This window comes from Amphiura filiformis, chromosome 3 (assembly GCF_039555335.1).
Source record: "Amphiura filiformis chromosome 3, Afil_fr2py, whole genome shotgun sequence".
Classification (NCBI taxonomy): domain Eukaryota; kingdom Metazoa; phylum Echinodermata; class Ophiuroidea; order Amphilepidida; family Amphiuridae; genus Amphiura; species Amphiura filiformis.
The window spans coordinates 82,937,516-82,998,649 of NC_092630.1; the positions used below are offsets into that span (position 1 = coordinate 82,937,516).

Below are 61,134 nucleotides of genomic sequence, written 5' to 3' on the forward strand. Positions count from 1 at the left end.
ACAGTCATTAATAGAGTATTATGCCATCTTTGATCAAGTTTAACCCACTGCAATGTATTCATTAAATCATTAGTTGGTGTCCTTATATCTGCTGAGAGAATTATTCTAGCTAAATTATTATGAAGTACCTGAAGCCTATTATGGTACTCTACACTAAAATTTGACCAGACCATGCTTCCATAATCAAAGTGGGGAATAACAAGAGCATTGGATAACATTACAGTGGTTTTGTATGGAAGGAAATATTTTATACGTTTTATTATGCCAGTTCTTTTGGAAATAGTTTTACTAACATTATCGACATGAGCTGACCAGGACAGCTTGCTATCAAATTTCACACCTAGATATTTAAACTCATCTACTCTTTCAATATCATTGTTGTTATATATTAAATGTACATTGTTGAAATTTTCAAGCATTTTGTTTGTACCAAAGATCATAAACTTAGTCTTTTCAACATTTAAAGTGAATGTTGAAAAGAGATCTTGTAGGGAGTAGTTTTCCAAACCACAATAGCTCTTAGCCATTGGGTGTGTCCAAGGCCACAAGAGATCTTGTAGGGAGTAGTTTTCCAAACCACAATAGCTCTTAGCCATTGTGTGTGTCCAAGGCCACAGTATTTTTGTATACACGGTACCAGGCCTGCACGGTACAGGGGAAATTTTACCCCCCCCCGGCTCATAATTATTGCACAGTCCCTTATGTGGTGCGCCTGATAAAAGGCGGGATATCCAATCAACCAACCAACCAACCTATGGCGACGCCCATTGATTTGTAGTAAAGTGCATTTTAACGTAAGCAAGAATGTGATTTACTTAGTTAATTCCTACCTTAATTTGGCAATGAACTAGATGGAAGTTTAATGCAATTTAGCGATTGTGACAGCTGTTTTGTTTGTCATTATCATGAATTTCAATTTGTCACTTTCCCGTCTCATAAAAGTTCAAACTGTCAAGTCGGTGTTGTTGTATTCTTATTCTTTATTAAATAATTTATTTACATGTTTACATCATCATGATCATGACATGTGTATACAGTGTTTACATACCAGTTTCGAGTCTAGTATTTATGCCTATAACTTGATATAGTATTTATCTATGTTCTGAATTGTATGTATGACTATGAATAGGCCTAAACATTTTTATTATCTGATTATATAAAATATAAGTTCTGCAATAATATTATAATTTTAAATTTGTAATAATGCATGAAATTTAATTAGGCCCTTAGACCCTCTTTGTTTTCTTTTTTTTTTTTTTTATTTATTATAATTGTAAAAAAAATTAAAAAAGAATAGAAGTTCCAAAGCCTGTATCTGGGTGTAATTATTGATGACACGTTAACTTGGAATGAGCAAATCAATAATGTACGTAAAAAAAGCCTAAAAGGTATGTTCATGTTAAAACAATGCAGGGCAAATTGTCTCCCTAAGGATATTATATGTACTGTGTATAATGCTATTGTTCTGCCACACTTAGATTATTGTAATGTTGTATGGGAAATTGTGGTGTTACTGTTTCAAAGAAACTTCAAGTTATTCAAAACAGGGCTGCAAGCAGTGTACGAAATAAGGAAAATATGGAGGTTGTCCTGAGGACAACTAAAGCATAAATTCTGCTTGTCCTCAAAACATTTTGGTTGTCCCCAAAATGTGTCATAATATTTTTGAGTGCAAATAATATAAATCATGCTTTTAGAGGTAAAATATAGTGGTTGTCCAGGGGATAAGTACATAGCTCAATATGGTTGTCTCCAGAGCTCTCCAGTGATTTTTGGACAAGAGGACAAGAGGATAAGTGCTTATTTCGAACACTGGCTGCAAGAACTCGGGCAAGAACTATCTGTGGTGCAAAATGGGACACACCTAGCAGAGATGTCCGTGCTGAACTTAATTGAAAACCATTAATTGACAAACAAAACTCAAATTGTTTAATTTTAACCTACAAAATAAATCGTCTTGCACCTCCTTATTTGAGTCATATTTTCAGTCGTAAACAATAGCTATAATTTTCGTCAAAGCCAAAGTAATGTAACTATTCCCCTGCCAAGAACAGAGTACAACAAGCGCAGTCTGTCATATAGAGGTGCTGTAAGCTGGAATGAACTAGAAAATAATATCCAAAATTCTCCAACATTGTATACTTTCAAAAATAATCTTAAAAAATCATAAAGCCATGCCTGAACATGGTAAGTATGAAACCATAAGTAACATTTTGGCTTTTGACAATTAATAATTTTGAGTTTGTAATACATTTTTGTATGTGTAAGTCTAGATAATATAAGCTTTTGTAATTGTTTGTTATTTTGTACATGTATGTTTGTATATGCACGGCCCCAAGGAAGAACCGCTTTTGTTGAATTGGGCTTTCCGTGTTGAAATAAAGTCTAATATATATCAAACGAAATTTATAACTTAAAAAGTAAAAAAAAAAAAAAAAATCCGACCTACCTACCCTAATTTTTTTTATGTTACGCCAATCAAACAATTTTTTTAGGCCTTATCATCTTTGTCTACATGATCAAATTAGTTCCAATTTTTGTTTTTCCCAAATCTTTTCTTAAATTTATTTATTTCTGACTGACTTTCTTTTCTTTCTGACTATGTTTTTAATGATGATATTTGTGTGGACACATACATTTGTAGCGCATGCTCATTTAATAGTGCAGTAGGCCTACTAATTATACAAATATTGACTGCTATGAGGGACATGGTTAAAATCATACATGTAGGCCCAAGGTGATCTCAAAACCATGCTATGACCGGAGGTGCAGCCGAGGTCATGCATAGCATGTTTTGAGATCTTTCTGACTGACTTTGTTTCTGGCTATGTTTTCAACATTGATACTCATTTGGACACATACATTTGTAGCACATGCTCATTTAATAGTGCAGTAGGCCTACTATTAATTATACAAATATTGATAGCTATGAGGGACATGGTTAAAATTATAGGCCCAAGGTGATCTCAAAACCATCTGACTGACTTTGTTTCTGGCTATATGTTTTCAACATTGATACTCATTTGGACACATACATTTGTAGCACATGCTCATTTAATAGTGCAGTAGGCCTACTATTAATTATACAAATATTGATAGCTATGAGGGACATGGTTAAAATTATAGGCCCAAGGTGATCTCAAAACCATGCTATGACCCGAGGTGCAGCCGAAGGTCATAGCATGTTTTTGAGATCAATGCAAGCCTATAATTTTAACCATACCACAAATATAAAGCAGTCAATATTTGTTTTATATACCGAATGGATGTAAGTTGTGATTGCGCATGCGTAAACTCACACCGGTCCATACATGCAGTTAATTCAATGACCGCATGTTTAACCAATCAGATGACAGGAATCTATATGAGGTATATAAAGACGATAGTCTCCACAGCAGCCAGTTTGGTTCCGCTCCCTCCACACAAACAGTCTGCCAATGGTCACGAACTGGTCCTTTTTGATTCGCTAACGGTTTTCTGTCGACGTCATCCAGCTTGACGTCAAACAAAGCTTTCAATTGGTCGATCGGCTGAGACGGCTACTTTATTATTCATGAGCAAGTTTGACCCGCCATCTCGCCAGCTAGACTGAGGTCAATCAAGCTCCCGTATGTACAGCTCTCACGGCTACAAGCGTGTAGCCAATCAGAAACGGCGTTATAAGTGGCCATTGGCAGACTGTTTGTGTGGAGGGAGCGTAACCAAACTGGCTGCGGAGGAGACTAATAAAGACGACTAATGATCAATTGAAGTAAGATGTGGGAGTGCTATCGTCAAGATCGATTAGGAGATTATAATCCCTCTTAATTCCAGTGAGAATAGTGGCAGAATGTGCTTCCTTTACCACCTTGTAACCAATGCCAGTTTTTAACAATTTTAATAAGCTTATCAATATCATGAATTAATTGCGCCATCAATGTTTAATGCTACCCGGTAGCGTAAACTTAAAATTGTTCATAAATTGCCTAAAAGTGAATTAGTGAAACATGGAAGGATATGTCATTGAAATTGTCATTTAGGTATTTTTGAAATGAAAAATTTGGCAAAAATGAAAAAAACAGCAGTATGAGTATTGAGTATGGAATTGTGTTGACAAAGTTGAAGGCTATGATGAAGCTTATTCAATACATGTATAATATTTTGCAGTAAGCCTTTGTGGGCTTTGACGAGAGCATATTTTAAGCATGCATCACATATTTACTGCATTGAAACGCACTGATTGGCTGCCGAGTTACTCAAGAAACACTAACAATAAATTTGCTCATGGATGCCCTCGCATTCGTGGCTAGTGTTCATTCGTATCTTACATGTATTTCGGGGTATGTGATCAATGTATGCAAAGGATTTTTAGGCCTATATGTTGTGAGAAGATAATTTCAGAAAACTGACTACTTCAGGTTCAGAGTCAGACTGTATATTGTATAAAGACAAAATACTTATTCTCATTCTTCTTTTTTACCATTTAAATACATGTAGGTAGAAGTGGGAACATCAGTATTTTTCAGCTGCTTATGAAGTAAGTTCACATGATGGCAACTGCAAATCAAGTAGCTCAAGCTTTGCAAAAGAGCCTTATGGTTGGTGAGTACATCACAGATAATACACTATTTATTTTTATTTATTCATTATTTATTCAAGAAATTCCATAAATACAAATGTACTGGTCTCCCAGAAAGACCTGATTATATACATTGTATGTATATGCATGAAATTTTGAGATTTTAAGGCCGGATTTACATGTTTTTTCAGGCTGCTTTTCAAAAGGCATTCCTATGCATGATCTAGTAATCTAGCTTTATAAATTCTTTGTTACTTTAAAAAAAAAATGTTTTCAATATTTTTTTATGATATATTATAAGGTATCATTACCATCCATAATTGTTCAATTTACTTTCCTTACAGTGCCTCTGAATGGTTAGTTGCACAATATAATCATCTGAGTAACCAATCAAAATTCATTTTACAGATTTGCATAAAACACCAGCTGTTTCTGCCCCAACTCTCTCAGAACTTAGAGAAATTGCTGACAGAAATAATATTCATTTGAGCGAGGATGATTTGAAAGAATACCAAGAATTTATGAGAGAGAGTGTGAAAGCAATGACCAGAATAGACAGGTTGCCAGAACCAACTTTACCAGTGAAATATCCACGCATCCCTGGATATAGACCACCTCCAGAAGAAAACCTCCACAATGCATGGTAAGAACATATTAGAGCAGATAATTACCCTTCCCAGAATCCTTTGCATCATGATGCATCACCTCAGTATAGTTCACTCTTATTACTTTGTATAGGTTTCCTTTGTATCATGTTGGAAATAGACTGGCTAAACATGGGTCGATAATCAAGAAATAATCATATTATGCAAGATCTGGATGTGCTCTGTTCATTGAGGTACATTTTGTCACCAGGGGTGAACTCTAACTTTTATGTCAACTAGCCAGTCTGGCAGGTAAGGCCAAAAAAAAAAAAAAGGTGTTTGCTTGCCCTCAACCGACCGACCCTAATTTTGGAAAATAGCAATGTACTAATTTTAGGAAGCCCGCAGAAAAGGAAAGCTTAGGGGATGTGCAATGATTAAGAGGCAAGACATTTTTGGCGAGCCCATAAGGCAAAAAAAAAGAAGATGTTTGCTTGCCCTCAACCGACCGACCCTAATTTTGGAAATCAGAAAAAAGTTGTTTTTTTTTTCAAATTTTTGCATTCTAAAGATGTAAAAAAAATGTATTTTAGAGTTTTTGTTCAACATTTTAGTTGTTTTGTAATGTTAGTTGATTCATCTTGACACCAAAAATGTCTGATTTTTCATATTTTGAGCCTTAATTAATTACAAACAGTAGAGTTTGTTACTAATTTAAAAAAAAAAAAAAAAAAAAAAAAAAAAGAAATCCCGACCGACCGACCCAATTGTTAAAATTCAATTGAGGGCAAGCAAACAATTTTTTTTTCTTTTCCTAACTCATAAATAAGTTACCAGTCTGGTAGAAATTGTACATGCCCGACATAATGCAATACAGTATTGTCTGACCCATACATATATTTATTGGGAGGGTGCAGGACTTTCAAAATGTGAACCTTTTTCGAATGAAAAAGTGCGCTTTTTGGTGGACATAACTACCCTAAATATTGCCCTTTTTTAAACTTTCTGAATACTTTATCATAAAAGTATATCAGAGTAGATCAGCTGAGAGCTGCAATATTAACCATTTATCGTCCTTAATTTCTGCAAAGTTGAGACAGCAAAAATCAGCAAAGTTACCCAGCCCTGGCGTTCGGGCTTAATGAATTTGGCTGATGCCATTTAAGTTTGTTTATTACACTTAAAATTAGTGAAAAGTTTTCATTATGTATGAGAATGTAAAGAAACAGAGCAAGGTACACCAACTTGATGTGGGGAAACAAGTAAAATACAGACTAGATGGTAAACAGAGGGGGACAAAAACAGTAAACACCAAAATGTAGGCATTAGAAGCAGTTTAAGTTTGATAGCCAAAAATTACCAGTTCCAAGGCCTAAAAAACTGTTAAATCTGTAGAAACAACATGAATAAATGGGAATAGAAAATTACACTAGACAAGTGATGAAAATCACTGAGCATACTTGCACTTCTGAAGCTTTGACTAGGGGGGAGGGAGAACAAACCAAAAAGAGAGTAAAATCTTCACAAGCTCTAAACTAAAGACATACTATTTCTTGCCTAAGAGGAAATGTCATATTAATTTTCTGCAGGTACTGGAAGACGCAAATTGAAGGTGCAAAAAGTGGCAAACTACTTGGCAAGAAAATTGCTATTAAGGATACAGTGATGGTAGCAGGAGTTCCTATGATGAATGGGTGCAGAGCTTTAGAAGGATACACAGCAGATACAGATGCCACAATAGTCACTAGAATACTGGATGCAGGTTAGTGAGATTATTATTTTAGGATACAGTGATGGTAGCAGGAGTTCCTATGATGAATGGGTGCAGAGCTTTATAAGGATATACAGCAGATACAGATGCCACAATAGTCACTAGAATACTGGATGCAGGTTAGTGAGATTATTATTAAGGATACAGTGATGGTAGCAGGAGTTCCTATGATGAATGGGTGCAGAGCTTTAGAAGGATATACAGCAGATACAGATGCCACAATAGTCACTAGAATACTGGATGCAGGTTAGTGAGATTATTATTAAGGATACAGTGATGGTAGCAGGAGTTCCTATGATGAATGGATGCAGAGCTTTAGAAGGATACACAGCAGATACAGATGTCACAATAGTCACTAGAATACTGGATGCAGGTTAGTGAGATTATTATTTTAGGATACAGTGATGGTAGCAGGAGTTCCTATGATGAATGGATGCAGAGCTTTAGAAGGATACACAGCAGATACAGATGCCACAATAGTCACTAGAATACTGGATGCAGGTTAGTGAGATTATTATTTTAGGATACAGTGATGGTAGCAGGAGTTCCTATGATGAATGGGTGCAGAGCTTTAGAAGGATACACAGCAGATACAGATGCCACAATAGTCACTAGAATACTGGATGCAGGTTAGTGAGATTATTATTAAGGATACAGTGATGGTAGCAGGAGTTCCTATGATGAATGGGTGCAGAGCTTTAGAAGGATACACAGCAGATACAGATGCCACAATAGTCACTAGAATACTGGATGCAGGTTAGTGAGATTATTATTTTAGGATACAGTGATGGTAGCAGGAGTTCCTATGATGAATGGATGCAGAGCTTTAGAAGGATATACAGCAGATACAGATGCCACAATAGTCACTAGAATACTGGATGCAGGTTAGTGAGATTATTATTTTAGGATACAGTGATGGTAGCAGGAGTTCCTATGATGAATGGATGCAGAGCTTTAGAAGGATACACAGCAGATACAGATGCCACAATAGTCACAAGAATACTGGATGCAGGTTAGTGAGATTATTAATTAAGGATACAGTGATGGTAGCAGGAGTTCCTATGATGAATGGATGCAGAGCTTTAGGATATACAGCAGATACAGATGCCACAATAGTCACTAGAATACTGGATGCAGGTTAGTGAAATTATTATTTAAGGATACAGTGATGGTACCAGGAGTTCCTATGATGAATGGGTGCAGAGCTTTAGAAGGATACACAGCAGATACAGATGCCACAATAGTCACTAGAATACTGGATGCAGGTTAGTGAGATTATTATTAAGGATACAGTGATGGTAGCAGGAGTTCCTATGATGAATGGATGCAGAGCTTTAGGATATACAGCAGATACAGATGCCACAATAGTCACTAGAATACTGGATGCAGGTTAGTGAAATTATTATTTAAGGATACAGTGATGGTACCAGGAGTTCCTATGATGAATGGGTGCAGAGCTTTAGAAGGATACACAGCAGATACAGATGCCACAATAGTCACTTGAATACTGGATGCAGGTTAGTGAGATTATTATTAAGGATACAGTGATGGTACCAGGAGTTCCTATGATGAATGGGTGCAGAGCTTTAGAAGGACAGATGCCTAGTAGTCGTTAGAATACTGGATGCAAGTTAGTGAGATTGCTATTAAGGTTACTGCATCTTTTGAGCAAAAAAATGGGATGAATTTGCCACATTAAGTATCAAAGGTAAAGGCTTATATATTATTATTTTCCCATTTTTATTTTTATAGCCTTAATCAGATTTTCACTGGAAGCCTATGACTTGGGTCCCCGCTTTCACCACTCACTATTTTATTTTTGGACCGTTGATATCATACCATACTTCACACCGATTTCTCTACCAAATTGTAGGCATATGTCAAACATTCCACAATTACATTCTTGCTACCAAACTTTGGTATATGAACCTCTGAAATATAATTTACAAGTTCTAGAAAACATAATTTTCAGTGCTCCACATTTGGCCATAAGCTTATTCATCTATTTTTTTTCTTTCTTGACCCATATTTTTTATTTTAAACTAGCTGCAATATATCACTGAATCCTACTTAAGCCATAGGTACAAAGTTTGTATGTCCAAACTACAGCAGTGATGAAAAATGGTAACATTTCTTGCCACCATTCTGCCAAATCACACACTTTTTCAAAAGCGTCCGTTTCAATCATTTTTGTGATTCAGGTACCTGTTTTGCCATTATGTGTCAAATCAGTTCTGAGTTTACCATCTCAATTGTACTCACCATTTATATCCCAAGCAAAATGTATACATCCTTTATATTATATCCAAATTCAGGTTCAAGAACAGGTTAAATAAACCAAATCTCAAATGTCTCCAGTCATATAAAAAGCACAATCATTGTTTTCAAAATGGTGCCCAGAATTGACCTCAAGTATATGACCCACACAAAAGCCTCATTTACAAGTCACACTATTGACAACTAGCCATGCATACAATAGTACAGTAATGAATTCTTTTGAAGGTTGGTGAAGAGCCTAATCTTTCAAGTCAAATCACTTCCCACAAATCAATGCAGTCAATACATGAAGAGCTTTGTTTCAAAACCCCTTACATCCACTTGAGCAATTTTGAGAAAACATCAAAAAATCAAAAAAAGTACTGATATATGAGGTTTGCAACAAAAGCAGTTTTTGGCGGGATGCTTAGGTAGGATGAGCGTCCCGACAAAAACTGCTTTTGTTGAAAACCCTCTTATATCAGTGATTTTTCGGATGATTTTTTGATGTATTCTCAAAATTGCTCAAGTGGATGTTAGGGGTTTTGAAACAAAGCTCTTCACATGTGTGCTGATGTGTGACAAACTAACATGTATTATAATACACTGCTATTTAGATAAAGAGGTGTCAAAAGCAGGTGAATTGTGGGATGGTGTTCAATAATGCTGAAACAGGGCTGGTGTTATGTCATTGTCTGAATATATTGATTTTTATGGATTTTCTCTGCCTTGTGATAATACATATTGTGAATGAGAGGGATTTTTATGCTCAGCTGTCTTAGAAATGTTTATGGCTGGGTCTGGCAATCCCAATTGCCCTCACCTAGCAACTGTAAACAACATATATGTAGGGTAAAAATGAATATACTACAATCATTTTTAAAAGCACTTTTTAGGCACAAATTTAATAAGTGTTGAATACATTTATGTACTTAATAAATATGCAAAAATGTAAAACATGGACAAGTTGGATGGAATTCAAGAGTATGTATCCTTAATGATACAGTGATGATGGCGATCATTGATTGCGTAGAAAAGTCTGCACCCGACCAATGGGTTAGACGTGTTGTTATCGTAACTGTTGAACAGCAAATCAGTGTGATTGTTCATAATTTCTGCATTTACACCCGTATACACTCGATAAGGTGGGTTTTTTTTTAATATTTAGGTGGAACAATCTCTGGAAAGTCTACCAATGAGAATCTTTGTTTCTCAGGATCAAGTTTCACAACTGGTAAAGGGCCAGTCCTTAACCCTCATGACCCAACCAGGAGTGCTGGGGGATCTAGCTCAGGGAGTGCAGTATTGGTAAGTTATTACATAACATTAGTTTCAAGTCTTTTAATTTTCTTCAGACTTCCTGTTGAAATCATTTGGCTATTCCAGATGAAATCCATACACCCCCTATGGAATCAAATTTTTGCTTTAAAAACTGATGTTACCATAAGATCCTCGACTAGTTTTCATTCCCAAAATGTATAGTTTTTCTATACTTTGGACTTAAACTTCAGAAATAATGAAGTTGGAAAAGGTCCATGTTCTCTCCCATTACCGGCCCCTCCCTTAAGACATGTGAATGAGGTGGAATTGAATCACACTATACAAAAATGCTATATAATTATGGTGGTTAGAATTGGTGTCATTAAATCACAAATTAAAAAGGATGGTCTTCTTGCTTTAATTGCGAAGCCAAAATCGTTTTGGTAAAAAGTTATTTTTTGCTTGTATCCAATTTCTGTATGAATCTAATTAATGTTATCTGATAATGTTGTATTACATATTTAGTCAATCCTGTTAATGATGTCACATTAATGATTATTGTATACTGCAATTAATTTTGATGTTATTTTCCATCCGGCCTATATGAACAATTTGAAACTCTTTGATGGATAAAGTATAAATTACACAAGTTTTTCAAAGCTAACAATTCTTTAACATTGGATGAGAGATTTTGAAAAGTAATGTGGTTTATTTTCTATTTAATTCCCCTTAATCGATGATATCAATTCTGTGGTTATAATGTTTGTTGCAGAAAATGAATTCAGATGTGTAAAACTTTGTGATACATGTAAAAGTGATTCATGAACAGTAGAACACACAAAGTGAAGGGAACTTGGTGTTAGGATGGTGTCAATTTTGCTTGAAGTTGTTTTGGCTTCAGGAACATTTCTATTAAAAAAGACACTAAATAAGCAAAACAAATTTGTCGTCTGCATCACATACTGACGTATCTCAAAACTTTGCCTGATGTGATTTTTATTTTCATTGTTGTATTTTATATTGTTATTTTATACCTCAGCTTGCTTCTTTCTTTTTACGAATGGACATGAGATTATAAAAATGTTGTGATTATACCACACAATTAATATATATAAAATTAATTTGATGTGTATCTCAATAGATGACGATAATAAACCAATCACACAAGACAGCCTTCTGAGGTACGACAGTATGTGATGCAGACAGCAAATTGTTCCATTTCTTCCTTTTTAGGTAGCAACAGGTGAAGTTGATATGGCAATAGGTGGTGACCAGGGTGGTTCCATTCGACTTCCTGCTGCATGGAGTGGCATTGTAGGATTGAAGCCAACATTTGGTTTGGTACCATATACAGGAGCTATGGGTTTAGATGGGTCAATTGATCATTTAGGGCCTATGGCAAAGACTGTGCAGGATTGTGCTCTTCTTTTGGAGGTATGTAGACACACCAAATATGTATTTCTGTTTATTTGAATCATATTTGTTCTGAAAAGGGGAGTTTTCTACAAAATGTGCTAATCCATTTGGGATCCAAACACTCCCTGTGGAAGACGTGAACTTAATCTTCCAAATAGGCCTACCTAACTCATTTGAAATCTACTCAGTCCCTCATTTTTGAGGAGCTCAATCACTCCACAGCTCCTCGATTTGCTCCTAACTCTGTGTGAGGACAGTTATTAATTGGGCTCCTGGTTTGTTAATGTTCCTGTTTTTTCATTGTCCTAAAATATAGGAACTTGTGTACATTTTACTTAATTGGGTCATATATGTGGGAAATTTTGTCCTTACATATGACAAAAAACCAGCTTTTACATAGAGAATTTTCACCTGTGACTGTGGGTAGCTTTCAACTCGCAACCACTGATAGGTTATCAACTACAACTCGTCAAATTGGCTCTATTGATACAAATGTAGGTCTCTACCGAGTCGGTGGCATCAGACAGTTGAACCATACTTGCCAACTGTCCAGTTTTACCCTAGATTGTCCAGTTTTTTGTGTCCCAAAACACTGAAAAACTGGATTGTCCAGTTTTCTGTTTTTCAGGAAAATTACAAAAAAAAACACCCCAAAACATTAAGGTTAGGTTATCTATTTTTATGGGCTTGGAGTGTCCCTGGACCTAAAGCTAAATGCTAGGATCATTCATGGTTGACCTACAAAAAAAAAAATTAAGTGTTTTAATATGCAAAGTGATAATTTGTGTCCATGTCATACTCTCAGCCCCTGGCCTTGACAAGATAGAGCTTCGCTTCGCATAAGATTGTCCCTGTTTTTGATTTTCCAATGTTGGCAAGTATGCGGTTCCACACTACTCAGAAGAGAGTTGTTGATGGCTGGCATGTAGAACTGCTCCCCATCCCAGTGAGGTTACTCCTCATTTTGATTTGTGCCACTTCATGTGTACCCTCTACCAAAGCAGGATGTATCTTGGTTGATTTTGTGTTGTTAGATTCCCTGCATATTACCAATAGATTGTGTAGACTTTAAATGTTATATTGAAAATTGAAATTCTATCTGTTTGTGTCTCAGGTGATTGCTGGGTATGACAACGGTTTAGATCCAAGGCAACCAACTAACATAGCAGTGCCAGAATATTCCAAGGAGGTAGGTACTGATTAATAAGACTCTGTATGGAAATTCAAGTAACAGTCTAAGGAGCTGGTTATAAATAGATTCCATGTCATCTTGGAGGTTTAGTAAAAGGTTACAATGTGTTGGACCTCGACCAATGTCCAACTTTGCAATACATCTACAAAATACAGGCTACTCCAAATAATTGTGGAATGAATAATATGACCTCTGTAATAGCTGCCCCATAGACATTTGGATAATTCCTGCATTCTATATTTTACACATCTAAAAGTATCCTGGGTTTTTAGGCAAACATTTCTGAATTTTTGTCTATATTTAACCTGTTATGGAGCTTTTTTGCCCAATTTTATGTGCCTTTTACAAACTATAAAAATGTTTTTACAGTGTTCCCAGCCACTCAAGGAAATCAAGGAAAATGAAATTCGTTTTAACAGGGAAAACTCAGGGAATTTGAGAAAAACAGCCAAAATCAGGGAACTTGTGGAATTAGAGAGGCCCAAGAGGGCAATTATTTTTGTCATTACAATGCATGACTTCAATATACAACCATTCAGCTATAAACTGAGTTCATATTTCACACTTCTCCATCCGTACATTGTAGTCATTTAAAACAGTCTACACCCTGATACAACCTTGAAAAGTGGAAATATTTTTGTATTGAATTTTAGAAATTTGTCAGGGAAAACTCGGGGTATTTTGTTTTTGTGAAATGCTGGGAACCCTGTTTACAGATAATATAGAAACTGTGTATGAAAATGTAAAGAAAAAAATAAGGAATATGTACCACATTTGTCATTATACATTATACATTATACATTCAACATTAATGTGTGAGTTATCATTTTAAAGCAAAAATGCAGTTTTTGAAATCTAGAAATGCATGTTTTCTGAGACAACTACCATGTTTTTGTGTGTCATGTCCAGCGTTCGAAATAAGTACTTATCCTCTTGTCCTCTTGTCTAAAAATCACTGGGGACAACCATATTGAGCTATGTACTTATCCTCTGGACAATCACTATATTTTACCTCCAAAAGTATGACACATTATGGGGACAACCAAAATGTATTGAGGACAAGCAGAATTTAATCTTTAGTTATCATCGGGATAACCTCCAGATTTTCCTTATTTTGGACACTGGTCATGTCACATTGTAGCTTATCTAGATCTGTAAACCAATTGGCTGTTCCAACTGAAATCCATACACTTCCCTATGGAAGACATGACCTTAATCACAGGGAGTGTAGATTTCAAATAGAGTTACCCATTTGGGTAGCCCCATTTGAAATTCACACTCCCTGTGTGGTAGATTAAGGTCATGTCTTCCATAGGGGGTGTATGAATTTCAACTGGAATATGCCAATATGCCTGTTTCTATCATTATTTTTACAGATTCAGGTTGACAGGTTAGATGGTATTAAAGTAGGCCTTCTAAAAGAAGGATTTGGTTTTCCGGAGAGTGATCCCAGAGTTGATGAAGCTGTCAGGAATGCAGTGCGGAAACTTGAATCTGTTGGAGCAGAAGTAGTGGATGTCTCTATTCCTCTTCATTATGAAAGTATGTACTTGTAAATAGGGAAGTATCTTGTACTCTGCCACTCTCTAAAGCAATCACTATCATTGATAGAAAGGTGGGGTAGGGATAGAGAATAGCAAGGTGGGGGCATGGAGTAGAATAATCACTATCATTGATAGAAAGGTTGTGTATTGGATAGTGGTAGAGAATATCATGGTGGGGGAAAGGAATAGAGAAAGCAATCACTATCATTTAAAGAAAGGTGGGGTAGGGGTAGAGAATAGCAAGGTGGGGTGTGGGAAAGAAGTAGAGAAGGCAATCACAATCATTGATAGAAAGGTGGGTTAGGGGTAGAAAATAGCAATGTGGGGGGCATGGTTATGGAGTAGAATAATCACTATCAATATCTGGTGATTTGCTATTGTGATTGTTTCTCTTGTCTCAAAGTTTGTCATAAACTGAGTTTTTCATTTGCGCACTTTGCAATCCAGCAATGTATACTTTCTATGCACAAGCTGTTTAGTTGATCTTCCATATCCTTCACGGACGCTGTTGTTAGGGCAACATTATCTGCAAATCTTAGATTCATTAACATTTTCAAAACTAATTAAAAGAATATTACATTTTTCTCAGTATTATGTATAGCTTCCTCCTTTACTAACAACAAGCATGCCTGTCTTTAACAGGTGGGTCAATATGGTCTGCAGTTGGCTTCACTGGCTCTAGTAACATTATCCTGGATGGGGCAGGTGTGTTCATGCATGGATTTTGTATAAAACACGCATATGGCCTCTTTCAAGTTACATGACACGCTGCGCCACTAGACCCACTTTACTGTAAGCAATGCTAATGGTTTCTGTAAAGTTAATCAATTTATCAGAATCCTCAGTCATGTATTGGAAAATGCCATATGAAGTGTGTTGTAGTAGATATTATGCTATATTTAAGTGTTTTTGTGTTAAATATTTTATACTACGTATACAACAGGTGGCCATATATGGAATTGTATTGGTATTACCAGCAAATTTACTGGCATCAGACATACAGGAGGTATGTTAATTATAGACCCGATTTACACAGAGCCTGAAAGCGATTTTATTCACATTTGAACTTGACTTCATTTGTGTGAACAGAGTCGCTGCATTTTGAACTCCGACTTCAGAAGTCGACTTCTAATAACGACCCAAAGCAAGTTTGGTCAAACTTGACTTTTGCAGTGTAAACGTACACACAATTAAAAGTCAAGTTCATAATGGTTATTGAAGTGACCATCATCATTCACTTTGTTGAAGTGGACTACAGGTCTCTGCTTGGTGTAAACCCCACATCACAAAGTAATTTATGCTAATCCGTGCATGAATTTGATGTTGTATTTGAAGTCAACTTCTCTCTGTGTAAACGAGGCCATAGATTGATTTTTATCCATGTCATACAGGGTGTCCCAGAATGATTTATACCGTGTTTGAACAAAATATCAAAAATATATAGTCAACTGTGTATCTAATTTTAATAAGTGCAATACAACGACAAATATGTCCTCTACTTATTCTGTGACTTTCATAGAAATAGCTTGATTCGTTTTGGCGTGACGTTGCTATTACTGAAAATGGACATAATCTGCATGTGTACAATTTACAACGCAAAGGCTTCATAACACATGGATCCTATATCACCATCATCCAGCCGCACTGTGCAATATATTGGAGAAATCCTACATTCTTTAATAGGAAATACACCAAATGTGGTACAGATGTAGAGTTTACAATGTTGAATAATTCTTGATATGGACTTAAGTGAAACATTTTAATATGACTTCAGACATTTAGATTGAAAAACATACTTTTTCTGTGATTTTTACCACAATTTTTACCCAAAAATGTCATTATTACGGAGGATATAACTTACTCAAGAATCCTTCGCAGTAAATTTTAATCTTCTCCGTTACGTAGCTGTGGGTTTGCCAATATACTGTTGACATAGATACATGCTGTGACACCAAGGACGAACCTTCTCTATACAATCCATCTCTGCCAGCATTTCAAATGATGAAACTCACACACCTCAATAATTGTCTTCAAAATGTCCGCCAAAGAAAGAATAGTTTAAATTCACTCAAGCGTAACAAATCCTTTATTCCATACAAGGATTGCATCATAACATCATAAATAATCGGTAGACATCAACTATTTAGTAGAAGTAAGAACAGGACACAACAAATATACTGCATAACATTTTCCAAATAACTTTGTGCTGAACGGTTAGTAATTTTACATGTTTTCTAAATTTTGTCAAAACTTGGAATTCACCATTTTTACACAATTTCTTTTATTAGAAATGTCCGATTTCTAAAATCTAAAATTTCTAAGAAAGCTAAATATATGTAAATTTTATAATTTAAAACAATATTACCAATAGTAATGCCCTTCATACCTAAACAAATACAAATTTCCCGGTATAAATCATTCTGGGACACCCTGTAACAACAGTTTATAGTTTATCCAAGTATCCAATTCATTTATTCTACCGTTCATTTATTTATTTGCTCCATCTGTTTGTTCATTCATTGACTACCATGTCTGTTGTGTTGTGGAGGTAAAACATAGATATCTTACAAACACGTCACATTTGGTAGTAGAACTAGAACATTCACTTTTGAGTCAAATTGATTGTCAAGAAATATATCTCTCCCTTTTCAAAGAACCATAATTTGAGTTAAAACTACTTGTTGTGTATTCAGAAATTGATATGTAGTTTATACACAATATAAGGGTCATTTGTAATTATAACTTTCGCTTTACGCTTGACAAATACAGATTTAAAGTTTGCGTGCTGTACACTGGTCAATAACACAATCTCTAAGTGCTGCATACACAAATTTTGAGAATTATCAAGCTTAAAGATGCAAATTCAATTTTGGGGTTTTCTGATAAATGCAGGAGGAATACTTACTTGGTCCCCATGGATGACAAACCAATATGGTAGATTTACAATATTGTTACACACAAGGCTATATGCTATTAAAGGGGGTGGTCAGATTTTTTCATATCATGTTTTGTACCTCACATTGAGGCATGTACAAAAATAAGCTGATTCCCAGGTTTTGAGTAAATTGCACCAGCAGTTTTGATATTAGAAACAAAAACAATGATGGCACATAACCGCCATGGGGGATGAGGCTGTCCGTTTCTTGTTCATGACACCAAAATAGAACATATTACAGGTCTAATATTTCACTGGGAATATGAGAAAATGAGAAAATCTCCAATTTGACAGGATAAAGTGGAGGGAAGAGGCTGTCAATCTGGTCACACCAAGCGTAACACATTTTTAAAAGCGGTATTATATAATTTTGCAAGTCAACTTTTGATTTAGCTATTCTTTACAAAAATTATGAAATGATATTTGAAATGATTGCCAGGAAGGAATTCTGTCCATGTTAAACTGAAATGTTGAGGTAAAATGTAAGAAAACCCACTTACATGTACTATCTTGACTGTTTTGCTTTGGAGCTCTATAGGGGATTTAATGTCTTAATAAGACATTAATTCAGCATTATTCAGCATTATCTTACAAACACGGTTTAAGTGTAAGTTGGGACATGTAAAAATTACAAATAATGCCAAAAAATCAGGTTTGGAATGTTTTTACCAAATTCATAAATAAAAGATTGTTGATCATGGCTTTAACTTGTGATGTTTGTATTGTTGCAGGTTTTGGCAGTGGGTATAATGGCTTTTATCCAACTAGTTTGATAACAACTGCTGGTATGGCATTCAGATCACAAACCAATGATTTTGATCCTTCTATTAAGGTTGGTAACAGTTCATGAATCTTGGTTTTATGTCACATTGATTTTATATTATATTGATTTTTATAGTGCATTCTAAGGGAATAAACCAAAAGATTAATGAAATCAGTCCTATTATGCTCTTTAAAACATTAGTGTTATATGCGGTAGGGGGTAAGCTATGAAACAAATCTACTTATGTTTGTAGGACTTCATCGATCTTGTGATTTAAATCATACCATACTTACCATGATATATTAGGGTAAGCCTCTGGGTTTTGCACTATATTTAATGGCAAAATGTACCGCCCGTACTTTAAAAATGCATGAAACAAAAAAATCCAAATTGCACGGTCATGCGCTTTCCATTACTTATCATGGTAAAGTCAACCTACATGTAAGAACACCACTGCATAATCCTTGTTTTAATTTCTTGTTTCTGTCTTATAGGCCAGTATTATGCTTGGTGACTACATGCAGAGTCATTATTATGGCAAATATTATGCAAAGGCACAGAACCTTAGAAGATTACTCAGAGATGCTTATGACCAAACCTTTGACAAATGTGATGTCATCGCCATGCCAACCATTCCATTTCTTCCAACTAAGCTTCCAAAGGATGGATGTTCAATCAAAGGTATGTTGGGGCAGAATTGTGTTCATTTTGTTCAGATTAAAGTATACTTGGTTGCAAATAATGAACTGTTAATATGTTCTTTTTCCTATTGCTTTTATTGCACTTTTGTTTTTTATTTTGCCTACATCTCAATTTCTTTGTAGCTGACTTTAATTTTGCAACAAATAGAAAGCAGCATGGCCCAGTGGTTAAAAGGTCTTTGACTCTGGTGCAAGAGGTCCCTGGTTCAATTCTGGTGAAGGCAAATATCAGAATATATTATCCACTCTCTCTGTTACTGCATTTGAATTGTTGGCAGATTCATAAATGACAAAGACCTTGCAGCCAGTTCTGATCAGGTCTGGCCGGGTGTACACCCTACCCCACCCTGGGCATCATGAGAAAACAGTGTCTGACATTGAATGATTGACCCATGTTAAGATAATAAATAAATGAAAAAAAAAATATGATGGTGTTAAAGTTCTTCATTAACCATAATGCCCATGGTGCTTTTTGGTAAACGGGGAGGAAAGAAGGAAAGGAGAAAGAAAAAGAGAAAAGTTGTTTTCTGTGGTGCGGTTTTATACCATGGACCTCTCTGGTGCTAGACACACAACCGGGATAGTGCACCACAGGGATGTACATTGGCTGCCCAAGCTTTTAGTGCACATATGTGTGTTTGCATGACACAATCGGATCATGTGGGAAATGTGTGCCTGCAGTTGCTTTGAGCATTGCAGTTGTTTTATGTTTGGCAGGATTAAAGCTAACCAGGGAAAAAAAGAAAGCTGTGTTTGTCTTTGTTTTGGATTTTTTTGCATTTTACATAATTGAACAATTGTTAATCTTTACCCAGAGCAGCCAGAGCATATAAACGTTTCGACCACCACCACCAACCCCCCAAAAAAAAACACAAACAAATAGTACATCTGGCGGATTCTAAACCGCAACCTTCTTAATACTGGCATGATTCTCTAACCAACTGAGCCACAGAGGCACACTGGAGAAGAGAAGAAGATTGAAATCTAGAAGTAGTATGTTTGAATAATCGCCATACTATTGTTAGGAAGGTTCTTGCGTTTCGAAACCAGTCAGATGCTCTGGGTAAAGATGGAATAATTTCATTTCACATATAATTGTTTGCATGTTTTAATTATTACTCATGCTAATTAGTATTGGGTGTTTTGCTATGATTTATATAACAGATTTTTTCCTCTTTAGTTTTTTGCTTTGTTTAACATCTTTTCATGTGTATCATCCATTTGCAAAAATTCTAAGATGGATTTTGAAATGTTTGCTTATATTTTGTTTCACCCTATAGACTACCTTGGCCTGTTAGCAACTGTGAATTTAAACACCAAGTGTGCTGATGCTACTTTGCACCCTTCCATCAGCCTTAATGCAGGGTTTCTTAATAATTTACCTGTTGGCATACAGTTAACGGCAGGCATGTTTCAAGAAACTGTCTTACTTAAAGTGGCACATGTTATTGAAAAACAAATTATAGCAAGTAATGGTCCAACCTGTTAAACCATGGTTAAATCTTAGGTAAGATATGATCATCAAGAAACCCTGCATGCATGCATGTAGGCACACACATCACTTCAGCTTCCATTCATTGTTGACACGTGTAGTTTTCATCTATTTTTGCATGCCATGTACGCTTTAAAGGGGGTGATCCTATTGGTTTAGGATATAACTTTTTTCAAATTTATGTGCTATGTCAAATATCATCCCTTTCAAGAACATTTTCAGCGTATATTTAATTATAAAGCAGTATCAGTAAGATTTGAGTAACTGGCCCTAGTAATTAAGCTTACAGAATTTTAGTGCATGGCAGACTTCATTGAAGTGAAATTTGCTGGACCTACCCACAATGCAAGGCTATATCGATAGCGTTGGTTACCACAAAACAATGGCTGTGTTTCATGATTTCTTGAGAAATACAATTCAATTTTTAGGATGCTAGTGAGAAAAATAGAATCTATTATATGCTACCAAAATCTCATCAATGATGTTCTAGAAAGAGGTTTTGAAAAAGTTAAAAAAGTTTTAGGATAACTGAAAGATACTACAGGTAAATTAAGTAATTCTTGGCTAAGATCGAACACTATATGAACACTAGTGGCTCCGCGATAAACACACATGCACATAGCGCGGTACAGAAGAAAGCATACACACGCCTTACATTGCGTACATGCTTAGTACGCTACATGGACACAACGTGTGTGTTTGGCCAAGAAATACTTAATTTGCCGTATTCATTCCAATAAGCGCCCAAGGCGCTTAACAAATTCATTTTGGGTGGGCGCTTATTTTTTACCTGGTTTTTTACCTAATGTTTCGTAAGGGGTGTTTATCAGGGTTGTAGCTGGGACAGTTTTAGTGCTGGGTGGTACCGGGTGTCCCAAAAGTAGCTTAACATTGTGAATTTGCCATAACTTGCGTTGGGTTAATAGTGTTGTTACAAAAATTGCACAGTATGTAGATAATTCTTTTAGAAATGTTATGATACCAAACATGCCTATGTGGTCATGATTCTTTGGCATGAAATTAACGGATGTCTACCGTACCGTAAAACCCACTTTTATAAACGCAAAATAAGTCTCGTCATTTGAGACGTGAACACGATAACGTGTTATCATTTTAAAATCTGTTTTGTTTAATTTGGCTGTGTTTGTTTGTTTGTTTTCAATGCGTAATCTTCATTATCGGTTTTATCTGGATTTTATATGGAAACTGCTCAAGATCTTTTCTGAGGATTAGATGACAGTTGTCATGGTTGTACGCGGTACGTTGTTCTCCATTCCGCTCTTCGTATGTTTGTAGCCGATCTTCCTGTTCTTCCACGTCCTGCCCGAGGTAGATCATGAACAGATCCAGTTGATAGGAATTTCTGCAATAGTTGCTGGATTGTATTTCGGCTGGGTAGTGCATAATTTACATTAAAATGTTCCTTAAACTTTGCTTGAGTGAGTTTGTCCGACTTTGTCTCGGCAAAGAACTATACGATCTGAATCCGTTGATCTATAGGAAATTCATCTTCACTTCAACTGTTTTAAAGTAAAGTTTAATATTGTCAATATATCCTAATTATAATCTAAAACAGCAGTCACGCTTACGCTAAGCCATGTAATCCATGAATGTTCATATGTAGCGTGTGCAGTGAGTGAACCAACTCTATTGTTCAGGGAAGCACATCATTCATGTGCTTTAACAAAGAACATAATGAGCTTGCTTTTGTGGGTTTGATACACACATATGTACAATCGCACAGTAAGGTCAATGGGTCATCAATAATGCTGTTTTTGGTATCAGAATAATTCTAAAAGATCAATCTATGTGAATATGTTCTCCAATTTGGTATGAAGTAGGAAATATTTGAGATATGGCCAATTCACAATGTTAAGTTACTTTTGGGACACGCTGTATTTGATGAAAATCTTGCATATTTGGCCACTTGTTGTCAAAATTGATCAAATTCTTGACTAATTCAACAAAATTGTGCAATTTTGGACTCTTGAGTGGTGGGCTCCAATGCCTAAAATTGCAGTTGAGTGGTGGGTTCCAAAACTGAGTGGTGGGCTCTGCCGCCACCGCCCACTGTAGGTACAACCCTGGTGTTTATTAGAGACGAATTAATGTAGCGGGTATGTTATAAAAGGGTCCTGAGACGTTCTAGTAGCTTTTCTGAAGTAGAAAATGTATTTCAAGTTTACACAGGATTTGTAGTCCTCCAACTATTTCACTGTATAGATGTCTATCTGTCACTTCAACATTGATGGTACCCTTTAGCAAATTGAAAATACCCTGGGTGGGTGCTTATTGGGGCATGGGCGCTTATTGGAATGAATACGGTACCTATAGTATGGCTTAATTTAATATCTGCTTATTAACTCAAAAAATATTAGGTAATCAAATCCAGTAGATTTACTCACACCTTAGCTTTGATCATCTTTGATGGTGGCTTTTTCAAAAGTTAACAGTTCTCTCGTGGAAACTGATGGTAGCCTCATTCCCAGGATGTGATGGTGTAAGCAGTGAGTTATACATGAACTAGAGTAAAACTGACTTGTCATGGTTCATGGTGTTAACTAACAAGGAGGAGCTGTTTCTGTGAAATGCATTGTGTGACAGAGGTCATCTTCATCAAAAGCCACACCCATATTTATGTATTCTTATTTGCAATAATATTCCTTGAGCATAACGCATGCACATTTTTGCAATAATTCCCTGAACATAGAGGCTCCATGATGCCAAATAACAGTCTAATCTAGAGATGTGTACAAATCTTGCTTTAGGAAAACATAATTTTTTCTTCACAGGAGGGACTCGGTTCTTACCAGCAACTATGATGAATTAAATCGACAAGGGAAAAAATTGGTTTAACATCATTATTTTCACAACTATAGTTTGATCAGCTCGTAATCGGCGGGCCTTATAACATCACAGATTAATATCTATATATCTTATTTTGAGAATTGCCTTGTGATATCACCAGTATCGGGAATTATTAATTGAAATCCTATTCTTTGTCTACTTTATTTTACACACACAATATAGACCAAACAGGTCAGCTATATCACTCTTAACATGGGTCTACTTTTCGGCATAGTGGTAAAAGCCTAACAATTCCTGCCGATTACGAGCTGATAAAAGTATAGATCTCAAAGTCGATGTCTTGAACTTGCATTCTGTCTATATCATGCTGGAGTTTCTTGACACGAAACAGAAGAAAAGGTTGTTTGAAATCATTAAATATTACTTGATCCATCACATCTGTGGTAGACATACATGATAAACACTGGCAGTCATGACCAATCCAAATTTTATGAGCCAAAATCATGCATAAAAGTGATTGTGCTTGACCAGATTTCTATTCAGTGATGTATCTGTATGTTCTAAAAGTTGTCCGATTGTTCTCTATTAAAATATGATTTCCGTCTAATCAACTCATCTTGAGCATAATTTGAGGATGAAAACTGGTTCAAGTTAGATGCATCCATATGTTTTAGGAACATTTTGGGCAGGTTTTTGGTGTGTAGAGTCACATGTTGACATGTTCTAATATAATGAAAATGGATGCCTACATGTACATTACATGCAAAATATCTGATATTAGGATTAAGGTTGGGATTAAGGTTAACTTATGATTAGGGTTTGGATAAGGTCTGGATTATTATTTGCTTGCTTGTCTGATGGTTGCTAGCTGCAGTATAGTTATGAACAGGTGTACAGGCTAGCTGGCTGGCATGCTATACACTGGCGAAATGATGTAATAATCAGATTAACTACCATAGCAAAAGGTGAAAACAATTTTTGAATACATCGCGGTGCACTACAAGCAGGTTGCACACATCACCTGTGTATGTCTGCAATCATAGATTGAATACAATACTGCTCTTTTCAAAGATAACAATCTTACAGGTGCGAGTGATCAGCATGATATGATTCAATACAGATGTACCACGTGAACATACCAGTGCAGTGCGGTATATTCAAAAATTGTTTTCACCTATTGCTATGCATGGTAGTTAATCCAATTATTATATCACTTTGCTAGTGTATGCTCAGGGTTCGAATTCGGCTGTATCGCATAGCAGTTTGCTCCACATTTTGAAGTAACTGCTACCCAATTTTGTATTTGTATAGCACTTTTTATAGTGCTTTAGTATATGGAAGTATCCCGATTACGACGAATTAGCCATAAACTGCTACGCAAATTTTTTAATGAATTTGAACCCTGTGTATGCTATATGATCCCGGTCAGAAGTAGTTGGAACGCTAGTGTACATATAGGACTGTTTAAACCGTATTCCTTACTTAACAAACTAAAATGTCACTTTCTTTGATGTGAAGTCTGAACCCTTTCCTTCTACCCTCCCCTGCCCCACCAATCAATATTAGATGCCTCTATAGAAGGGGTGCATGATCAAAAATAACATTAAAAAATTGCCCAAATTATGCAGGAGGAGTGGGCCATATTTGAAGTACCCATGTCAAGGTTTTCCAACAATTTTGTCTGGGATTGGTGCTTTTTAGTCAGCCTTGTGCTGTAACCTTGCAAGGCCAATTATCTGTTCCAACTCCAGTGACACCACTGTGAATAATCCTGGTTAGGGTTAGGTAAATGTTCACTGGAAGGCATGAAAACGAGCACTGTTACTCTTTTTATTAATTTTTCAAAGTAAAATGCTAATACCTATTTTAATGCATCCAAGGTCCAGGGAAGTTAATGAGGTGTGACTGGAGCTGGAATATATAATAGCTAACGTGAACAAAACAAGGTGTATATTATAAAGCTTACATTATCAGTGAGAGGTAGTGTTAACCCTGGAGATCACAGTCCACAGACAATCATTAACAAATTACCATTCATTATAAATTAACATCGACTTTCAATGTGCCATAACTTCATAAGTGTTACATACCCATGGCTTGTTGCATTGAGGTCCTTGAAATTCACATAGGCATACCTGCCATTTAAGAATGTTGCAGAAGCTATAATTGTCATTTATTTCTGCATTCAGTGCATAAAACATAGCATACAATTGCTTGAATATTGTGCTGTAATGCTTGCCACAAGTTACTGAATCACAAAACAGTACATAATACACATTTTAACAGGTGCCATGATACCAAATGCCACTCCTGTAGAGATGTGTACAAAACTCGCCTTAGGAAAACATCATTGTTTCTTCACAGGAGCTATGATGGATGAAATCAGCCCTGTGACAATCGAAAACAATATGTTGACCACCATCATATTTGACAGCTGGACCTCAAAGTCAAAGACTCGCATTCTCTCTATGAAAAATCATGCTAGAGTTTCTAGACACAAAACAGTAGAAAGGGGTATATGAAATTATTAAAAATTATTTGATCCATCACATCTGTGGTAGACTTGCATGATAAACACTCATGACCAATCCAAATTTGAGTGAAAATGATGCATATTTCTGTGCATTTTAATCTACAAGGCGAGTCGGAGCTGTGCCTGAGCTAGTGGTGCTTGTGCTCAAATATTGAGATAAATAAAGCCCACACTTAAGGGGGTACTACACCCCTGTGGTAAATTTGTGATTATTTTTGCATTTTTCTCAAAAATTAATAATACACTGGTAATAAAAATTATGTATATTATTGGGGCAAGGAATCCAATTACTACACTGAAATTTCAGTGAATCAAGACAAGCGGTTCAGTAAATATGACAGGAAATGAGGTACATCCTAGCGGTACCTCATTTTCTATCACAAATATCGAACCGCTTGTCGTGGGTCACTGAAATTCCAGTGTAGTAATTGGATTCCTTGCCCCTATAATATACATAACTTTTGTTACCAGGGTGTTATTAGTTTTGAGAAAAATGCAAAAAATAGTCTAAATTTATTGAGGGGTGTAGTACCCCTTAAAGGAAAGGTATTGTGTTTAATACATGAGCTCCCAAGGATCATTGTAATGGGTTATTTTCCCCCATGTGCATGATTTTTCCTAGGAGGCAGGAAATAGCAAAAACTTTTGTTTGGGCATATCATTTGGCATATCTCAATCAAATGCAATACATATGGAAATATAAATATGATCAGTTGTTTCCTTATAAGCAAACCCACCAAACTTAGAAAAAAATGGCCTGAAGGCTCGATCCGGCTAGCCTCAATGCAGACACGTGTAGCCCTTTTTCTAAGCAAAACTGGCAGTAATATCGATTGTGCTCGACTAGATTTCTATTTCGTGATGTGGAATCTAAAGCAGTGCATGTAAGCATTCAACTTCCTTTGTTGAATCAATGTTTCATCTGTAGCTAATGAACTTCCTTTTCACCAACAGATTCTCTTATTGAAGCTAACAATATGGGTCAGAATGTAGAAGGGACTAATCTGACAGGGCACCCAGCTCTGAGCATCAATTGCAGTACATTGGATGAGCTTCCTGTTGGTCTCATGATAGTGGCAAAACACTTCAATGAAACAATGCTACTAAAAGTGGCATATAATGTGGAAAAAATGACATGTTGAAGCAGCTGTGGCTATTTTCTGTTGTTTATAGAATTATATTTCACAAATCTGGGGTCTTCCATTATTGAGAATCTATATAATATTTTCTGAAACACATTCCAATAATTAGAGCTTCCAAAACTTGAGAAATATTGATGACTATCTCATGACTAGCAACAGTGCTACTAAACAATACTACTATAACAATACTGAACAATTAAACAAAAATAATGCCATCCAATTTGGCCATAAACTATCTTGTGAATAATTTAGGGAAACTATATTATATGAATGTGTATGTATTAATTTTACAGCAAGAGATGCCAGTGTTCAGGGAATTTCTTGATATCAGATGTCCCTGGACTAAAGTATAGGCAAAGTACAGTTTGTCAGGAAATTCTCTGTCATTGTGTGACAGCACTGCCTGGATTTTCTGAATGATTGATTGGCACAAATGACTGTTCATATTTCTTAAGGGAACAAAAAAGTCCTATAAAAATTTGAATAGATTATGTAATATTAGACATTTATCATTTTGTTGTATTAATTCAGAATATATGCAAAGTAACAAGTGCATGGGAGCTAATATTGCTGATGATGACCTAACTGGATATCCTGCTTTGACTATGAATGTGGACTACCAATGTAATCTCCCTATTGGAATGCATATAAGTGGAAGACCATTTGAAGACCTGCAAGTTATGAAGGTGGCATGGATGGTAGAAAGATTACACCAATTATGAGTTGCTCTTAAATTATACATTGGGGTATTAATTCCAGTTGAAATCCATACAACCCCTATGGAAGACATGACCTTAATCTCCCACATAGGTGTGTAGATTTCAAGTGGAGTCACCTATTCAGGTAATCCCATTTGAAATTCACAGTCCCTGTGTGGAAGATTAACGTGAAGTCTTCCATAGGGGGTGCATGTATGGATTTCAACTGGAATAGCCCATTGTATACACTACTGCAAAAGTGTTAATTTTCATAATGTGTTATGTGTAATTTTATGCTTCGCCAATTTGTATCTACTTCACATGTTTTCTAATTCGTGATTTTGAGTTCTTACATAGACCTATAATACAGAAAAGCACAAACTGTAACCACACAGGTATGAGCCCACCTTTGGCTATAAGCCCCCTCATATTTTGCAAAACATTGTGGACACAATTTTTAAGGTTGCACTTGGGTACAAGTCCAGTAGTAATTTCGGCAAAAGGGGAGAGTAATGGGAGAGAACTAATTCGAGATTTTGAGTTCTTACAAAGACATACTAAACAGAAAAACACAAGCCATAACCATACAGTATGAGCTCACCTTTGACTATAAGCCCACTTCATATTTTTCAAAACAGTGACAATTTTTAAGGTTGCACTTGGGTATAAGTCCAGTAGTAATTTCGACAAAAGGGGAGAGTAATTGTGGAGAACACTGAAATTTTCAGAATCAATAATTTTGTAAGTTTAAGTATATAAAACTATATGTAATATGATCAAGGCAGGGGCGTTAACACGCTCATCAAATGATTCAATGATAAACATTGCAATCACCCACCATCTGTTATGTGTGTGGGGGTGCTCTTTTTTCACTTGTGGTTGCAGATGGAAAAAACAAAACAGAAAATTATGTGAGCCAAAGCAAAGGCACCAACTTCTTTGCCAAATATTTTTGAGACAAATCTTTTTTTTAATCTTGTGTGAATATGATTTTATTGTATGATAGTTACAGTATATAAAAAGTATAATTATCATAATTGCCACAAACAGATGGAAACCATGTGTAATATATCATATAGACTCATTATTGTAAAGATATTGTTAAGATATATAGCAATCATTATCATATTAGCCCATATATGATCTAGATGTAGCAGAGCTTTATAATAAATAACTATATAATATTTATTTACCCTACTTTAAAATAATACTGGAAGTGTATTCAGTAGTTTTTGTATGAATCGGTAATGTCATTAGTATTACCAGAGAAGATGTAATAAAGAGGAGGTTGATCAAGCTATCCTCAAACAAAATATGTGTGAGACCGCTCACTCAAAGTAAATGATGAATCACCCTATTTAGCTGCTTTACAATAGAATACCACAATAGGGTTTGAACCGGGATGGGTGTGATACACAAGTTGCAGCTAACTGCTTTTAGGGATAGGTCAGTGTGTGCATGTCATCATGCCATACACACCATGCATGCAGACCCTGTCATCTTGTCAGATTTCAGATAAAATATGACTGAAGTTCCATGGCAAATTATAATTTTTGCTACTTGTTGCCACTTTCAGACTCTATTATTTATGATAAAGAATGTTATCAATTATCAGAATATCTTTATTAGGTTGGCAGGAAATGACAGGAAAATACATAAAATAATAAAATAGAAATGATCAACAATCATCACCTCTCTAAAAAAATCCTAAAAATGTCTTCTTTAGAAATTTATATATTTACAAACAACGGTGGATTTGGGGGGAAATTTTACAGCACTCGATTTCTTTCTTGTATTATCTACATGTGGTATCTTATCCAAGCAGCAGGTCCTTAACACACACGTTTCATACTTTTTAACAAATTCTCTATAGAAACATTGGAAATATTTTCAATTCTGAAATGAAAATTGGTCAACCATGGGCGGTCACACACATAACATCATAGGATATTTCAAGTGGATGTCTAACTACTTGAGAATAAAGGACTATGAATAGATGTGACAGGATTACCTACGGGATTATCTCAAGGATATAATTTCGTTGACCCTCCTCTTTATTACATCTTCTCTGGTATTACATCTCAAAATGAAATATGCAATAATGTGCTGTGAAAAGTGCTGCTGGCCCATTACAGACTGCAGGTCCACAGGGGCAATACAGGTTGTATCAAAATGACTGGTACTCATCAATTTTGATATTTACTAAAAAGCCTGCCTCTTCCAAATGCAACACTGGATACTCTCAAAATGCCCGGGTTTTAGTTTATGACTTGTTATACAATTAATTATTTGGATCTTATGTTAAATTTTGATATGTCAGACTCTTCCATTATCAATGACTGATGGGTACCAATCATTTTGACACAGCTTGTACGGATATGTACCTCTACTCTGGAACATTCCAAGATGACACATTCTTATCACAGGTTCATAAGTAATCCTCACACATGTATGTATATTGTATCCTAGACTTTCCTGATAATTATTGCTGCGATTTCATAATGGGCTACCGTCAACGTTCGCCTAATGCCGCACCTGGGCTCCTTTCTTGTACAAATATTTCATGTACAAATAGAGAACTCCCTCCTCTAAAAATCCCAACAAGAACTAAGGGTATGGGCCCTTATTTGCTGGTGGGAATTTTATGGGAGGGCACTTTTAGTTTGTGTCTAAAATTCCAGTTATGTCAAGGGAGCCTATAGCGCCATTAGGCGAACGTTTACGGTATTCCAGTTGAAATCAATACACCCCCTGTGGAAGACATCTTAATTTCCCACACAGGGAGTGTAGATTTTAAATGGGAGTCACCCATTCAGAAATTCACACTCCATTTGTTGAAGATGCAAGGTCCTGTCTTTGATATAAAGAGGGGTGTATGGATTTCAACTGGAATACCTCAATAGTGACAACCCTTTGATAACTGTAAACCCAGGTGGTGCGTGTAACAAATTGACTTGATTTAGGAATTTTCCAATGTCAGCTGGGTAATATGTGGATCCTGGGCTGTAGAAGCTGGGAAGTCAGTTTGACCGAAATTACCCTGTCATTGCGTATCCTGGAACAACCAGTAGCGTACGTCGCACATGATCTGTATGTGCTGCTGATCGTGTGTGCAGGGTGCTAATAGATTTGTTATTGGCATATTATATTGTGGGAGGAAATTTCGTTCAAACTGACTTCCGGTAAAGATTCAGTAGGATTTTATTTTGCAACTTTTAAATGCTAAGAAAATCACAATATTGTTGCAATCTAAACCCAGGGGGCCACTGGTCAATGCCCAGTAGGTATCATAAATGAAAAGGTCAAAACACTGTACGTAAATAATGTGAATAATAGGGTATCTAAAACGAGCAAATTTGAGAAAAGGGCTTTCCTTGCCCTATAAATCATACATATTAAGGGTCCTTTGAGAAAAAGCCATGAAATCAGGTAAGCATTCTGATCTTGTGAGTTTTGTTTCGCAGCTGTATAATCAGGGATTAGTGTCTCAAATAACTGGTTTAGAGTCATGAAAATGGATAATTTACTTACGTTTGGAGTATGATTCATGGTTCAACTACTACCTATGTCATTCTATGAAATGTTATAGTAAATCATTGAAATTAGAATGTATACTTGTAACAAAATTTTATTCAAATTTGTATATTGATATGTATTTTATTGAGCGACACAAAATGAAATAAAGAAAAATCCCTACCAAAAGTAATATCCTTTTGATGAGTAATATCTTATTACATTTTGTTATGAGTTGGAATTTCAGTTCGAGATATTTCTTGCTTCACAAGAATTCATTGCCAGGCAATATAACTGTTGGATGCTGCTCACACAGATTTGCTGTTGTTAACTAAGTGGAATTGCTTCTCAGATATAGGCCTATGTACTTCCCAGAGATTTGTAAAAATATACCAGAATTAAAATTGTGTGGAGAACTGAAAAGGCAGTTACCTAGGGAGCCAAGCCATTTGAAGCGACATGGCATGTTAAACAGTTGGCTTATATAGGTGTTTACTATGGGTCAAAGGCAATAACTTCTATAATGAAAGACAGAGATAAATTGAATTTATCGCGTCGTATGTCACTGTCAATTACGATCCTCGATTGGTTTACGCAGGTTAATAGCGCCTAAAAGGAAGGCCGATTTATCTGGTGCCGATCGGAGAAAAGGAATAGCATAAAATGGCGAGAAATTACGTACTTTTACAAGGCAAAAAGCAACTTTTATAGGCATTGTTGACATGTGCCTTCGCGAAAAAAGGTTTCCTATTATAAAGATGTAACTTTTGAGATGGTCTGTATGTTTGAAGGTGCAAAATTAACAATAAGGCGACCCGGTTATAACGCCGCGTTCAGCAAGGCATCATCATCATGACACTTGTAAACAAACCATGCTCGAGTTTGATTGACAGATAACGTCAGCCGCGATAAATTCTTTTTATCCGTCTTTCATTCTAGTTGGCCAACTAAATCAACCCTCTACAGGGGGGTCTCAGCATGGGATCAAAGGTTACGTGGGGTCACATTTCAAAATTGCTTGAATCTTGAAAGATTTAACTCTTGATCACAATACAAAATATTTACCTCCGAAACACACTTGAAGTGTGACGTAATGATCGGGTCATAGACCTTTGGCAGCTTGTAGCGCCCTCCGTCCTTGTTCAGAGATGGTTGGTTGGCCCTGATGTGTATGGCTTCCTTAACTCCCCTCTCGAACCAGCGGGGCTCCCTATCCAAAATTCGGACTTTGTCCAAGTCAACGTGGTGGCCCGGTGACTCAATATGGATGTGGTTGGAACGTCTGTGTTCTAAAAATCTGGTTTTAAGAGAATGTTCCGTCTCACCGATGTATGATTCTTGGCAGGTTCCTCTTGTGGTCTGCCCCTGGCATGGAATCATATACACCGGACCAGTGACGTCCTTTTTCTCGGTTTTGTCCTTTGGCGCCACTAAAAATTGGCGCAATGTTTATGACCCGATCATTACGTCACACTTCAAGTGTGCTCGATCGGGTCAGTCCGCTGAAGAAAGCTGTAGTATCAACAGCTGAAAATTTCGGAGGTAAATATTTTGTATTGTGATCAAGAATTAAATCTTTCTATATATGGATTACCAATACAGATGAACTTTCATGCTAATTGCTTGAATCTTGTTTAATTTTAAACCCCACCAAAGTATTCCTCTAGTCATAAGGATTCAGAAAAAGTATAGAAGCCACAGGATGTGACCATGGCCCACCTATCCTGCAATTCTGAAGTCAATTGGCTTATCCATTCACAAGATACAGCATCCAGAGGTACGTACGCATGTATGGACAGTGCAAAAACAGTATGGTACAAGGTTCGGTGGAGGCATAAAAACAATTCCCAGTCTCTGAAAGATTCCAAAATCAGTCCATTAAACTATGATATAAATCAAATTCAAAGATATTCATGGGACTTTCTTTTTACCGTGATGCTTTATTACATATTTACATAGCATATTAAGCTACAACATTAATATACATATTGATATTATACATAAATGCATTTTTTTTACATACTATATTGGAAATGAAACAACACAAATTATTTTCAAACACAAAGTTTGTGAAAAGATGGGTGTGGTTCATTTAAAATTGAAGAAAAAAAATCTTATTTCATAAGTATAGTGTAAATATAAAAACTAATGTTTTAAATTGCTGAAGTTTTGGTTGTCCGTTCGCCCGGGACAACTAAAAAAGTCGCCGGACAACCAAAAATACTGATTCGGTTGTCCGCCGGACAACCATAAATCTGTAGCCAAAACTCACCTTTGTATGTGTATCTTTTAGAGGACAACCAAATAACTTAGGCGGACAACCAGAAATTGTAACCTGGTTTTCCGTGGGACAACCATTTATTTTTCCTTAATTCGAACACTGGCTGAAGGCTAACATCTAATTCTTGTGCTTATCAGCCAGTGCACATATGGAGGGGTTGGTACAAGAAGGTCCTATACAATACCTGCTAGGTGTCGTATTTTAAATCTAACCGTGTACAATATATAGTATCTGTAGACGAATCCGATGAGCTAAGTGATGGTCAGGATTAAGTAGGCCATAGCTGGGTGCCATCCGCACCAAACTAGCTTAGTTCATTTGCATTGCGATCCAAAACGCCCACTCTTGCAAGCGCATCGGAGCGCGTAGCACTTGCACGCGTCATGGGAGCGGTAAACGCTGCATGCCTATGATACTGGTGTTGCGTAAAATGGATGGATAGCCCCAGTTATGGCTGCCAGTGAGGTATAGGAATGTGGCTCGTCGGATTCGTCTATAGAGAAATTGTCAAAAGTCTATAGGGCAGCTATTTCAGGATAGGGCCTTCTGGCAAGATGAATCATCAGACTCTAGATGGATGCGGGATTCATTTTACTCAAAGACAAAGATATAAAATGCCCCCAAAAGGTACCGGATTGCAGATATATACTGGCTATTGGCTTCAACATAAAAGGTCAACATTATGAGAAAATATCTCATATATCAAGAGCTATCCCAAGAATCTCTCAAAGTGGGCTTGTTTGTACTCATTTTAATGTATTTTTCATGCTGATTCCATATAGAGTTCAATACAAAAGCGATACAAGTTAATTAATTATTCTCGAACTGAGATATAAGTAAATACACCTTGAAATATAAAGAACATAATAATAAAATGTGTTGTTTTTGATCATAGTTTCAAAAATATACATTGGATTTTTTAATCGGATATCAATTCGAATTCAAACCTAGTCTGAAAATGGCACATATTGCCTTTTGCATCTTAACTCTTCATATGCTCATGAAAATGTACAATTCTGAATATGAAAGAAATTTTGAAACTTGTTGTCTACTGTTGACACTGGTAGCAAACTGAGTGATTTTAAAAGTAGGCCTATGAGACTGGCATATTCATGTTCTTTCTCATCAGTTTTTACAACCAGATAATGTTCGAGTTCGGCCAAGAATTACTTAATTTACCTGTACTTATATCAGTTTATCAACCCTTCACACAGTGCTGCATTTCAGTTAGCAATCATGTGACATGGGTTGTACACCTAGCTGAGTTCATAACCCGCTTCTTTTAAGAACCAAATTTTACCTATGTATATCATAAAGACTTTGATGCAATATGCATTTACAACTGATAGGAAGCATTACATTACTTGTGTTGAGTACAATCATTCTCTTCATAAATTTCAATTTTTTCATCTTGGGTAAAAGATGCAGTCATGCCTGGATGTTTTTTACAGGCTGGAGTTCTCATCTTTTTTGAAGCGACTTGGGGTCAGACGCCGCAGTGAATAATGTTGATACCCATTTATACACCTGGGTGGAGAGGTTAAGAGCCTTTGGTGACTGACAGGATCATCATACACAAATTTGATTTTTTAAATTTGGATTTCTGCACATATGCTTACTATATATGTATGTGTGAGTGCACATGCAAACACAGTTGTACATAATGCTTACTATCCAATCAACACTCAAGTATAATGATAGCTTACATGTACATCGCACTCTATCAAAATAATTCTGAAGGATATTGAAAACGCTTGTTTGCAAAGCAGTCATATTATCAGCTACCATGCAGTCAGTCCACATAGAAGTACAAAGTAAATAGACCTCGGAAATTGGAGGTATGAGAATAATTTTTTCAGTGTAATTAATGCTTGTGTAAATGCTTCTTTGGCGCGCCAACTGCTGTACGATTTGTACTTGCCGAGCGCACCACGCCCTTTACGCATCACATTTTTTAACACGCAGTGCGTAAGACGCAAAGCATCAACCCCCGATGCCACAAATTTGGTTTATACTTCTATGTGGACAGACTGTATATTGCATCTACTCATAAACTCAACCCAGAAAGTATCGAAACGATTATAGATGGTCATATATATCGGGAACTGAAATATATAGCAAAAACTTATTTAATGTATATGAAGCGCAGCTTTCTCCTGCGCATTTTGATACCTCTTTTGTTTCTCTACGATATCATTTGGTCGAGTTATGGGCGCTTGAGTGGTTTCAAGTCGCATTTTGAATGTTGCACTTAGCTCCTATTCAAGCCAAATGCGTTGTACTGTGTCTGTGACCAATAAATGACCATTGCTTTTGTCTGCCAAATTCAAATGATGGTGGGCACATCAAATATTGAGATGTCAGCAGAAAGAGTTCATGAGATATTAGTCAGAGATAAGTAAAGGGTAGCAAGTATTGAAGTTGGAAGTCGAAGGAGTAAAATAAAGTAAAGTTCATGGTTAAGTAAACAGAGCACATCGGTGTCCTTTGTCTTGATTGTGTGGGGGTGTGTACACGACGAACGCATTTGGCTTGAATAGGAGCTAATTGCAACTTTCAAAATCCGACTTGAAGCCACTCAAGCGCCCATAACTCGACCAAATGATATCGTAGCGCAACAAAAGAGGTATCAAAATGCGCAGGAGAAAGATGCGCTTTATATACATTAAATAAGTTTTTGCTATATATTTCAGTTCCTGATATATCTGACCATCTATAATCGTTTTGATACTTTCTGGGTTGAGTTTATTTGACATTGTGTGTCACATGGTTGCACTGCTTCCAATGCCATATAATTGCTACCTTTCTACAGTACTGTATATCATTGTTCTGTCAAAACCTCAAAAGGTGATTTTTGACTACATTACAGAAAACTGCCTCATATCTTATTCTAATCAGAAGATGGTAACACATAAGTTATTCATTGTATGGTTACAGATAGTCCTACAATTAAAACTGTGTGTGCGAACAATTTATCATAGAATAAGAAGATAGGCAGTTTTCTGTCACGTACTAGTAGTCAAAAATTACACAAGGGTTTTGACAGAACAGTCAATGATATGCCCTCTCCAATTGTGTGTAACTACTTCTACTGTACTGTATATGTCCCCTCTGTGTGTAGCTGCAGTACAATTTGTGCTACTGATGCCAGGTCATCGTGTCGTGTCTCAAGCTGGCCACCTTGTACGTGATGAACCTAAAATGCGAAGAAAAATTATAAAAATTAATCATTACATACCAAACACAGAATAACATAAACAAGTCGGTGTAATTTACTTCACCAAGGACTGTGACAGATTGATGGAAATTGAATACAATCAATATAATTCACCAGGTTTATGTTTATTCATCACCTTGGAAAATTACCTCGGCCCAAAACACACCTTGTGAATCAGGATTTATTACTATTTGATCCCTACTCCTCTTCTCAGAAGTTGGATGCTCAAGTGACAGATACTACAAAATATTTTATGAAGCCATCTTAGTGTTTATTATCTTCTAAGCTAAGAGCTTAATGTGCCCATTCAATGTGATATACAATTTAGTTGTGCAAAACTGTCTTTACACTCCATTTATTTTCATATCTCACCTGCATGGATCTGACATTAGAATTGCCTGGTACAACAACAGGTTGTAGCTGTATTTCTTGATACATAATTTGCTGAGGCTGTTCTTGTATCAACTGCTGCTGCTGTTGTTGCTGTTGATGATGATGTATGCCCACTGGTATGACAGTTTGAACCTGAGCCTGCTGAGCCTCTTCAATCTGGGGATGTGGTCTGGTTGTCAGGATTTCATATTGTAATGTCTCTTGCGCCTGTTCTTGTACACCCTCTGCTTCCACCATTACAGCGGCTGCAGGTGTTTTTGCATTCTTTGTACCCTTTCTGCGCCCTCTAGGAACAGGTTCCATACCTGCTTTATGAACACTCTTCAGATGTTCACGCAAATTCGCCCTGAGAAAAAAAAAGCAGTTTAAAATAGAAGTTGTTTAGTCATGGTCAATTTGATTAACTATATGAACAAAAAATCCACTATTCAAGTATTTCCCCCACCACCTATCCCGGGCAATGTGGGGAAATGCTGGGCTTGTAATTTTCGGACCATAATTATATTTCTGAATTTTTTGGGACCACTGTGGACATTACATACCCCACTACGGTAGATTTCTACCACTGCCAATTCTTCGTGTTGCAAGTCCTGGAAATTACAGATGTTACAAAACACTGCAGGGGTTGATTTAGAAAATAAAATTAGCATCCACAATTCTGATTTTTTCCCCTCAAAATGAGCTGAGTAAAACATGCATGCACAGGCAAAATTCTACATGCACAGAGCCAAAGTTACATGAATTTGTGCATGTAAAACCGCTCTAAATCAAGCCCTGACTGCACCCTTGGGGCGCAAAACCAGGGCTTTCTTTAAAGGAAGTGTCCGGCAATCAGTGTCACCACAGTATGTCTTATATGTTAGAAAAATAATTATCAAGCACGAATCACATTGTTTTATTTACAACAAATTCATTTTAGCCATAAAAACGAATAAAAACAGCCATCTCTCAACACGCGATATTCAAAATTCCCTCGCCGAAATTGTCTAGAGCAATGACGTCGTAATAATTCAATGAAGCCTGATGACAAATGAGCACAAATAACCATGATGTCATTGCTCTAGAACAATTCGGCGCGGGAATTTTGAATATCGCGTGTTGAGAGATTCCTGTTTTTATTCGTTTTTATAGTTAATATGATTATGTTTTAAATAAAACCATGTCATTCGTGCTTGATAATTATTTTTCTAACATATAAGACTTAATGTTATAAATGCCGGACACTTCCTTTAAGCATTTTGTCATAACCCTTTCAATTGTGATTATATTTTCCTCTGAAGGGGTATAATGCACTGCCCAGGGGGTAATATTTTACTTTGGAAGACATTTTTTAACACTGTTTAACCCATTTTTTCCGCCAAGGCACTCATGAATCTAACAAGTGGGGGGGGGGGGGGGATAGGGACATAAAATTTTCTTCAATAACTTTTTGCATTAGTTAGTATCAAGTATTATCATTGCTTTCATATCATAAAATGTCACCTGGAATATTAAAGGGGTTAACCCTATTGGTTCTGGATATGGATTGTCTTTAAACTTACATACAATATCAATTATCGTCCCCTTTATGCTGCTCCGTCAGCGTAAATGTGAATTAGGGGTTCATTCATAGGATTGAGGGCATGATCGCTGTTAAATCAATGATCATGCCCGAAATCCTATGAATGAACCCTGTTCATACATACCCAACATTCTGAACATTCTTAGCAATTCAATTCAGATGAAAATAATAATCGTTTACAAGTTTAAATAACATTTCCATACCGTTTTCCTTCATAAATTGGGAGAAAACGAGTAGGCCTACTTGCAGGAAGCAGCACAGCTTTTGAGGTCAACGGCCAGGAATCAACGCGTCATCTGTTGCGCTCCGCGTGAGATGGGCGCGGTGACATGCGCGTGTACGCAACACTAGCAAATCGTGGATCGTGTTAATTGGGTTCCAACGCTGCGTGACGCAGCTTGTTTATGCCCTGCGTACTGGTCATAAACGGAATTTATGACCAGCAAGAAAGGGCCCAAATCCAATCAGAAACGTCGTTATATCGTGAATATGTATGAATAAATAGCAAAATTTGCTATATCCTATACCTTGGTACATGTGAATTGCATTCTGGGCAGGCAAACAGCAACAAATGATCACTCTGCCCAAAATAACTTGGGGACAAAAGAATCTTTTAATCTTAACCTGTTTTCTTCATGTTAGGCAAATACTCACCTGTGTGCAAATCTTGATCCACACTGCTGGCATATGAAAGGTTTTTCTCCAGTATGTATGACCCGGTGTTCTCTCATTCTAGACTTGCTCCCAAACACTTTACCACACACATCACAATGAAAGGCCCCTGCACCAGTATGCGTCTTACGATGAACATCCAGCGCCCTCTTGTGAGCAAATCCCTTGGCACAAATCTCACACAAGTGAGGTTTGGCACCTGTGTGTGAATTCATATGGTCAGCAAGCTCAGAGCGTCTTTCATAGGCACGATGACAATGTTCACATGGATAGCGTTTCACAGGAGCAGCTGAAACAAAAATACAGAAAGTACAACTTTAGTTACATAATTTCAGCATTATCTTCAGAAGTGTAATCGTCATACGTAATTAAACGCTAATACCTCTTATTGCCAGCAATTTGACATTGTGTGTACTGATATACCACAAGCATCACTGCCACTATTACTATTAGAGTGGTGTCAAGTAGAATTGTTTTTTTACTCACTTGCCATCAATATGTGGCCACTGGTCTGGAATTAAAGAGCTATTCCAGTTAAACCTCAAAAACCCCATTCATGAAAGGCATGACCTTAATCCCCCACACATTTCAATAACAGTCCTGGTGAACATGTTCAGTACAAGACTTTTTTGGAATTATATTCAAAGGAAATTGTACCGGTACTTCAAATTTATCTCATATGGGATTTTTGTTGCACAGGTTGTAGATGGCCTGATCATTTTTGTACCATCCAAGTCTGCAATTTAATCACCGGTGGTCATATTGCTGGATAAGCCCAAGACAGTATGTATCAAAGTGAGGTAAAAGCAAATTCCTCCATATTCTCCAAAATAGCACAGCTGTGAAAATGGCAACAAAGTATGGTTTCAACCCCTTATTCTAGATCAATCTATAAAAAAATAGCCATTGTGATAAAACAGTATTACCAAAGCTTCATACTTACGTGGAATGTAGTTGACTCCTAGCAAATCATGTACCCTAATCATATGTCTTCTTACATACTGGGCTCTCTTGAACATGGTGCCACAAACAGGACATGAACAGGCATCCTTGTTTGAATGAATCAACTCATGTGTGCGCAGGGATGAATGGTGCTTGAATGTGCCATCACACTGCTTACACTTGAACGGACGCTCATCAGTGTGCATTACCTGAAAGGTCATAAACAAGTAAGTGAGTGGGTTATGATTGGGTGTAGACTGAAGACAATAAGTTTTAAATTTACTTTTACATGTACAAATTCACAAAATTCAGAACGGGGCATTCTCATGACCATATTTGGAATCAGCATGAAAAAGGAATACAAAATTAACGAGTTCAAACAAGTTCAGTACTGGTTCAATGGTTCTTGAGATTACATTACAATTTTGATATTTTGAGAAAATAGTTAAAACTTCACATCATGAAAACTTAAATTCTACACTTTTTGCCAATGAACCATGTGTACTGGGTCCTGATTGGTTAAACATGTCATAATATAAAATATGTGACACAATCTGGTCCATGGGGCCAAAGGATGCATTTTTGACAATTGAGTTACTATAGCTTATACAAACATTAGGCTATCATACTGAAAACACCTGAACACCAAAGGTCTTGCATACTTGGTTCTAAAGTTATTAAGTTTTGTGATGTCTATTTTCTTATGTATTTTATTGTTTTTTTATTCCATATTTTTGCCTGTATCTCAATTTCAAATTTGCCGCCTTTGGCCCCCATGGATCAGATCGTGTCACATATTAGCACTTCGTTTGTTGAACAAGCTGCATATAGCTGACACTGGCATGACTGGGTTCTTTTCATACCATAAACAGGGTGTGTGTGGGGGAGGGTGGGGGGGGAGGTGTATGTGTGTGTGAAGTGCAAAGGGATCTGGCTGAAGCCTACCATTACATTATCATCAATTTATGACATTTCACCATGGACAGAGATTCTCATAGCATCTGATTCCAATCAATGCACTGCATGCTGGCCATAGGCTTTAAAACATAAAGTGAGCACAGTATTGATTTTCTCAAATATCAAAAGCTATTTCAAGAACCTCTGAACCAATACTGGGCTTCTTTCATTTTAATGCATTTTTCTTGCCAATTTTCAATATGGCCATGAAAATTCTGGGTTTTTTTTAATCTTTAAAAAAAATTTGGGACTTGTCCATCTGCAGTCAATGCTACAGAAACTGATACAACTTCTTCCCATACGAGAATCCTTCAAAACAAAATGCAAATGACATCAACAACAAGAACTATTATAGTCATTTTGCCAGCAATTAAGTTTAACATCCAAACCTTTTCACCTCAAAAGTTGTACAAGTTAAATTCAAAGAGAAAATTGAACAACAACCAAAAAATGAATTGCTTGTGTATCTTGATGAGTTGATCTTACCTTTTGGGTGTTACAATTAAAGTAGCTAACACCAATTCTAGGTTACCAAATCATCGGGTCTTAAAGTGATATGCCTCTTCAGCAAGTATGTACTGACCAAAGCAAACCAAAGAGAGAGAAAAAGAAAAGAACATACCATGTGCTGTGCAAGTTTGTGTGGTAAAGAGAATGTCTTATCACACTGGTCACAGGTTAATTCTCCCGACTCTTTCTTCAGAGTACTCTTCTTCTTGCCCAGTCCTCTATGATGTTGATTGATATGCTGGCTAAGACCCATTTTAGTTGTAAATATTCTCTCACATCCATCTTCTTCACAGTTGAAATCACCTTCATCTTTGGATTCCTCATCTTTGATGTACTCTGGACAATTTAAAATAAACAAAATATTCTTATTCAGTGGGTGTGGCTTGTAATGAATATATAAATGAGTGGGTTTTACTAGAAATTGATATTAGACAGAGCATGCATCATCACAGAACATGCTGGTTGAAACGCAATGATGATAGCGCAATGTAGGCATCTGAGTGCATAATACTTGCAAGCAAAAATGATAAACATGTTTGTGATAGATTAGACCCTCCCTCGGGTCCATGGAGAACGATTGGTAATGTAGATTACATAGCATTAAAAATCAACCCAGTACATGGACCCTACCAGTCTGTAGGCAATTTGACTTCCAGCTCCCAGTACTTTGTGGGAATTCACTTTTACGGATTTGGAGTCACGCAATCTTTCTATATACCACGTTCATGTTTTCACTACATTAACGTTTGTGTAAGCGACTAAAACAACGATATTGTATCCGACCAATCAACGCAGCTTGGCAGCGCGGGGATATTTGAAAAGGCTTCCCTAGCTAAATAATGTGCAAACATTTGCAAACCGCAAGTCCGAGTCGAGTGGTTGCCTTTTATTATTAAGTTGCGTACCATGGGTCTATCAGACGCGCTGCCACTTGAGCTCAATACCTCTCAGTTGTTGACAAGTGTCCCATCCGATCTTGCGTCACATCCCGCGGCATAGCTTTGTGCTACCATGTTTGAATTGAAACTGGGGCGGGGCTTACGTAATTGACATCGGAATCACCGTGCTTCGTTGAACGATTATTTGGAAGTGAGATCTCTAACAGATTGGACCAGTCAAGGAATCAGCGCTCAATGGACTTTCGCGTTCACTTATGATACGAGTATATTTCTATATTGCTGCATGGTTGACTGTGGTGGGTGTAATTAGTGGCGTCGATTTATGGATGAAGAGGAATGGGTTTTTGGCATTGAAGAAAATAAGGGGGGTGGTTACAGGACTTTGGCATTTTTTTTTCATAGGGCATTATGTAATTATTTATTGTTACATTATCCAGAGATGGAACCGAACCGAGACTGGGGGCCAGTCTAGTGATAGATATACATAGTGTATGTACTTTGACCCATTTGTGATCAATTTTGACGAAAGTGTTAATTACCAGGGTATGCCCTTTTGCCATGGGGAGTTGTTTTATAAATAATACCTGACATTATGAAAATGTACAGACAGCCTAATGCACAGTGTGTGCACCTTGCGGATTATAGGAAAAGCAGCTATTGGATTGTAGAAGAAAATTAGTCCCATCACTCACAATACCACAAGTGTATCAGTAATTATGATAATATTACAATAATAATGATAATCTCAAAGCTCTGTGATATAATACATAATTAAAACACATACCATCTGGGTGAGATTTCCTTATGTGTGCTCGCAACCCAACCTTCCGTTGAAACACTAGGCTACAAATGGAACACTTGCGAGGTCCTTCAGTTTCTTCATCATGCATTCGTTGGTGGTGCTTCAAACTGGCAGGGTTTTCAAACTGCCTACAACAAACATCACAGTAGGTCTGGTCACTACCTTCACCATCTAAAATCATAAGATAAATGTAAAAGTCTTGAAGTCAATGCGTACGAAATAACACTCAATAATATACGAGGTGTCAACTAAATTATATTTACACATAAATGACATAATATGGGCAAACATTTTCAGCAAAGAGCTTTCAGAAAATCAGTTTTGGCCACATTTTTGTCTGGAGGATTTTCATGAATTGATGAGACCGGGTGTTTTATTTAATTTTTTTTGCAATTACAATCTTGGCATTGCTAGCACTTAAGATTCCTTTTTCGATGCATGATTGGGAAACGATGAGGGACCTTTTATTTGAAGGTTCTGACGGGAAGAATACTACAAAATCATCTTAGTGATTCATATTGCTTCTGTAACTTTTTCATCATCTTAATTGCTAGACCTTTAAATTATATTCGAAAATTGAATAACAAATATGGACCAACTCCCAAAAACGATGCAGGCCTTGACAAGAACCAAATAATTAATTTTTAACACATACGGTCTTACGTATCTCTGGTACAATTTACACAACTGCAGAGTGGAAAACAATGCAGTTAAAACCATAGTATTTTCCACCTGCAGCAAAATAAACAAAAAAACAATGGCAAACCCTGCAAGCAAAGCCTTTAAAGTGAAATTTTTTCCTTTAAATAAATGTTGATTGTATACAATACCGTACCTTTGGATTTTCTGTGTTTCTCTTTTAATTTCTTCTTCTTTTCTTTCTTTGCCTTCTTTTTCCTCTTTTTTGATGCATGGTCCTCCTCTGTTTGCATCGGCCAATCACTGGTATCCATGCTGATGCCATGTTTTTCAAGAACCTCTTTCAGAATATCTTTATTGAGGTTCATGACCTTCGACCAGTCAGGTGCCCCATCTGCGCTTACAGCTACACATTTGAAGATTGGTTTTGATGACTGCTCAGAATCAGCTGTTTGTGTCACATCCATTTCATTGACTGGTTCATCAATACCATCAGCTGTCACTGATTCAGTGCTCTGAGTCATTTGGATTGTCGCTACATTTTCTGGAATATTTTGTACTAGTATTTGGGGCTGCTCATGTAGTTGTACTTGAACTTGCTGTTCTGAAAGCGGCTGCTCTTGCAGCTGTACTTGCACTTGTTGTTCTTGTAGTGGTTGTTGTGGAAAATTCACTTGAAGAATTTCCCCTCCAATCTCTATGGGCTGACCTTCATGTATAATAACCTGTTGTTGCTCAACATTTGAAACACTAACATCTGCAGCCTGAGCCTCTGTTGCAGCTTGTGTGATTGTGACACTTTGATAGGCTACTCCAGTGGATGTGGTTTGTACATCTTCACTGGGTCCTCCCGAGGCCAGTTGTGCTTCCAAAGACCGGACAGCATCTTTCAAAGGTGATTCTTGTCTTGGAAGTACATGTACTTGCAATTTTTCTTGCTCAGTGTCTTGAGATGCCATATTGTACACAACCAACTGAAAATGAATAAACAAAACAAATGAAACTCATAATTTACACAATGAAATTTAGTGCTCAGTTGGCAGGTCAACATACATGACAAACCACTATATTGCTTTAAAAAGAAAAAAGAATAGCAGTTTAATTCATCTTACAAGCAACTAAAATGCCCTTAAAGCCCTCAACAAGTTAAGTATTAATACTTAGTCCATGTAATTTAAATTTACCTTGCCACTTTGACCTTCTTGAGTCCCAGAATCCCAATACACTTGTTCATTGTTTGAAAATTATTGCACTTTTTGAACGCAAATGAATGATCTTATCTGGTTCAGTCAGTGTTCGATTTACCAGAAAAAAGTTACTTGCATTTGTGTAGATAACATAGAAAATCTACCGGCACAAAGTGAAAGTAACTTGCACACAATTTAGCCATATAAAATAAGAAGTTTATGCCGTGAAACTATACTAATCATCCTTTTTTTTACAGATGTAAAGTAAAAATTGGTGTAATTTCATAAGGGACATTTATATTACTTCTTTGATTTAGAAGCACATTGTATGTTTCTGATTCCAACTGTGCAATTTATGACTAAAATTCAACATGCAGTTGCACTTGTGCAGGTACATTTGAAAAGTTACCTGCACAGAATCAAAATCACCAATTATGTGCAGGTGGTAAATCAAACACCTGGGTTCAGTTCATGAAAAGAGTGGGTCATGGGTTGCTCGAGAAGTCTAGCCAAGAATTTGCTCACCGATAGCTTCACATTCTAGGCTAGAGACCATTGCATTCAAAATCTAGTTGGATTCGCTGAAGCATGACACCATGTAAAGCAATGGAAGTTCAGAAGTAAACACAGCCGATCACGACAGGCGATTGCATCAAAAATGTTGCTAAAAATACACTTCAGCAAAGTTTTAGACTGTCTAAAATAGGCAAATCTTGCTCAAAAGATGCAGATGACTCATTGAAATAACTTTCATCCAAATGTCAACATTAACAGAACCGAAAAACAACGCACTCGCATCGAATGTGTAACTATCGTGTGCAAATTCGAAGCTACATTGTAGAGTTCTTGAGTTTAAGTCATGGGTTGCCAGTTTTATCCATTTGTATTACAAATTTGGATGTTTTTTCTTTGATTTTGTATGATTTAAGCTTGGTCTACCATGTAAAAATTATAAAAAATGATTTTTTTTTAAATTGGTTGGTTTCATATTTTTGTTTACACTTTGGTATAAGTGACCCCGGAGGTGACGTCACAAGCCGTTGACCTCCGTTGACAACAAATCCGATTCAGAAATCAAATTTGTAGTTTTCTGTGGTTTTGTCCCTTTTCAAATCGGCCAAAATACTACCATTTCCACCGGCGTGTCCAGGATCTTTTCCTCATGGGGGCTCAGCCCTTTTTCAGATTTATGCGGGGGCTTTAGGCGAATAAAAAATAAAACATGTTTCACGTCCCCTCCCGCTTCCTTTTTCGAAGTTTCTGCAATTTTATTTTTATTTTTTGAAATTCAGTTATAACTTTTCAAAAAAATATGTCTAGGAAGTAGATATGCTTTCTATAGCCTTGCTAATATACAAGAAACACTTTTATAAGGTTTTGTGATAGTTAGAGGGGGCATATCTCTCAGAACAACAAATAAAAAGAGGCCTCCTCCTTTTTCCAGACATTATTGTATGCGCTAAAATAGCTCTAATTATGGGTATTTACACTGATTTTGTGATAAAAAATAAAAAATAAAAAGTCCCCTCTTCCTCCTTTTTTTCAAAAACCCGGACGTGAAACATGTTTTTTATTTTACTTGGCCTTATGTCTAAAATCGCCAAAAAACGGCTGATTTTACATGATTTTTAACAAAGTGCGGGGGGCTTCAGCACCCAAAGCTCCCCCCTGGACACGCTACTGATTTCTATAACTTCTCGACATGGGGCTTCCAGCCAACAACAAAAATAAAGACTCTCCTCTACATGTTCATGTGTTCAGCTTCACATAAAATGCAATTTTCGCCAAGTATTTAACCTTTATTTTACCGAAATCGGCCCAGAAATTAGCTCAATTCGAGGTCAAAATAAAATGTAAACAGAATGAATCAGCTCTGCTACAAGTCTTCAACTAGTCGCACTGACGGTTTATTGTGGGTTGAAAAGCGTAATGAGTAGGCACTGTAGCGTCATGTAAAATAAGTATCCGGATGGCCGGGGTCACCTATACACATAATGTTAAATGGATAAAACCTGTAAAAGACTAACAGTAACACTGTCACTGTGTATACTTTCAGTCATCTGGGATTTGATCAATTAGTAGATAATTAAATTTGGTCAACCAGAAAAACTCACTTTTTGGTCAGATGGAATCACCGACGTTTCGGCCAAAACCTTTGGCCTTCAGCTAGCTGGGTGGATGATTTAGGGTCATCCGAGTTAGAGTTAATCTGTCACATGGATGGGATCGGGTCATCAAGTAATTCAAGCAACTTCCTCATCGATTCACCTCGGATGACCCTAAATCATTCACCCAGCTGAAGGCCAAAGGTTTTGGCCGAAACGTCAGTGATTCCATCTGACCAAAAAGTGAGTTTTTCTGGTTGACCAGATTTAATTATCTACTATAGCCAAAATATTAAATTCTCGATCATGAGAGCCAACTTGGGTACGCACAGTTATTAGCGTACTACGCAAAGACGGGCGCTTACGGCGCAAACACAGCTTTTGAGAATTTATTGAATTGACCAATCACACGGTCATTGCTAGGCAAGGGTCAAGGAGCTTCAAGGTTCGGTCATACAGGTCGCGCGATCGTGTTATTCGATGAAAAGTACGCTGACACAGAAGGTACATCCTCTCACTATGATCGAGAATTTGTTATTTTGGCTATAAACTGTAAAAGACTAAATAAAACTAATTAATTTCTTCATTTCTTGAAATTGCTCCGACCTGTCTCACCTGGGTTTGCAAAAATAAATGGCTCCTGGACATGGACCTGGTTCAGTAAAAAACCTAAGGACCAGGAGCCGCTTTTTGGCTCCTGGTCTTGACATGCTTAATGTAAGGTTTGTACGTAAACGACAGATACAGATAGAGACTGTATTCTGTACGTACATACAGTAGAGTCTGACACTGTCAGTGATGTACAGTATTGTATTTATATTTGTAAGCTTATATAAATTGCAATTTCGGTCGACAAAAAAATTCAAAATTGAGGTTAAACAGTCTACAATGGCAACTCACCTTTACATTTTAGGCAAGATGTGGATCTTGTAAATATTCTCTTTAACTTAAAGTGGGTGTCCTGCTGCGAAATTGTCTGAAAATTAACCATCAAAAGGAGTTACTTTGGTTCCTAAAGTCCATCCGCCATGACAGCCACGCAGCTCGTAGTTAGTCTCTAACTCAGGCTTTGTTACAATCAACGGTAATTTGTTTTACGTCATGCATGGAAAAAGAGTGCAGAGACGCGCAAATTTCATATCAACAGCCCGTAATCTAGTCTCTTGCTCAGCCCATTAATTAACAATCGGATCTTTTTCTGTGGGGCGAGCTAGTCTGAATGTGGGCGAGCAGTAAATTATAATGAATGAGTGGGAGAGCGACTATCGCAACAGAGTAAATTTGACGCCACAATATTTTCACATGATGATGAATGGTGTCGTGGTGGTCCATTTTCGCCAAAGAAAATTTCCAGGCATCATATTAAAATGCCGGCATAAAATGCAGAGTAGGCCTAAAATGGAACGGGTCATTTGAAACGAATTTTTATGTGACCTTAGCTCGGGGACCTTGGAGGTGCTGCTTGTAGCGGGCGTAGCTGCCGCCTGCCGGGGGGCAATTTCCTGAAGTAATATACAGACACGGTTATGATATATAATAATGATATTTATTATCACTGCCCTGGTATGATGTTCATCATGATTGGTCTTAAGTTTTGGCTGCCCAGATTAGGGCGCTTCACACCTAGAGTTCTGTGTACGCTTACGCGTAAGATAATAGTTCCTGGATGATATCACAACCACCCCCTCTCTTTGGATTAGCACACTGGGGAATAAATAAATTAAAATCATCAGATGTGAAATATGTTGAAAAACATTCTAATGGCAGTTGTATTAAATGTGATTAAATTGTGGTTACTAATATTAATTAGGATCAAAAGTTTAGAATTTGTTGTATGAAATGCAGTGTATATTTGCGATTTAACTTTACCAATAAATTTTGATTTTGCTTAACTTGATTGTCATGTCTGCGTTGTGTATTTGCATCTTGGTAAATTGTGAATCATTTATGCACAACACTTTAGTAACAAATTCTAACATATAACAAGTAACGATTACAACGACTTGTTAGAACAGACACGTACACGTAAACAACAGTGCTGCTGTTTCTGCATTCAAACAACCGATACGCTTGCAGCATACCGTGCAGATGAGGACACATACCACTCACATTTCATCTCTGAGTCGTTTTGGTTTACGGCTTATGCGTCCAGATCTGGTTCGAATTTGTTGATCTGGCGGCTTAGGATCTGCTTTCTCCTGCTGTGGTTGGGCGTCCTTGTTTGGACTATGCGCAAGTAGGTCTGGTGCGAAATGCACGTGCTTGGAGATACTTGTGTCTTTAGGTGCGTTCTTGCTACTCTCCTTGACAGCACTTGGCACTTCGCGAATCTGCGACCTGTTTCTGCGTATCGTTGCCCCTCCTGGTGTTTCCACCTCATATGATCGTGGTTCCTTGCAGAGTCTAGTGATTTCTGCTGGGTTCCACTTGCCTTGCTGGTCTTGCAACCTTACTTCTTGTCCAACGTGAAGTGGCGGAAGCTCCGGACCAGCACTCTTGTCATGATCCTCTTTCATCTTCTCCTTTCTCTGGTGAAGTTTCTCTGCAATGTCTTGTGCTTGTTGCAGATTTCTAGGGTTCTGGTAGCTCGGTAGTGTTGTCCTGATTTGTCTTCCCATCAATATCTCCGCTGGAGATGGGAGATTGGAATTGATGGGTGTTGCTCTCAAGTTCAGCATGGCTACTTGTAGATCTTGTTTGGTAGCTTTGCATTTTTGATCAATGCTTTCACTGTTCTAACAGTGCGTTCAGCTAGTCCGTTCGACCGGGGATACCTGGGTGAAGAAGTTGTATGCTTGATCGCCCATTTCTCGCACATGGCTTGGAACGGTTGTCCTGTGTACTGGGGTCCGTTGTCAGACATGATCTCTGCTGGTGCTCCCAGTAGGCTGAATGTAGCTGCTGCTGCCCGTGACACCGTCTCACTACGGGTGTTGGTTAGTTTGTGTAGCACGGGAAACTTGGAGTGGTAGTCTGTGATGAGAAGGTAATCTTCGTCATCCAGAGTGAACAGATCAGATGCTAGTTTGGTCCATGGGGTTGTTGGTATCTCGTGAGGTTCCAGTGGTTCTTTGCGTTGGCTTGGTTGGTTTTCCTGACATAACGCACAGTTTTTCACGAGGTTTTCTATATCCTGGTTGATTCCAGGCCAGTATACCGACTCTCTAGCCAGTCTTCTGGTCTTCTCTATCCCCATGTGACCTTCATGGAGTTGTGTAAGAATGTCCTGGCGTATTGGCTCGGTATCACCACTTGGCATCCTTTGAATATTACTCCATTAGACACACCTAGTTCGTCCCGACATCCCCAATATGGTCGGATGTCTTTTGGAAGTTCCTTGATGGTGTCTGGCCACCCATTGTTGATCACTTGTCCTAGTGTTCTAAGGACTGGGCTCCGTGCAGTTTCTTGCTGCATGGCTTCTTGTTTGTTGCGACCGAAGTTGATCAGATCGACTTTGTATACATCTTCCACATCGTCACAGTCTACGCCTTCGACTTGGATGTCTAGTGGGATCTCAGCTGATTTATTCGGGTTTGGCAGGCGACTTAGTGTGTCTGACAGTACCATTTTGCTCCCTGGCTTGTACACCACCTCGAAATTGTATCCCTGGACCTTGACTAGCAGACGCTTCAGTCGGGGTGGTGCACTTGCCAGGGGCTTTTTACATATCATTTCGAGTGGTTTGTGGTCGGTTTCCACTATGAAGTCGGTCGCAAACAAGTATGTATGAAATCTGGTGATTCCGAACACAAGTCCGAGTGTTTCTCGCTCGATGTTTGAATAGCTGGATTGGCATTCAGTTAGGCTTTTCGAAGCAAACGCAACAGGTTTGTTGTCTTGTAGCAAGCATGCGCCTAGTCCTTTCTGTGATGCATCTACTTCCAGAGTGGTAGGTTTCTCAGTGTCGTAGTATCGTAGATACGTTTCTGCTGACATGAGGCTCTTTAGTTCTTCATAGACTGATTGGTGGTCTTCCTGCCACAGGAAAGGTATGTCCTTTTTCAGCAAGTCTCTTAGCGGGTTAGCTTTCGTTGCTAAATGTGGTATATATGCGGCTAGATAGGTGATTACACCTAAAATCGCTGAATATCTTCCTTATCTTGGGGTGTTGGCATAGCTTTCAGATCTTCGACCTTCTTCGGGTCCGGTTTGATACCGTCGGCCGTGTACACTGATCCGAAGAAACTGATCTGGCTCTTGCGTATGGTGCATTTCACACTGTTAAAAACTAGACCTTCTTTCTTGGCCACCTCCATTAGCTGGACTAGGTTGTTATCGTGTTCTTCTAGGGTTTCCCCAAAGACTACGATATCATCAGCTATGCACACACATCCGGGAACCTGCTCCACGATCCTGTCCATCTCCATCTGGAAGATGTCCTGGCTTATGGACAAGCCAAATGGGAGTCTGCGGAAACAGTAGCGTCCAAATGGTGTGCGGAAAGTGGTGAGGTCTTGCGAATCCTCCGTAAGGTGGATAGACCAATAACCGGCCTTAGCGTCTAGCTTAGAAAAGTGTTTAGCTTTTGCGAGCTGTGGATTGATTTCTTCTAAGGTGGGCATTTTGTGTGGACACCTTTTGAGGCTATTATTGAGGCGCTTAGGATCCAAACACACCCGCAATGTCCCATCCTTTTGACGCTGGTGGTGATGCTGCTGCACCAGTCAGTGTGGTAGTTCACCTTCCTTATTATGCCTTGCTGTTCCATCTTGTCTATTTCGTCCTTTAGTTTACCTTTCAGGTGGACTGGATACTTCCGAGGCGCGTCAACCGACGGCGAGGCGTCTTCAATAAGATGGATCTTGGCTTTGCGTTTGAAGTTGCCAATTTTGTCAAACTGGGCAGGGTATTCAGTCTTCAAGTCTGCCACGGTGTTGATGTTGATGGTATTGATGCTGTTTGCATCAACTGCAGGGCTATTTGCCGGCATGGCATTGATGGTCACCAGATTCGTTTTCACGCACAGGGGGAGTCCTGCCACTGCCGGCCCCTTCACGTCAACTACATAGAACTTCTGTGTGATCCACTGGGGGTCTACACCCCTGCATACCAAATGTATGCTTCCAAAACATTTGATCTTTGTGCCGTTATAGGCCGTGAGCCGTGCTCTTGTCTTTTTTACGACGTTCTTCCATTGATGCTTATACATCTGCTTAGCCGTCCGCAGAGGTAGTGTGTTACCCTCTGCGCCCGTGTCGAGTTTCAGCTTAAGCTGGTGTTGACCCGTTTTCCTCGGGCAGGTTATATCTATGGTGGCGTATGCTTCCGTGTCGTCGTCTTCTAGACACAGGTTGGAAACTTTGACGCTGTAGAATGTGTGATGTTCTAGATCGTCATCCAATTCGCCTGATATTTCGTTCACGGCAGTGTTTGTCTTGGACCCGTAGTCTTGTCGGCTTCTCCGGGGTTGCTGTCTTCCGAACCTTCTGTTACCAGGGCCTGGGGATTTGCTTCTGGGTCTGGGCCTCGGTTTCTTGGGACCCGAGCTGCTGGGGCGGGGGTGGTTGGACCGTGAGTTCCTACACTTCTTCGCCCAGTGCCCCTTCGAGCCACAAGACTTACATGTGTCCGTGTATGCAGGGCACTTCCTGGGTGGATGTGTGAGTCCACAGTTCCTGCACTCTATCTGGCGTTGGTTTACACCCGCGATCTTTGTTTCATCCCTGTTGTAACTCCGTATCCTCTGGCCGCCGGCCTGCAAGGCTTCATATTTGCGGCCCTCTTCTAGTAGTTTGGCCAGCGTAAACCCTTTAGGTTCCTCTAAGAGGTCTTTCCGGAATAGTTGGATGGGGTTGATGCAATGACTAACTCTACGATGCGTTCGGCCATCTCATCTGTCGTGAACTCACAGTAAGTTGCTTTGTTTCGGCATCGATTTATGAAATCGTCAAGCTTTTCTTGGGGTCGCTGTTTAAACTGCATCAATTCGAGTCTGTGTATTCTAAAGTTGACGTTGACATTTAGCTGGGCATCAAAGATCTTCCAGAGTTTTTCTGGGTCCTTTTGGTCCTCATCGCTGAGGCCAGACGTGTTTATTTTTTCAATCCTATGTTTCCCACAGCGATTTTGATCTTCACTGCTTGTTTTTCTTTGTCCGTCACTTCTTTGTCCAACATAGTTAGTTCGAGTCTTTGTTTAAATAATTTAAACTCCTCGCTTACGTCTGGTACATCCCAGTTCATTACTGGATATTTGGATGTCATGTTGGATGGTATTTATCTCAAATACACGGCTGCGCAAGGTATGGTTTACCTGAATACAGGAACAGCAACGGTATTTAGGGGTAGGTTAAAGAGAAAACAAGACTTAAGAAATGGTTAGTACAAACAACGGGTTACAAGATATTGGTACCAAGGTGTTTGTGCATAACTAAAACACTCAATATTGAAAGCATAACAAAATTAACTGTGTAAAATATTGAGAAATCTGGTTCCAAACAAAGAAAATAATCACTGTTTTTTATTGTAACCACACAAAGGTTTAACTTTAAAAATCTTTTCAACAAAGGTTTTTTCTTTGTTAAAAGTTGTTTCAGTGAAAAGTCTCTTGGAGCACAGTTGATCTAGTTCTTGAATATGCTCAATGTTTCTCTTGGTATCGCTTTATTTATCTGAGTAAACAGCTGGCAGTCCGTTGGTAATGTTTATAAAGTCTCGCTATAAATAGATTGATTTCTCAGAATCCTAGTAGGTAACCATGGCAACATCTGTTAAGGCCTTGGAACTGGTAATCCACACAGCATGCAGTCCGTTTCTATGTGTAAAAGTTAGCAATGCATGTTCCTCCGGCTGTGCGTAGTGATCCTCTGTGATTAGGCTAAGACGTGGCGCATCAGCTCTGGGCTGGGGTCTCCTCATTCCAGGCTCACTGCACTCGGCAGGAAAATTGGGGTTCGTCAGCACTTTGTCGGTGAAAAGTTTTCATGACAATTTATAGCAAAGTAGCTCAAATTCACACAGAAGATTCAAAGTTCTATTTGCTACGGGCTTAGTTGCAGTTCTTTAGTTCTATAAAAACTTACTCGTTAACTCGTCGAGTTTGATGTTTGACCAGGGCAGGGCACACAAAAATAAGACACGATGTACTGTGATATGGTTGAAACTTTCTAAATCAACCTGAAGGTGACAATCGAAGCACAGATTTCGGCGACGATATAAAGTTCCTTTATAATCCGTTATAGTCAAGCGGTAACAAAATTTCCACCGGTATATTTCCATAAATACGGTACCGAAGGATGTGAGTGTTCGCTTTAAATAGTGTGCCGTCGTTACGTGTTTAAAACATGTTGCAGTTCAACTCTTGGTTCAACGAGTGACTCGCTCGATAGCAGAATTCGTGGCCTGCGGCGATATTCCCTGTGGCGAGGGATGGTCTGTTGCACTTGACCATGGTGATGTGGCGATGAGTTAGGAAATTGTCCAGATTTAGACGAAATCCTCCGTTGATTTGGATCAGAGTTCCTCTGTCAAATCCATGGAATTTATCCCACCTGCTGCCACCATGAAGTAATATACAGACACGGTTATGATATATAATAATGATATTTATTATCACTGCCCTGGTATGATGTTCATCATGATTGGTCTTAAGTTTTGGCTGCCCAGATTAGGGCGCTTCACACCTAGAGTTCTGTGTACGCTTACGCGTAAGATAATAGTTCCTGGATGATATCACAACATTTCCCCCCTGGCAAAATTTGCCTATTTGGGCCCCGCCCCCTAGTGCAAGGAAAAAAGAGGAAAAAAGAGGGAGAAAGAGGAAAAAAGAGAGGAGAGAGAGGGAGAAGAGGGGCAGAGAGATGGATAATCCATAGGCCCTACGATAGGGGCCTATGCAATAGGCCTACCGGTACCATGCCATACGATTATTATAGGCCTAACTTGCAAAAATTGTCTATGCCGCTGTTTGCAATTGCCCTACCGGCGCGGCCCGTATTTTGGAAATCAGAACTTTTTTAGGCCTATTTCTAGGCCTATTTAGGGAGTGTTCAGAAATACTCTGGTGGGGGGGGGGGCTGGAAAATATGTAGGGGGTCATAAAATTTTAGGAGTTCTGAATAGGGGGTTAAAAATGTTTTGGGTGTAGGCCTATAGTTTTGCGGCACGTAGAGGGGGGGGGGGTAAAAAAAATTCGCAGGCTGAACGCGCAAATGTTCCCATATTAAACCAGAACAAAAGTAGGCCTAGGCCTACATTTGATTCAGTGTTAACAATTTTCATCTAGGCCTATAACTTAATTTTGAGGTTTGTGTCAGTTCTTTCTGGTCAGCTATTTAAATCACTAACGGCTGCAATATCTTTGCTCTTCTCACGGTGTTGACAAAATCATGTTGCATTACAATAGGCGGATGAAGCTTGGAGAACTGGGGTACACATCCACCTTTTTTCCATGGGGGACATCCCCTAAAAATCCTACTAGAAGAAAAAATAAAGCAATAATTGCCATGTGCAACTTTTTTTAGCACATCGAAAAGCACCACATCGAAAAGCACCATTTTGCCCATCAATTTACTAGCAAAACACACCATTTCGGCAGTAGTGTAGACAGGAGGCGGAAGGTCCCCTGACAAAAAATGAAAGAGAAAATCTGGAGGGCAAAGAAAAGGAGCAAGGAGCCCCTTTTCTTGGCTTTGTGAACTCCATGAATTGCATTGTAGTTATATGTGAATGACCTGCATGTATTTCAATAATCAGTAAACCACAGACAGCTGATCTAGTATTGCGAGTACTTTTCATAGACTTTTACTATTGTGTTACAAACATAATCCATCAAAACACAGCTGAAATTGCATTGTATTTATCTCATGTATTGTACATCAATCATCAGTTATTCTTTGATAATATTCACCAGTCAACCGAGGCATGTAGGTTTTTCACAATTGACTCTGTTAGCCGTCCATGCATGCTATCCCACATTATAATAGGATTCATCTGCTTTTTTTTTTCAATCCAGGTGTTCCTTCATTATTCTTGATCAAGGATACTATTTTACCCTTGCAATCGGTTTCTTGGCTTTGTGAACTCCATGAATGGCATTGTAGTCATATGTGAATGACCTGCATGTATTAATATTCTGTAAAATACAGACAGCTGATCCAGTACTGAAAGAGTTTTTCAACTAGTATTGTGCCTCAAACGAAATCATTCAAAACACAGCTGGAATTACAATGTATTTACTTCTTGTATTGTATTTATTATCAAAGGGGACTATGAGTCCCTTATATTTGTTCTAAACCACATATTGATTGTTATAACTTAACCATGAATTTATTTTATCTTCATGGTTTCAACTTGTTCTCGTAAAATGGCTTCTTTCCTCTTTTCCCTCAGACCAAATCCAACCTTATTTGCTTTTTTTAAAACCAAATTCCACTTTAATTTAGTTTCTCTCCTGCACCCTTTGTCCCGTTCGCACCATGCCCGATTTGTCAACTTTCATGTCAGAGCACAAATTCACTCCGTCTAAATTTAGTAGCGTACTCAATTCACATTCCCAAACTTCAGATAATTCATGTAACATTGACCTAAACCTGTGCTGCAAATGCAAATATTACGACACTAATTCAATTATTAATGATAATGCCCTCCGCCAAAATAAATTTTCTTTATTCCACCACAACACCAGAAGTATTAATAAAAAGGCTAGTACTAATTGTGGATTACATTTCGATTCTAAATCATGATTTTGACATTATAGGTTTTACAGAAACCTGGTTCAATTCAACCGATGAATCCAATTTAATTGACCTTGACAACTATGACAGAATAGACTGTATACGCACCGATAGATCTGGTGGAGGTGCGTCCTTATTCATCCACTCTAAACATAATTTCATTCAAAGACCTGACCTTAAAATAAAAGCCACTCACTGCGACTCTGTTTTCATCGAAATCCCTGATAAAAATATAATCGTTGGCGTCATTTATAAACCAGAATATATCGATTACCATCAGTTCATTTCTGACCTAGAATCAGCCCTGAATACCATCTCTAAAGAAAGGAAAAAATGTTTTGTCTTAGGCGACTTCAATATCGACCTCCTAAAATTTGACCATAACCATCAAGTCAATACATTCGTTAATCTAATGTACGCCTATTCATTTTTCCCCTGTATTGATCGACCCACCCGAGTCTACACAACCAAGACCGGTACTACAATCTCGCTAATTGACAATATTTTTACAAATGATACTGATAACCAAATAACTTCTGGCAACTTGGTTACAGACCTCTCAGATCATTTCCCAAATTTTATTTCTGTTAAAGGCTCTCGTTTTGATAACATTTCTCAACCTATAACTAAACAAACAAGGCAATTCAAACCAAATAATATTAAAGGTTTCAAAAACTCCCTGTCTATTGTCAATTGGGATTTTATACTCCACGACGATAATCCTGAAAACTCACACACGAAATTCATTAATAAAACCACTGGCCTATTAGACATCCACTGCCCTATAAGAACAACTAAAATGTCCAAACGTAAATCACCACGTAAGCCCTGGATCACTACAGGCCTTGTTAAATCAATTAGAACTAAATTAAGATAAACTATATAAAAAGTACATCTCTAAACCTACATCAGAAAATAAACTTAAATATACTAAATATAGAAATATATTAAATAATTTACTACGTACAGCCAAAAAATCCCATATTACCGCCCAAATTGAATCAAATAAATTTAACATGAAAGAAACTTGGAAAACATTGAATAATCTTCTAGGTAGAAACAGACGTACCAAATTACCCGACTTCTTTAAAGATAAAGATGGCAAAAAAATTACCAATTCAACTGAAATAGCCGATAACTTTAATATTTTTTTTACCAACATAGGCACTAAGCTAGCTGAGAAAATAACTACTCCTGACGATGACTACATCTCTCCACTAAATTCATTAAATCAGCATAGCAGTATGTTCTTAAACCCAACATCCCCTGACGACATGTGCTGCACGATTTAGGGACAGAAAAATTTGCTGTGTTTACGAACACAGCACTAAAACACAGCAAATGTCGCCCTCATCGGATTCGGAGCGTCTGACGAAATCCCTTCGAACCATCCGCGTAAACGTTGTTGATGTACATGTACGATGCCTGGACTCTGTGCTTCCACCATTCCAAATATTTCACCTGCTACGATATATAGGCCTACATTTCAGAAGTTTGGATTACGATACGTTTCAGATTTACAAAATTTGGATAGTGCTCTACTTAGCAAGCCTACATGATGCAGTCATGTCTACAGTAGAATTCATCTCGACCTTTGCAGGACTTAACCCCATTAAAAGCTATTAAACCAAGATAACACTCATTGAAACAGCTCAACTGATTAAATCGGATCTTCTCTGGTTGTGCACAAGTGACTGTTTTCATGTGCGATATCGCAATAAAGCTGGTATTCATAGCTTCAGTTGGGTAACCGATTATAAAGGAAACGAAAGGAAACAATGTTATGTGTGGCTTTGTTCACGAAATCAGACAATGTCGTGCTTTTTGTAAACCAGCATTCTTGAAAATGAGCAACATAATGATTTTTGACTTAACACGGTTTAGAAATAATTTCTTCATATTTTTGGTGTTATCTGTCGTTTACATATCCTTCCTAAAACACCAAAGTACGAGTATTTCCAAACATCTAAATTTGCTAAAAATTTAGGACATGTTACAAAACTATATTGTCTAGAATTTTAGAAGAGTACTTTTAATATTGGCCGGTTATTTTTCACACAGCGACGTTAACTAGGCAATGTACTATTACCTATAACATTAACTAAAACACCAAAGTACGAATATTTCCAAACATCTAAATTAGCTAAAATTTAGGACATGTTAAAAAACTATATTTTCTAGAACTTTAGAAGAGTACTTTTAATATTGGCCGGTTATTTTTCACACAGCGACGTTAACTAGTCATATCCCCATACTGTTAACGTAGGGCTATTTGTAAAGGTCACGCGTCAATGGGAAAGAGCACTGTGTATTGTGTATAGGAAAACGGACAGTAACTGCAGTATGAACTATAAGTCTGAGGTACATTGTATCTACATTGTATACTAGTATAGCGAGGTATTTAAAAATAAAGTGCCATATTCTTCAAATCAATTAATTTAAAGAATAGGGCACTTTATTTGTTACTGAGGTAAGTAATACTTTTCTTAATTTTAGGTAAGTCCTGATAGCTAAGTAAAAGATGACAGAGAACATGAGCAAAAATACAAATAATAATGTCCTGATAGTGGCCTACTTAGTACTTGGTGTAGTTGAAAAAGATGTGATCTCTGAACCATTCTCCTAGCTCCTAGTACATTGTCGGACTGTATGCCTGCTAACCAATGCTCGGTAACCATGGTAACGATGGCTAGTTAAAAGTTAAAAGTTGATTTTATGTTACAGAGTGGCAACTGTGTTCCAATATCTGTGGTTCAAGTGAAGTTCAGACTTTTACATTTCTGCATAGGCCTACCTGGTAGCTGAAAAGGAACATGCTAACAAATATATATAAGGGAGCATGTCCCACAATATAAAATTAATCAATAATTTAATCAAAAATAAAATTAAGAAAAACATAAGGGACGAAATAAATAAAAAGTAAGACCTTATCTTGTCAAGCATGATACGAGGAACATGAAAAAAAATACAAGGGAGATTTATCCTACTACAAAATTTTTTATTTAATTAAGAACAAAATAAAGAAAAACATAACCCAGCAAACATTATACAATCGGCCCGATACTGGCTCTATAAAAGCTGCTATAAAGGACCAAGAATGGCAGCCTGTATTGGTCCGACACGGTCGTGCACACGGGCATTCGACTGGCCCAATAGATATTGCCAGCACTGGGCCAAAATGGGTTGAAATTGGCCCAGTAGAGGTCCAATTTATTCAATACTGTACTGGGCCAATATAATATTGCCAATATATTCCCATTATGCAACTGTAAGCAAACGGTAATGGTCCAATTTTGGTCCTTTTTATTTTATTTCATTTTAGTCCACGTCTAGCTGTGGAATATTCTTCTATTCATTCCTCGATTATCCGGTTGGTTCAGGCATTATTGGTCAGTTTCACCTGTTGAACCAGATCTCCTTCTTTATAAAGGAGACCTACAGGTTACTTGCACTCAGCACAATTGAATTTGTGTTAACTGACGTGCAAAGTATTAAAGGTCGATAACAAATCAAGCTCACAAAACTGAGCCATTGATAAATGAAATATATATTCTATGGTGTCATCAGATAAAAATTATGCCTTGCTCACGTAGATTTTTTACAAGGCAGTAAATGAAATATTCGGAACAAGCGCAAACTCACTGCCTCTTCTTTATAATAATAATAACATGTGGCCCTTCAAAATGAAGATGATACTGATCAAATATTGTATTTTGATAGTAGAAAATGTCAGGGTTTCAAAACCACGCCCACATTAATGCAACATTGGGCCAATACAGGGCCGGCACTCGGGGCCTACAAGCCCGGCCTACAAGTGTCTGCCGCAACTGGACCAGTATGTATGTGCCGGCTCGATGCCATAGTCGGGTAGTCTTCAATTGGCCCAATAATGGACCAAGTACGGCACAGCTTATCCTGGTAAGAAAACGGCGGCCAAACATTGACCAGTATCGGATTTGTACTGGCGTTATACCGTCAGCCGTGTCCGGTATTGCCAGAAGTAGACCGGTTTAAGCCATTACTGGACCAATATTATAATGTTTGCTGGGAAGGGACGAAATAAGTAAAACGCAAGACATTATCTTGTCAAGCATGATATGAAGAACATAGAAAATAGAAGGGACCAA

The 61,134-nt window shown here is 37.6% G+C and overlaps 2 protein-coding genes across 9 annotated transcripts; one reads left to right on the forward strand and one right to left on the reverse strand.

Annotated features, from left to right (window-relative positions):
• Positions 1 to 690: 690 nt before the first annotated feature.
• LOC140149268 (amidase-like) lies at positions 691 to 27,572 on the forward strand. Of its 7 annotated transcripts, XM_072171530.1 has the most exons (13): positions 691 to 774; positions 4,477 to 4,581; positions 4,967 to 5,201; positions 6,732 to 6,904; positions 10,338 to 10,477; positions 11,663 to 11,863; positions 12,960 to 13,034; positions 14,414 to 14,579; positions 15,224 to 15,286; positions 18,248 to 18,348; positions 18,774 to 18,960; positions 20,261 to 20,487; positions 26,768 to 26,881. In XM_072171530.1, the coding sequence occupies exons 2-12, from the start codon at positions 4,527 to 4,529 to the stop codon at positions 20,467 to 20,469; spliced, it is 1,605 nt and encodes a 534-aa protein (XP_072027631.1). In that variant the 5' UTR covers positions 691 to 774; positions 4,477 to 4,526; the 3' UTR covers positions 20,470 to 20,487; positions 26,768 to 26,881. The 7 variants fall into 7 exon arrangements, with proteins under 7 accessions (XP_072027631.1, XP_072027626.1, XP_072027627.1 ...); XM_072171525.1 differs by lacking the exons at positions 691 to 774; positions 4,477 to 4,581; positions 4,967 to 5,201; positions 6,732 to 6,904 and adding an exon at positions 6,989 to 7,797; XM_072171526.1 differs by lacking the exons at positions 691 to 774; positions 4,477 to 4,581; positions 4,967 to 5,201; positions 6,732 to 6,904 and adding an exon at positions 7,824 to 7,925.
• Positions 27,573 to 35,089: 7,517 nt separating this feature from the next.
• On the reverse strand, positions 35,090 to 48,411 carry LOC140149270 (uncharacterized). Of its 2 annotated transcripts, none has more exons than XM_072171532.1 (8): positions 48,238 to 48,411; positions 44,236 to 45,013; positions 43,383 to 43,571; positions 41,812 to 42,035; positions 40,234 to 40,441; positions 39,273 to 39,579; positions 37,037 to 37,403; positions 35,090 to 36,643 (listed from the first exon to the last, which is right to left on the reverse strand). In XM_072171532.1, exons 2-8 carry the CDS (start codon positions 44,996 to 44,998, stop codon positions 36,536 to 36,538), a joined length of 2,166 nt encoding a protein of 721 aa, XP_072027633.1. In that variant the 5' UTR covers positions 44,999 to 45,013; positions 48,238 to 48,411; the 3' UTR covers positions 35,090 to 36,535. The 2 variants fall into 2 exon arrangements, with proteins under 2 accessions (XP_072027633.1, XP_072027632.1); XM_072171531.1 differs by having other exon boundaries at positions 35,683 to 36,643; positions 48,232 to 48,410.
• Positions 48,412 to 61,134: the final 12,723 nt, after the last annotated feature.

Bases quoted from the DNA above. Each gene is read 5' to 3' on its own strand.
- LOC140149268 (XM_072171530.1), top strand. From the start codon at position 4,527: ATGATGGCAACTGCAAATCAAGTAGCTCAAGCTTTGCAAAAGAGCCTT. The intron at 14,580-15,223 runs GTATGTACTTGT...TGTCTTTAACAG, and splicing joins TATTCCTCTTCATTATGAAA to GTGGGTCAATATGGTCTGCA. The intron at 15,287-18,247 runs GTGTGTTCATGC...GTATTGTTGCAG, and splicing joins CATTATCCTGGATGGGGCAG to GTTTTGGCAGTGGGTATAAT.
- LOC140149270 (XM_072171532.1), bottom strand. From the start codon at position 44,998: ATGGCATCTCAAGACACTGAGCAAGAAAAATTGCAAGTACATGTACTT. The intron at 39,580-40,233 runs GTAAGTATGAAG...TTTTTGTTTCAG, and splicing joins AGGAGTCAACTACATTCCAC to CTGCTCCTGTGAAACGCTAT. The intron at 37,404-39,272 runs GTGAGTATTTGC...TTTTTTTCTCAG, and splicing joins GGATCAAGATTTGCACACAG to GGCGAATTTGCGTGAACATC.